General features: G+C 43.2%; 1 protein-coding gene and 1 pseudogene across 1 annotated transcript; both read left to right on the forward strand.

Moving 5' to 3' along the window:
• Positions 1-23,191: 23,191 nt before the first annotated feature.
• On the forward strand, positions 23,192-24,130 carry LOC141167443 (olfactory receptor 5P64-like; the record flags this gene model as incomplete). Its single annotated transcript, XM_073654847.1, has 1 exon — positions 23,192-24,130. A coding segment is annotated over one exon (939 nt), but the record flags the coding sequence as incomplete, so codon positions are not given.
• A 304-nt stretch (positions 24,131-24,434) lies between these two features.
• LOC141167444 (ATPase PAAT-like) lies at positions 24,435-34,288 on the forward strand (annotated as a pseudogene).
• The last annotated feature ends 37,801 nt before the right edge of the window (positions 34,289-72,089 follow it).

Genomic DNA, 72,089 nt, shown 5'->3' on the forward strand with positions numbered 1-72,089 from the left:
TAAAGAAAAACAGTAGTGACTCCAGATTGTTCAGACACAAATATATCTGTTGAAAATAGTCTGGTGTAGGCCCAAGAAATACAAGTGTGGTTTTGCAGTTCCATGGGTCAAATCTCTGTATTATCCTGCTTTTTTGCATTTTTTGCCGTAAAGAAAAACAGTAGTGTCTCCTGATTGTTCAGACACAAATACATCTGTTGAAAATAGTCTGGTGTAGGCCCGAGAAATACAAGTGTGGTTTACCAGTTCCACGGGTCAAATCTCTGTATTATCCTGCTTTTTTGCGTTTTTTTGCTGTATAGAAAAACAGTAGTGTCTCCTGATTGTTCAGAAACATATATATATGTTGAAAATAGTTTGGTGTAAGCCCGAGAAATACAAGTGTGGTTTTGCAGTTCCACGGGTCAAATCTCTGTATTATCCTGCTTTTTGCATTTTTTGCCGTAAAGAAAAACAGTAGTGTCTCCTGATTGTTCAGACATGAATATATCTGTTGAAAATAGTCTGGTGTAGGCCTGAGAAATACAAGTTTGGTTTCGCAGTTCCACGGGTCAAATCTCTGTATTATCCTGCTTTTTTGTATTTTTTGCCGTAAAGAAAACAGTAGTGTCTCCAAATTGTTCAGACACAAATATATCGGCTGAAAATAGTCTGGTGTAGGCCCGAGAAATACAAGTGTAGTTTTGCAATTCCATGGGTCACATCTCTGTATTATCCTGTTTTTTTTGCATTTTTTGCCATAAAGAAAAACAGTAGTGTCTTCTGATTATTCAGACACCATATATCTGTTAAAAATAGTCTGGTGTAGGCCCAAGAAATACAAGTGTGGTTTTGCAGTTTCACGGGTGAAACCTATGTATTATCTTGCTTTTTTGCATTTTTTGCTGTAAAGAAATACAGTAGTGTCTCCAGATTGTTCAGACACAAATATATCTTTTGAAAATAGTCTGGTGTAGGCCCAAGAAAAACAAGTGTGGTTTTGCAGTTCCACGGGTCAAATCTCTGTATTATCCTGCTTTTTTGCATTTTTTGCCGTAAAGAAAACAGTAGTGTCTCCTGATTGTTCACACACAAATACATCTGTTGAAAATAGTCTGTTGTAGGCCCGAGAAATACAAGTGTGGTTTAGCAGTTCCACGGGTCAAATCTCTGTATTATCCTGCTTTTTTGCGTTTTTTTGCTGTATAGAAAAACAGTAGTGTCTCCTGATTGTTCAGACACAAATATATCTGTTGAAAATAGTCTGGTGTAGGCCCGAGAAATACAAGTGTGGTTTTGCAGTTCCACGGGTCAAATCTCTGTATTATCCTGCTTTTTGCATTTTTTGCCGTAAAGAAATACAGTAGTGTCTCCTGATTTTTCAGACACAAATATATCTGTTGAAAATAGTCTGGTGTAGGCCCGAGAAATACAAGTGTGGTTTTGCAGTTCCACGGGTCAAATCTCTGTAATATCCTGCTTTTTTGCATTTTTTGCTGTATAGAAAAACAGTAGTGTCTCCTGATTGTTCAGACACAAATATATCTGTTGAAAATAGTCTGGTGTAGGCCTGAGAAATACAAGTGTGGTTTTGCAGTTACACGGGTCAAATCTCTGTATCATCCTGCGTTTTTGCATTTTTTGCCGTAAAGAAAAACAGTAGTGTCTCCTGATTGTTCAGACACAAATATATCTGTTGAAAATAGTCTGGTGTAGGCCCGAGAAATACAAGTGTGGTTTTGCAGTTCCACGGGTCAAATCTCTGTATTATCCTGCTTTTTTGCATTTTTTGCCGTAAAGAAAACTGTAGAGTCTCCTGATTGTTCAGACACAAATATATCTGTTGAAAATAGTCTGGTGTAGGCCCGAGAAATACAAGTGTAGTTTTCCAGTTCCATGGGTCAAATCTCTGTATTATCCTGCTTTTTTGCATTTTTTGCTGTATAGAAAAACAGTAGTGTCTCCTGATTGTTCAGACACAAATATATCTGTTGAAAATAGTCTGGTGTAGGCACGAGAAATACAAGTGTGGTTTTGCAGTTCCACGGGTCAAATCTCTGTATTATCCTGCTTTTTGCATTTTTTGCCGTAAAGAAAAACAGTAGTGTCTCCTGATTGTTCAGACATGAATATATCTGTTGAAAATAGTCTGGTGTAGGCCTGAGAAATACAAGTTTGGTTTTGCAGTTCCACGGGTCAAATCTCTGTATTATCCTGCTTTTTTGCATTTTTTGCCGTAAAGAAAACAGTAGGGTCTCCAAATTGTTCACACACAAATATATCGGGTGAAAATAGTCTGGTGTAGGCCCGAGAAATACAAGTGTAGTTTTGCAGTTCCACGGGTCAAATCTCTGTATTATCCTGTTTTTTTGCATTTTTTGCCATAAAGAAAAACAGTAGTGTTTCCTGATTATTCAGACACCATATATCTGTTAAAAATAGTCTGGTGTAGGCCCAAGAAATACAAGTGTAGTTTTGCAGTTTCACGGGTGAAACCTATGTATTATCTTGCTTTTTTGCATTTTTTGCTGTAAAGAAAAACAGTAGTGACTCCAGATTGTTCAGACACAAATATATCTGTTGAAAATAGTCTGGTGTAGGCCCAAGAAATACAAGTGTGGTTTTGCAGTTCCATGGGTCAAATCTCTGTATTATCCTGCTTTTTTGCATTTTTTGCCGTAAAGAAAAACAGTAGTGTCTCCTGATTGTTCACACACAAATACATCTGTTGAAAATAGTCTGTTGTAGGCCCGAGAAATACAAGTGTGGTTTAGCAGTTCCACGGGTCAAATCTCTGTATTATCCTGCTTTTTTGCGTTTTTTTGCTGTATAGAAAATCAGTAGTGTCTCCTGATTGTTCAGACACAAATATATCTGTTGAAAATAGTCTGGTGTAGGCCCAAGAAATGCAAATGTGGTTTTGCATTTCCACGGGTCAAATCTCTGTATTATCCTATTTTTTTGCATTTTTTGCCGTAAAGAAAAACAGTAGTGTCTCCTGATTGTTCAGACACAAATATATCTGTTGAAAATAGTCTGACGTAGACCCGAGAAATACAAGTGTGGTTTTGCAGTTCCACGGGTCAAATCTCTGTATTATCCTGCTTTTTTGCATTTTTTGCTGTATAGAAAAACAGTAGTGTCTCCTGATTGTTAAGACACAAATATATCTGTTGAAAATAGTCTGGTGCAGGCCCGAGAAATACAAGTGTGGTTTTGCAGTTCCATGGGTCAAATCTCTGTATTATCCTGCTTTTTGCATTTTTTGCCGTAAAGAAAAACAGTAGTGTCTCCTGATTGTTCAGACATGAATATATCTGTTGAAAATAGTCTGGTGTAGGCCTGAGAAATACAATTTTGGTTTTGCAGTTCCACGGGTCAAATCTCTGTATTATCCTGCTTTTTTGCATTTTTTGCCGTAAAGAAAACAGTAGGGTCTCCAAATTGTTCAGACACAAATATATCGGGTGAAAATAGTCTGGTGTAGGCCCGAGAAATACAAGTGTAGTTTTGCAATTCCACGGGTCAAATCTCTGTATTATCCTGTTTTTTTGCATTTTTTGCCATAAAGAAAAACAGTAGTGTCTCCTGATTATTCAGACACCATATATCTGTTAAAAATAGTCTGGTGTAGGCCCGAGAAATACAAGTGTGGTTTTGCAGTTTCACGGGTGAAACCTATGTATTATCTTGTTTTTTTGCATTTTTTGCTGTAAAGAAAAACAGTAGTGTCTCCAGATTGTTCAGACACAAATATATCTGTTGAAAATAGTCTGGTGTAGGCCCAAGAAATAGAAGTGTGGTTTTGCAGTTCCACGGGTCAAATCTCTGTATTATCCTGCTTTTTTCTATTTTTTGCCATAAAAAAAAACAGTAGTGTCTCCTGATTGTTCAGACACAAATACATCTGTTAAAAATAGTCTGGTGTAGGCCCGAGAAATACAAGTGTGGTTTAGCAGTTCCACGGGTCAAATCTCTGTATTATCCTGCTTTTTTGCGTTATTTTGCTGTATAGAAAAACAGTAGTGTCTCCTGATTGTTCAGACACAAATATATCTGTTGAAAATAGTCTGGTGTAGGCCCGAGAAATACAAGTGTGGTTTTGCAGTTCCACGGGTCAAATCTCTGTATTATCCTGCTTTTTGCATTTTTTGCCGCAAAGAAAAACAGTAGTGTCTCCTGATTGTTCAGACATGAATATATCTGTTGAAAATAGTCTGGTGTAGGCCTGAGAAATACAAGTGTGGTTTTGCAGTTCCACGGGTCAAATCTCTGTATTATCCTGCTTTTTTGCATTTTTTGCCGTTAAGAAAAACAGTAGTGTCTCCTGATTGTTCAGACACAAATATATCTGTTGAAAATATTTTGGTGTAGGCCCAAGAAATGCAAAAGTGGTTTTGCAGTTCCACGGGTCAAATCTGTTTTATCCTCCTTTTTTGCATTTTTTGCCGTAAAGAAAAAGAGTAGTGTCTCCTGAATGTTCAGACATGAATATATCTGTTGAAAATAGTCTGGTATAGGCCTGAGAAATACAAGTGTGGTTTTGCAGTTCCACGGGTCTAATCTCTGTATTATCCTGCTTTTTGCATTTTTTGCCGTAAAGAGAAACAGTAGTGTCTCCTGATTGTTCAGACATGAATATATCTGTTGAAAATAGTCTGGTGTAGGCCTGAGAAATACAAGTTTGGTTTTGCAGTTCCACGGGTCAAATCTCTGTATTATCCTGCTTTTTTGCATTTTTTTCCGTAAAGCAAACAGTAGTGTCTCCAATTTGTTCAGACACAAATATATCGGGTGAAAATATTCTGGTGTAGGCCCGAGAAATACAAGTGTAGTTTTGCAGTTCCACGGGTCACATCTCTGTATTATCCTGTTTTTTTTGCATTTTTTGCCATAAAGAAAAACAGTAGTGTCTCCTGATTATTCAGACACCATATATCTGTTAAAAATAGTCTGGTGTAGGCCCAAGAAATACAAGTGTGGTTTTGCAGTTTCACGGGTGAAACCTATGTATTATCTTGCTTTTTTGCATTTTTTGCTGTAAAGAAAAAAAGGAGTGTCTCCAGATTGTTCAGACACAAATATATCTGTTGAAAATAGTCTGGTGTAGGCCCAAGAAATACAAGTGTGGTTTTGCAGTTCCACGGGTCAAATCTCTGTATTATCCTGCTTTTTTGCATTTTTTGCCGTAAAGAAAAACAGTAGTGTCTCCTGATTGTTCAGACACAAATACAGTTATATGAAAAAGTTTGGGCACCCCTATTAATCTTAAGCTTAATGTTTTTAAAAAATTGGTGTTTTTGCAACAGCTATTTCAGTTTGATATATGTAATAACTGTTGGACACAGTAATGTTTCTGCCTTGAAATGAGGTCTATTGTACTAACAGAAAATGTGCAATCTGCATTCAAACAAAATTTGACAGGTGCATAAGTATGGGCACCTCACCAGAAAAGTGACATTAATATTTAGTAGATCCTCCTTTTGCAAAAATAACAGCCTCTAGTAGCTTCCTGTAGCTTTTAATGATTTCCTGGATCCTGGATGAAGGTATTTTTGACCATTCCTCTTTACAAAACAATTCCAGTTCAGTTAAGTTTGATGGTCGCCGAGCATGGACAGCCCTCTTCAAATGATCCCACAGATGTTCAATGATATTCAGGTCTGGGGACTGGGATGGCCATTCCAGAACATTGTAATTGTTCCTCTGCATGAATGCCTGAGTAGATTTGGAGCGGTGTTTTGGATCATTGTCTTGCTGAAAGATCCATCCACTGCGTAACTTCAACTTTATCACTGATTCTTGAACATTGTTGTCAAGAATCTGCTGATAGTGGAATCCATGCGTCCCTCAACTTTAACAAGATTCCCGGTGCCGGCATTGGCCACACAGCCCCAAAGCGTGATGGAACCTCCACCAAATTTTACTGTGGGTAGCAAGTGTTTTTCTTGGAATGCTGTGTTTTTTTGCCGCCATGCATAACGCCTTTTTGGATGACCAAACAACTCAATCTTGGTTTCATCAGTCCACAGGACCTTCTTCCAAAAAGAAATTGGCTTCTCCAAATGTGCTTTTGCATACCTCAGCCGACTCTGTTTGTGGCGTGCTTGCAGAAACGGCTTCTTTCGCATCACTCTCCTATACAGCTTCTCCTTGTGCAAAGTGCGTTGTATAGTTGACCGATGCACAGTGACACCATCTGCAGCAAGTTGATGCTGCAGCTCTCTGGAGGTAGTCTGAGGATTGTCCTTGACTGATATCACCATTCTTCTTCTCTGCCTTTCTGATGTTTATCTTGGCCTGCCACTTCTGGCCTTAACAAGAACTGTCCCTGTGTTCTTCCATTTCCTTACTATGTTCCTCACAGTGGAAACTGACAGGTTAAATCTCTGAGACAGCTTTTTGTATCCTTCCCCTGAACAACTATGTTGAATAATCTTTGTTTTCAGATCATTTGACAGTTGTTTTGAGGAGCCCATGATGCCACTCTCCAGAGGAGATTCAAACACGAGAACAACTTGCAAGTGGCCACTTTAAGTAGCTTTTCTCACGATTGCATACACCTGGCTATGAAGTTCAAAGCTCAATGAGGTTACAAAACCAAAAAAAGTGCTTTAGTAAGTCGGTAAAAAGTAGGTAGGAGTATTTAAAACAAGAAAATGATAAGGGTGCCCATACTTATGCACCTGTCAAATTTTGTTTGAATACAGATTGCACATTTTCTGTTAGTACAATAAACCTCATTTCAAGGCAGAAACATTACTGTGTCCAACAGTTATTACATATATCAAACTGAAATAGCTGTTGCAAAAACACCAATTTTTAAAAAACATTAAGTTTAAGATTAATAGTGGTGCCCAAACTTTTTCATATAACTGTACATCTGTTGAAAATAGTCTGGTGTAAGCCCGAGAAATACAAGTGTGGTTTTGCAGTTCCACGGGTCAAATCTCTGTATTATCCTGCTTTTTGCATTTTTTGCCGTAAAGAAAAACAGTAGTGTCTCCTGATTGTTCAGACATGAATATATCTGTTGAAAATAGTCTGGTGTAAGCGTGAGAAATACAAGTGTGGTTGTGCAGTTCCACGGGTCAAATCTCTGTATTATCCTGCTTTTTTGCATTTTTTGCTGTAAAGAAAACAGTAGTGTCTCCTGATTGTTCACACACAAATATATCTGTTGAAAATAGTCTGGTGTAGGCCCGAGAAATACAAGTGTAGTTTTGCAGTTCCACGGGTCAAATCTCTGTATTATCCTGTTTTTTTGCATTTTTTGCCATAAAGAAAAACAGTAGTGTCTCCCGATTATTCATACACCATATATCTGTTAAAAATAGTCTGGTGCAGGCCCAAGAAATATAAGTGTGGTTTTGCAGTTTCACTGGTGAAACCTATGCATTATCCTGCTTTTTTGCATTTTTTGCTGTAAAGAAAAACAGTAGTGTCTCCTGATTGTTCAGTCACAAATATATCTGTTGAAAATAGTCTGGTGTAGGCCCGAGAAATACAAGTGTAGTTTTGCAGTTCCACCGGTCAAATCTCTGTATTATCCTGTTTTTTTGCATTTTTTGCCATAAAGAAAAACAGTAGTGTCTCCTGATTATTCATACACCATATATCTGTTAAAAATAGTCTGGTGTAGGCCCAAGAAATATAAGTGTGGTTTTGCAGTTTCACGGGTGAAACCTACGTATTATCCTGCTTTTTTGTATTTTTTGCTTTAAAGAAAAACAGTAGTGTCTCCTGATTGTTCAGTCACAAATATATCTGTTGAAAATAGTCTGGTGTAGGCCCAAGAAATACAAGTGTGGTTTTGCAGTTCCACGGGTCAAATCTCTGTATTATCCTGCGAAGGCAAATAGAGTCATGGCATGCATCAGAAGAGGAATAGGTACATATGAGGAGAACATTGTTCTACCTCTGTATAAAGCGCTGGTAAGGCCGCACTTAGAATATTGTGCACAATTCTGGGCTCCGGTGCTCAGGAAAGACATATTGGAGCTAGAGAGGGTACAAAGGAGGGCGACTAAGGTAATAAAGGGAATGGAGGGACTAGAATACCCAGAGAGGTTGTCAAAATTAGGCCTATTTACGTTGGAAAAGAGAAGGTTTAGGGGAGACCTCCTAAACATGTATAAATACATCAGGGGGCAGTACAGAGATCTCTCCCATGGCCTGTTCATACCAAGGATGGTGACAAAGATTAGGGGGCACACTATGCGTCTGGAGGAAAGGAGGTTCCTGCAGCAGCACAGAAGGGGATTCTTTACGGTCAGAGCCGTGAGACTCTGGAACTCTCTGGGAGAGGAAGTGGTGATGTCCAACTCACTTAATGAGTTCAAGAGAGGCCTGGACGCCTTTCTTGAGAACAATAAAATTACATCTTATGCTTAGTTAATTAATCCAGGGATTTAATCTGACTGCCAGATTGGTGTCGGGAAGTGAATTTTTCCTCAATGATGTAAATTGGCCTATACCGCATGGGTTTTTGTTGCCTTCCCCTGGATCAACGCTGCGGAATAGCTGCAGTGCACAAGAAATAGGCTGAACTGGATGGACGCTTGTCTTTTTTCGGCCTTATAAACTATGTAACTATGTATGTCTCCTGATTGTTCAGACACAAATATATCTGTTGAAAATAGTCTGGTGTAGGCCCAAGAAATACAAGTGTGGTTTTGCAGTTCCACGGGTCAAATCTCTGTATTATCCTGCCTTTTTGCATTTTTTGCCGTAAAGAAAAACAGTAGTGTCTCCTGATTGTTCAGTCACAAATATATCTGTTGAAAATAGTCTGGTGTAGGCCCAAGAAATACAAGTGTGGTTTTGCAGTTCCACGGGTCAAATCTCTGTATTATCCTGCCTTTTTGCATTTTTTGCCGTAAAGAAAAACAGTAGTGTCTCCTGATTGTTCAGACACAAATATATCTGTTGAAAATAGTCTGGTGTAGGCCCGAGAAATACAAGTGTGGTTTTGCAGTTCCACTGGTCAAATCTCTGTATTATCCTGCTTTTTTGCATTTTTTGCCGTAAAGAAAAACAGTAGTGTCTCCAGATTGCTCAGACACAAATATATCTGTTGAAAATAGTCTGGTGTAGGCCCGAGAAATACAAGTGTGGTTTTGCAGTTCCACGGGTCAAATCTCTGTATTATCCTGTTTTTTTGCATTTTTGCCGTAAAGAAATAACAGTAGTGTCTCCTGATTGTTCAGACACAAATATATCTGTTGAGAATAGTCTGGTGTAGGCCCGAGAAATACAAGTGTGGTTTTGCTGTTCCACGGGTCAAATCTCTGCATTATCCTGCTTTTTTGCATTTTTTGCCGTAAAGAAAAACAGTAGTGTCTACTGATTGTTCAGACACAAATATATTTGTTGAAAATAGTCTGGTGTAGGCCTGAGAAATACAAGTGTGGTTTTGCAGTTCCACGGGTCAAATCTCTGTATTATTCTGCGTTTTTGCAATTTTGCCGTAAAGAAAACAGTAGTGTCTAAATGTGTCTAAATAAGGAAGTCAAGAGGACAATGAAAAACAAAAAAAGGGCTTTCGGTAAACTTAAACAAGAAGGCAGCGAGGAAGCGCTAATATCTTATAGGGAAAAAAACAGAATCTGTAAGAAACAAATAAGAATAGCAAAAGAGGAGACAGAGAGACTAATTGCCAAGGAAAGTAAAACGAATCCCAAACTGATCTTTAACTTTATAAACAGTAAAAGGATTAAAACTGATGGAATTGGCCTATTGAAAAATAACCTGGGTAAAATCATAGAGGGCGATGAGGGTAAAGCAAACCTACTCAATAGCTTCTTCTCCACTGTTTTCACAAAAGAAAACAATTTATCGGAGGAAATGCAGAGTGATAAAGTAAACTCTCCGCTAAATATCACCCACCTAACCCAGGAGGAAGTTCAGAAACGCCTAAATAATATCAAAATAGACAAGTCACCAGGCCCAGATGACATACACCCCCGGGTACTGAAAGAATTAAGTAATGTGATAAACAGGCCGCTGTATCTTATATTCAAGCACTCTTTATGGACAGGGACTGTCCCACTAGACTGGCGCCAAGCAAATGTGGTACCAATATTCAAAAAGGGGTCTAAAAGTGACCCTGGGAACTATAGACCAGTCAGCTTAACGTCTGTTGTGGGTAAATTGTTTGAAGGATTTCTTAGAGATTATATTGCAGAATATCTTAATAATAATAACTGTCTAACTCCATATCAACATGGATTCATGAAGGATCGCTCCTGCCAAACAAACCTGATCGCCTTCTACGAGGAGGTGAGCTCACAGCTGGACCGGGGAGAGTCAGTGGATGTTGTATACCTTGACTTCTCCAAAGCGTTTGATACCGTGCCACACAAAAGGTTGGTATATAAAATGAGAATGCTTGGTCTGGGGGATAATGTGTGCAAGTGGGTAAATAGCTGGCTGAGTGATAGAAAGCAGAGGGTGGTTATCAATGGAGTAAGCTCAGGGTGTGTCAGGGTTACTAGCGGGGTGCCTCAAGGGTCTGTCTTGGGCCCTATATTATTTAATATATTTATTAATGATCTAGTGGAAGGGTTGCATAGTAAAATAGCAATATTTGCAGATGATACTAAACTTTGTAAAGTAGTTAATACAGATGAGGATAGGGCACAGCTACAGGAGGATTAAGATAAATTGGGGAGTTGGGCCAAAAAATGGCAAATGGGGTTCAATGCCGATAAATGTAAGGTCATGCACATGGGAAAGAAAAACAGCAGTCACCCATACATATTAAATGGGAAACCGTTGGGGAAATCTGACATGGAGAAGGACCTGGGCGTCTTGGTCAATAGCAAATTAAATTGGAGTGCCCAGTGTCAGGCAGCAGCTGCGAAGGCAAATAGAGTCATGGCATGCATCAGAAGAGGAATAGGTACATATGAGGAGAACATTGTTCTACCTCTGTATAAAGCGCTGGTAAGGCCGCACTTAGAATATTGTGCACAGTTCTGGGCTCCGGTGCTCAGGAAAGACATATTGGAGCTAGAGAGGGTACAAAGGAGGGCGACTAAGGTAATAAAGGGAATGGAGGGACTAGAATACCCAGAGAGGTTGTCAAAATTAGGCCTATTTACGTTGGAAAAGAGAAGGCTTAGGGGAGACCTCCTAAACATGTATAAATACATCAGGGGGCAGTACAGAGATCTCTCCCATGACCTGTTCATACCAAGGATGGTGACAAAGATTAGGGGGCACACTATGCGTCTGGAGGAAAGGAGGTTCCTGCACCAGCATAGAAGGGGATTCTTTACGGTCAGAGCCGTGAGACTCTGGAACTCTCTGGGAGAGGAAGTGGTGATGTCCAACTCACTTAATGAGTTCAAGAGAGGCCTGGACGCCTTTCTTGAGAACAATAAAATTACATCTTATGCTTAGTTAATTAATCCAGGGATTTAATCTGACTGCCAGATTGGTGTCGGGAAGTGAATTTTTCCTCAATGATGTAAATTGGCCTATACCGCATGGGTTTTTGTTGCCTTCCCCTGGATCAACGCTGCGGAATAGCTGCAGTGCACAAGAAATAGGCTGAACTGGATGGACGCTTGTCTTTTTTCGGCCTTATAAACTATGTAACTATGTATGTCTCCTGATTGTTCAGACACAAATATATCTGTTGAAAATAGTGTGGTGTAGGCCCGAGAAATACATGTGTGGTTTTGCAGTTCCATGGTTCAAACCTCTGTATTATCCACTTTTGGGCAGCCGCAAATATATCTATTGAAAATTTTCTGGTATACCCCAGTAAACAAAAACTCTGGTTTTGCCATTCCACGGTAAAAAATTTCTATTATTCAGCTTTTGGTATTTTTTCCATAAAGAAAAACAGTAATAGTTTCTCCCTGATTGTCCAGATTGTATAAAATAGTCGGGTGTAGGCCAGAGAAATAGAACTTTGGTTTTCCTCTTCCATGGTTCTAATCTACTTTTTATTACTATTTTTCCATTGATAGTACGAGTGTAAGCTATTTTACTTCCTTTACAATGGGCAAGGCGCGTGGCAAGGGACGTGGAAGTGGACGTTCTGGTGATGGTGCGTGCAGAGGACGGGGCCGTGGCCAAGGTTAAAGTGTGCCACAACCAACAGCCACATCTTCTCGCTCCCACTTCTTGACCGAATTACTAGGGAAGCACAGAACAACACCAGTATTGCGAACTGATCAGTGCGAACAGGTTATTAATTGGATAGTAGATGATACGTCCAGTTCCCTGGGCAACACCACCTCCGGTCTGTCTTCCACACGGTCAACTCTTAGTAGCCATGAGTCTCGACCATATATGCCCCTCGCCTGTTCCGCTTGAAGTAGTGGAAGAGGAGGTCCCATGTAGCGATGCCCAAATATTTGAACAGCACGGCCACAGGAAGTCGACGCTGGCAATTTGTCACAAGAGGTGGACGATGACAAGACACAATTGCCAGGAAGTGAGGAAGAGAATTGTGGTGCGCAAGTGGAAGAGGAGGAGGTGGTGGATGATCTAGTAACTGACCCAACATAGCAGGAGGACATGCAGAGCGAGGCCAGCAGCACACAGGTTGAGGGAGTCAGACTACCACAACAACAGACAGGAAGGAGCAGTGTGGTGGCTGCACATAGAAGGCGGGCAACAGTTGACCGTAACACCAAGATGAGGGACATTGCAAGTACAACTGGTAGGTCTTCCAGAGTCTGGAATTTTTTTAAAGACTCTGCTGATAACCCCAAAAAGGCCATTTGTACCATCTGCCATGCCAGCATCAGCAGGGGAGACAAAACTACCAGCCTGACCACCACCAGCATTATCAAGCACATGGCAGCAAAGCACCCGACTTTGTGGGGCGAACCCCAGGGTCCACGACCAGTGTCAGTGGGTGTCACCACTGCTTCTTCGACTGCTGTGCATGCAATAGAAACCCTGTTGTGTGTGCAAGGCAATCCACTGTCCATACTGCATGTAAAGATGCCCCCTCCTCTCAGCCTTCACTTGTTATTGCAGTTTCTCAAGAAACAGCATCAACGTCCACGTCCAAGTCCCACAGCAGCGTTCAATTGTCCATATCCCATACCTTTGAATGAAAGCGGAAATTCGCAGCTAACGCCCCACAGGCCACAGTCCTAAATTCGCACATTTCACGACTGCTTGCATTGGAAATGCTGCCTTTTAGGCAGGTGGAGACAGAATCCTTCTGCAACCTTATGGCGGTGGCCATCCCTCGGTACTCGGTCACCAGCCGACACTAATTTGCCCGGTGTGTCATCCCCGCACTACACAAGCACGTGTCCCAAAACATCTGCTGCACCCTCAACAACGCAGTAACTGGGAGATTCCACCTGACAATGGACACGTGGACAAGTGCTTGTGCCAGGAATGGTACATAACCCTGACGGCACACTGGGTAAACATAGTGGAAGCTGGGACCCAGTCAGACCTTGGGATGGAACACATCCTCCCCACACCGAGGGTTGCGGGCCCTATGTCAGTCAGAGTGGCCCCCACAGTGTACCACTCCTGCACATCATCCTCCTCCTTCTCCTCATGTCCAGCCTCCATCTCAGATATCACCACATTAGTTACAAGCTGGAAGCACTGCAGTACGGCCTCCGCCAAGTGGTAACAGGCTGTGCTGAAACTCTTAAGCATAGGTGAGAAACCTCACACTGCTTGTGAGTTGTGGACAGCTTTGAAAGAGCAGGCAGTTCTATGGCTGAGACCGCTGAACCTACATCCAGGCATGGTCGTGTGTGACAATGGCCGTAACCTGGTGGTGGCTCTGAGACGAGCCGAGGTCACACACGTACCATGCCTGGCTCATGTGCTTAACCTCATGGTTCAGCGGTTTCTTAAATCGTACCCTGAGTTGCTAGATCTGCTCGTCAAATTACGCCGCCTGTCAGCTCATTTTCGCAGGTCGGCTACAGCCGCCCTTGCTGTGTTGCAGCAGCATTTGCAGCTTCCATCACACCAACTGGTGTGTGATGTTCCCACACATTGGAACTCTACCCTTCACATGTTGCAAAGGATTTGTGAGCAGAAGAGAGCAGTTGTGGAGTATCAGCTGCAGCAAGGCTGTCGATATTCAGGTCAGACTCCACACATAAGACCTCAGGAGTGGACCTGGATGTCTGACATATGTACCATCTTGACAAACTTTGAGGAGTCCACCAAGATGGTGAGTGGCGATGACGCCATCATTAGCATCAGCATTCCACTTGTCTGTCTTTTGCAACGCTCTCTGCAGAGAATTAAAGAGGAGGCATTGCAGCCAGAATATGATGAGATGGATCAAGAAGCCGTAGCGTTTGATTACACACAGCCCAGCCTCATCTCATCCCAACGTGCATTGGGGGACAATGAGGGAGAGGAAGAGGAGGAGGAAGAACAGGAGCCTGTATAATGCGATGTAGACGGTAGTACCTGTACAACTGTCATACCGTCGGTTCAGCGTGGGTGGCCTGAGGACAGGGGGTAGGAGGAGGAGAGCATGGTCAGTAGTCATCTTGGTGAGGACACGGAAGTCTTGCCCGTTACCAGTCTGGCACGCATGGCTGACTTTATGTTACGCTGCCTTAACTGTGACCCTTGCGTTGTCAAAATGTTGGGTGACAGTCATTACTGGTTGGTGACACTTTTAGACCCCCGCTACAAGGAGGACTTTCACTCTCTTATTCCTGAGGTGGAGAACTGTTAAAAAATTCCCATCTTAACACGCTAAAGGCAGAGGTCACAGTTCGTTGACCAACAAAGGCGTACAAGCGAGAGAGGCAACTAAAATCCAGCAGAGGCAGGGAAACACTCTCAACATTCTGGGACAGTTTTCTGAGACTCGCCAAGCTTACAGGCCCTGAAGCGTGGGGTACTCTCACAATGTGTGAAAAGTTTCAAAAGATGGTGAGGGAGTACCTTGCCGACCCTACCAGCGTCATCCGTGATTCCTCTGTGCCTTTTAATTATTGGGTATCCAAGCTGGACACTTGGAATGAACTCGCTCTGTACGCCTTGGAGGTCCTGGCCTGCCCTGCCGCTAGCGTGTTATCTGAGCGTGTTTTTAGTGCCCCTGGGGGAATTATAACTGATAACCGCACTTGCCTGTCAACTGACAATGCTGACAAGCTGACCCTTATCAAAATGAAAAAGGGCTGGATTGGGCCAGACTTCTCATCACCACCAAATGACAGCAGAGTAACATAAAGTCAAATCCACTGTGTTATTTCGGGAGGTGTATTCACATGCACTGCTTCACACCCAGACATGGGTATACGCTTCCTCATTTCGGCTGTTTTATGTTCTTCTCCTTATCCTCAGCATCCACCACCACTATACCACCAGGGTGACTGTGGTCCATGTTGCCATTATTGAATGTTCCTCCAACATTATTTTTGTCAGCTTTTGCTTGGAAGGCATAAGCATAGACTGTGGGAGACCCACTCCCCAATAATGGGAATAATATTTTTAAGATGCTGTACTGTATGGCTCTTGTAAGGGGCATTTAAAGCGTCTTGTTAAGCTACTGCGACCTCCACCACTTTTACGATGGGCATTAAAAGTGTTTTGTTAAACTCCTGTGACCACCACCATATTTCCGAGGCGCATTAAAAGCGTCTTGTTAAGCTACTGGGACCTCCACCACTTTTCCGAGCGGCATTTAAACCATCTTGTTAAGCTACTGGGACCTCCACTTCTCTTCTGAGGGGCATTAATAGCATCTTGTTAAGCTACTGTGACCTCCACCACTTTTCCGAGGGACATTAAAACCGTCTTGTTAAGCTACTAGGACCTCCACCACTTTTCCGAGGGGCATTAAAACCGTCTTGTTAAACTAATGGGACTTCTCTTCTGAGGAGGATTAAAAGCGTCTTGTTAAACCATTCTGAACTCCACAGCTCCTCCAATGGGCATTGAAATGTTGTTTTTAATTAACTCAAACCTCCACGACTCTTCGAACGGGCATTGCGTTTCCTCCTAATTTTTGGCAGCTTTTGCTTGGAAGTCATAAGCAAATACTATGGCAGACCCACTCCCCAATAATGGGAATAATGTTTGTAATATGCTGCACTGCATAGCTCTTGTAAGGGGCATTGCAAGTTCCTCCGTCCTGATTTTTGGCAGCTTTTGCTTGGAAGGAATTAGCAAAGACTAAGGGAGACACACTCCCCAATAATGGGAATAATGTATGTAATATGCTGTACTGCATGGCTCTTGAAAGGGGCATTGCAAGTTCCTCCGTCCTAATTTTTGGCAGCTTTTGCTTGGAAGGCATAAGCAAATACTATGGGAGACTCACTCCCCAATAATGGGAATAATGTATGTAATATGCTGTACTGCATGGCTCTTGAAAGGGGCATTGCAAGTTCCTCCGTCCTAATTTTTGGCAGCTTTTGCTTGGAAGGCATAAGCAAATACTATGGGAGACTCACTCCCCAATAATGGGAATAATGTTTGTAATATTTTGTACTGCATGGCTCTTTTAAGGGGCATTAAAACCGTCTTGTTTAGCTACTGCGACCTCCACCACTTTTCCGAGGGGCATTAAAACCGTCTTGTTAAGCTACTGTGACCTCCACCACTTTTCCGAGGTGCATTAAAAGCGTCTTGTTAAGCTACTGGGACCTCAATCACTTTTCCAAGTGGCATTTAAACCATCTTGTTAAGCTACTGTGACCTCCACAACTCTTCTGAGGGGCATTAATACCGTCTTGTTAAGCTACTGGGACCTCCACCACTTTTCCGAGGGGTATTAAAACCGTCTTCTTAAGCTACTGTGACCTCCACCACTATTCCGAGGGGCATTAAAAGCGTCTTGTTAAGCTACTTGGACGTCCACCACTTTTCCGAGTGTCATTAAAACCATCTTGTTAAACTAATGGGACCTCCACGTCTCTTCTGAGGAGGATTAAAAGCGTCTTGTTAAACCACTCTGAACTCCACAGCTCTTCCAAGGGGCATTGAAATGTTGTTTTTAATTAACTCTAACCTCCACAACTCTTCGAACGGGCATTGCGTTTCCTCCTAATTTTTGGCAGCTTTTATTTGGAATTCATAAGCAAAGACTATGGGAGACACACTCCCCAGTAATGGGAATAATGTTTGTAATATGCTGTACTGCATGGCTCTTGTAAGGGGCATTGCAAGTACCTTCATCCTAATTTTTGGCAGCTTTTGCTTGGAAGGCATAAGCAAAGACTAAGGGAGACGCACTCCCCAATAATGGGAATAATGTTTGTAATATGCTGTACTGCATGGCTCTTGTAAGGGGCATTAAAACCGTCTTGTTAAACTACTGCGACCTCCACCACTTTTCCGATTGGCATTAAAACCATCTTGTTAAGCTACTGTGACCTCCACGTCTCTTCCAAGGGGCATTCAAACTGTCTTGTTAAGCTACTGGGACCTCCACGTCTTTTCCAAGGGGCATTAAAACAGTAATGTTAAGCTACTGTGACCTCCATGTCTCTTCAAAGGGGCATTAAAAGCGTCTTTTTAAGCCACTCTGAATTCCACAGCTATCCCAAGGGGCATTGAAATGTTGTTTTTAATTACCTCTAATCTCCACGACTCTTCCAACGGGCATTGCATTTCCTCCTAATTTTAGTCAGCTTTTGCTTTTCAATGCAAAGGTGAAAACTAAGGGAGACCCACTCCCCAATAATGGGTAGAAGGTTTTTAGTACGCTGTAATCCTCGTCTGTTTCAAGGGGCATTGCAGTTCCTCATAATTTTTGGAAAGCCTTCCATTCACTGCTTAGGCCAACAGTGTACAGGAGACCCAGTTGCTATAAATGGAAAAAATGGTTTAGTTAAGGCCCTCTGACCTCCATGTCATTTCCAAGGGGCATTGGAGTGCCTCAAAATTTTTGGTAGGCTTTGCACTAATTGTATGCCCTATAACTGTGTAGCCGAACCGCTTTTTTTGTTACAGAAATATATCCTACAAGACATATGTGGTTGACTGGCCTGATATTGATGTGAATGGTCCCTGTTCCTCCTACACTTTCTCCTTTGCCACTACCTCATCCATCATTAATCACCTGAAGCTTTGTTTTAACGGGAGTCATAGAACTGGGATAGTAGCAGGAAAACATCCAGCAATCCTCGGAGGAGGTAGGATATGCGCCAAAACGCTGACCACCTCAGGCCTAGCCGCTACTACATACATGAGCTTGCATTCCAAGAAAACAAAGCAGATGCTAACTTTTATCATCATCATCATGCTCCTCACCTTCGCACTCTCAACTCCCCTGATGGAGAAGCCAGGGCCCACCGGAGGAGAGTGGTTCTCTGGTGGGCTCGTCCAATGCTGCCCTAAAGCAGGCCGGGCTAAGAAAAGTGTGTGGGGGGAAGTTGACAGGAGAAATAGGTTTGGCTGGGTACCATTTATGGACACCCGGCTGCCCCCAGGCAGCTGGGGACTGTGTGTGGACACCTGGCCGCCCTCTGGCGGCTGGGGACCGAGTGGGGACACCCGGCTACCGTCCGGCTGGGGACTGAGTATGGATTACAGGCCACCAACACAGCCTTGACGTGGTGGCCAGATTCTTCCTCCACATGCCTAAAAGGCCCAATTTAAAGTGCAAGCACGCAGTATGGTATTGTAGCTTGGGGGTGGGTGGGTGGCAGGCTGCACACTTACGCTTGCATTCAAAGAAAACAAAGCAGATGCTAACTTCTATCATCATTATCACGCTCCTCACCTTGGCACTCTGAACTCCCCTGATGGAGAAGCCAGGGCCCACCGAAGGAGTCTGGTTCTCTGGTGGGCTAGTCCAATGCTGCCCTAAAGCAAGCCGGGCTAAGAAAAGTGTGTGGGGTGAAGTTGACAGGAAAAATAGGGGCAGCTGGGTACCGTTTATGGACACCCGGCTGCTCCCAGGTGGCTGGGGACCATGTGTGGACAACCGGCCGCCCTCTGGCGGCTGGGGACCATGTGTGGACACCCGGCTGCGGGGCGGCTGGGGACCAAGTTTGGACACCCGGCCACCCCCTGGCGGCTGGGGACCAAGTGTGGACACCCGGCCGCCGGGCGCCTGGGGACTGAGTATGAATTCCAGGCCGCCAAAGCAGCCATGACGTGGTGGCCGGATTCCGCCTCCACATGCCTAAAAGGCCCAATTTCAAGTGCAAGCAAGCAGTATGGTATTGCAGCTTGGGGGTGGGTGGGTGGCAGGCTGCACAATTACACTTGCATTCCAAGAAAACAAAGCAGATGCTATCTTCTATCATCATCATCATGCTCCTCTCCTTGGCACTCTCAACTCCCCTGATGGAGAAGCCAGGGCCCACCGGAGGAGTCTGGTTCTCTAGTGGGCTCGTCCATTGCTGCCCCAAAGCAGGCTGGGCTAAGAAAAGTGTGTTGGGGGAAGTTGACAGGAGAAATAGGGGAGGCTGGGGACCGTTTATGGACACCCGGCTGCCCCCAGGCGGCTGGGGACTGTGTGTGGACACCCGGGCGCAGGGCGGCTGGTGACCGAGTGTGGACACCCGGCCATCCCCTGGCGGCTGGAGACCGAGTGTGGACACCCGGCCGCCGGGCGGCTGGGGACTGAGTATGGATTCAAGGCCGCCAAAACAGCCATGACTTGGTGGCCAGATTCTGCCTCCACATGCCTAAAAGGCCCAATTTCAAGTGCCAGCAAGCAGCCTGGGGGTAGGTGGGTGGCAGGCTGCACACTTACGCTTGCATTCAAAGAAAACAAAGCAGATGCTAACTTCTATCATCATTATCATGCTCCTCACCTTGGCACTCTCAACTCCCCTGATGGAGAAGCCAGGGCCCACCGGAGGTGTCTGGTTCTCTGGTGGGCTCGTCCAATGCTGCATTAAAGCAGGCCGGGCTAAGAAAAGTGTGTTGGGGGAAGTTGACAGAAGAAATAGGGGCAGCTGGGGGCCCTTTATGGACACCCAGCTGCCCCCAGGCAGCTGGGGACCGTGTGTGGACACCCTGCCGCGGGGCGGCTGGGGACCAAGTATGGACACCCGGCCGCCCCCTGGTGGCTGGGGACTGAGTGTGGACACCCGGTCGCCGGGCGGCTGGGGACTGAGTATGGATTCCTGGCCGCCAACGCAGCCATGACGTGGTGGCCAGATTCCGCCTCCACATGCCTAAAAGGCCCAATTTCAAGTGCCAGCAAGCAGTATGGTATTGCAGCCTGGGGGTGGGTGGGTGGTTGGCTGCATATTTGCACTTGCATTGCAAGGAATGGGGGAGGTACAATTGAACACTGCCCTGGGACAAGAACTTGCCGCATCAGAACTTGCAAGTCTGCATCTTCTGAAGCGGCAAGGATGACTTCTGAAGGTCACTCTATTAGGCAGTGACCTGGGTGTCAGAGATGCTTCCAGGGGTCTTCCCCTTGCTGTTCCTATGTCTTTTCAGCACTGTATGCATGTGTCACACAGCACATGGCCAGATAAGGTTGTAAAATGTTAAAATGACTTTTCCCGGTGAATGCATTTGTCACGGTTGAAAGCAATACAAAAGTGCAAAAACACATAATAAATGCTACTTGTGAACATAGCCCAAGGTGTGGAGGAGTATTTTTTTTTTGATTATTTATTTTACCTTATACACAAGTCTTTACCCTGGAAAGGAACTTCCTTAACATATTTCACAGGAAAGCAGTTTCAGTTTCGCTTTTGAACGTTTTATTGTGAGCACTTAAAAGTGGCTTAATACCTCTGACCACGTTGTTGATAGCAGTGACCTGGGGGTCAGAAATGCTTCCTGGGGCGATCCCCATGCTGTCCCCATGTCATTTGAGCACTGTCACTATCGTTTTGGGCACTTGTTAGGATTTTAAAAGAATGCCGGGGGTGCCAGAGCAAAAATGCTCTGGTCTCCCATAGACTAACATTGGGCTCATTGCTCGGGTCGAGCACCCGAGTATTAAGGCAAGCTCTGCGCGAGCTTCGAGCACCTGAGCATTTTAGTGCTCGCTCAACACTAATCTGGATCCATCCGTATATAACGTAAGTTCTGGATCATCCAAGGGGACTGTTTAGTGCTACAAAATGGAGCTGATGTGAAAAAATGCTAGATAATTCTCCCTTCTTGACATAAAAATAATTAAAACAATCAGGCTTCATCTCCTCCTCTATTTCAACATACCCCTCACCACAAATCTCATGTGCAACTTTCCTGAACTTTTCAGCGTCTTCCAACAATCCACAGTCAATTAATCTACCCCTTTTCTGCCAGATGCCTTCATTCCACAACGCAGGCTGAAGCCTCCCCTCCACGGGAAAATTTAACACCTTAAACACTTTTAGTATATTCTTAAATGATCTTTTCTCGACCGATCATGATATTCATCACATCCTCTCCCTCCTCTCTCTCTCTTCCCTCCTGTCTCTCTCTCTCTCACCTCCTGTCTCTCACTCTGTCACCTCCTGTCTCTCTCTCACCTCCTGTCTCTCTCACCTCCTGTCTCTCTCACCTCCTGTCTCTCTCTCTCACCTTCTGTCTCTCTCTCTCTCTTCCCTCCTGCAGGGGAGACAAATTATTTCTGCTCCACAGAAACATTGATTAATCACTACAACTGACAATAGATCATTAATTTGTGCACAGCACGAGTCCGGCCGGACCTCCCAGCTGTTCCACTGACTTTATTTCACCCCCTCCCCTCGGGGGAGTCTTGAACGGCTGATGAAAGGAGGAGAACTCTCGTCCGCAGCTCTCCGGACACTAGATATATGTATATCTGTGTGCGTGTCCTACCCAATCTTCGATCACATGACGTGACTGAAACTAACAATGTTCAGTCTCCAAAGGATCTTTGTCAGAAGTTGAGAAAGTTTCACACAATATTCACTTGTCAATCCGAGGTGATATTGTTTTAAAAGTAAATAATATCAGACCCCTAATGGGACTACACCCCTTATAGTCTCACCTTTGACTATATCCAACCAAGACGTCCGGAGATACTGCAAACAACCACACACCATGTGGAAACCACGACAAATGGTCAGTAACACTAGTAAAGAACTTGTGCACTTACCGTGGCTTTTTGTGGGGGATGATCAGTCCCAATTCCAGTGGGGGAGGCTGAAGGCAAGTCTCTCTTTGTGGAAGTGAAGAGGTGGTGGGGAGTCCCTGGCTAGGGATCCAAGTCATGGCACTAGCTGTTAAGGGAGGGCAATAACCCTTTATGGTTGACCAAGTGAGTGTCAAATTATTATGTTGATTGCGCAATCCACAGAAAACCAAACTGAGGCAATGCTCTGTATGGGAGGATTCAAAGAATCTCTGATCCCATTTATTTTGCTTAGCATTTTATATTGTTTTGAGTTTATTAATGTCCAATCATCTACATCCGTACTACAGTACTACAGGCTTGAGCCAATGTTAGTGCAATTATTACGGAAACACCTATATGGTCATATCATCGTTAGTTCAAAGCACGCTGGAAATTTGCAAGGTCAATTCTGGCCTAGACTAGTTAGATAACAAAAGCAGGGTGTCTGACAAAATGTTCTTGTGAGAAAAGATTAGTGTGGGAAAGTTGCATGGGAAGAGAAAGAAAGAATGTATGTTATGCAAGGAGTGATAATAACATGATTTTAAAGCAAGCAAACAAAATGGAGTTGCTCTAGCATGAGTATCAATATGTCCTTTACACTTGGATAGCATGAATATTAATATGTCCTTTACAATATACTGCAGTAACACCACTTCAATAACAGCCACTTTTTCTTATTCCTCGTACAGATTAAACAAGGAGGGCAATTTTTTACTCCTCTGTGCTAATTTGGACTCTATTTCTCTCTTTTTCTTGATGCAGTTAGTGGCTTTTCAGTATTATGCAGCTGTTGTAAAGTAAATCACAGCCAGACTCCTATTCTATCATCATGATGTAAATGTACATCATGGAGATTCTACATAGCGCGATCTGTGACAGTTACATTATTGATATAATTGAATATTTTCAAAGAGTATGTTACAAAATACTAGATTAATAATATCCGTATTGCTACTAATATCAATTATTTTCAACAACTAGGGAAGAAATTACTATTCGACGTAGAAAAGAGTTTATGGTATTTCACAAAACCATAACCAGAGAAATTAAATATTTTTCTTCTAGAATATTATTTTATATGCTCATAAATATTCCATAATATTATAAAACAATCTATATGCACTTAAGTGTAACTTCAGAAAAATAAATATATTTGAGCTTACTATTGTTTGAAAATTTCTAAAACACCTTTCAATGGACAACGGCAACCATACCTTAGTCACTGAGCTCTTAATATTGGGGTTCCCAGATATTACTGGCTTCAAGGCCATTGCTTTTTTTATTCTTCTCCTAATTTCTTACGTCCTCACACTCATGATAAACTCTTTGGTCATGGTGTTGGTGTCTATCAAGCCGCAGCTCCATTCCCCCATGTACTTCTTCCTCCAGCAGTTATCATTGGTTGAATCCACATTCTTGACTTTGATCGTTCCTAACATGCTTCGTGTTGTGTGGTTAGAAGGAGCCACCATCTCTGTTATTGGTTGTATAATACAAACCTACTTGTATTGTGCCGTAGGGACTGCAGAATGTCACCTTCTAGCAGTCATGGCTTATGACCGGTACTTGGCCATTTGTAACCCTCTTCGCTACAACACCATCATGAATACAAGGCTTCAGCATCGCTTGGTCATCTATTGTTGGGTTGCTGGCTTCCTCCTTACTCAGGTCACTCTTAATTTTCTTTGTCAGATTGAGTTCTGTGGTCCACATGTTATAAACCATTTCTTCTGTGATCTTGTTCCTTTTGTTGAACTTACCTGTTCTAAGCTTGCCTTACAGTTGGAAATCATAATAATTTCCATCCCAATAATTGCCATACCTTTTTTATTAGTTATCATCAGTTACATCTGTGTCTTCATGACAATTTTTGGCATCTCATCTTCAAAAGGAAAAAAGAAAACCTTCTCCACCTGTAGCTCCCACCTCACTGTGGTCACCATGTACTATGGAACCCTCATCACTATTTTCATGGTTCCAGCTGACGGATACACCTTGACTATCAACAAACTAATTTCATTTTTGTACATTGTCGTAACTCCTCTGTTCAACCCGATCATTTACTGCTTAAGAAATCAAGAAATGAGAGTTGTTTTGAACAAGTTATTTCTCAAAGAAATAAAGAAAAAATAGGCAAAAAGAAACAATATAAAGAAACTTAAAGGGGTTATCTGAGACTTTGCTTATTTTTCCCAAAACTTACAAGTAAGGTCAAGCTAGCAACACTGCCCAAAAACAGTAGTTGTGCTTGAGGAAAGTACAGTTATATCATAGACATATAGCGATAACCTGAGCAGTGACAAAGAACAACGAAGGTGGATTTGCTGCAAATTTGATTTTTTCTTGAGTAAGCATCAATGAAAAACAGATATTGCACAATGTTTCTACCATTTTGTGGCATTGATCAAGTACATCTGTGTGAGTAGTGGCCGGAAGCATGTTTATGGACGTGTCTGATGAGCCCTTTCTCAAATGTAAACTAAACAGAAAAAGTCTTGGAGTCTGGATTGTTCCTCTCCTCCGGTCATTCTAACGCCTTTCCTCTATTTCATTGGACAGGCTCAAGTCAATCACATATTACATGTACAGCTAAACAGTTGAATGTCTGTCTGTGGCTCTCTTTATCGGCAGAATATGATGTATGTAATTTTATCTTATTTTTTTCAGCTATTAGAACTACATAGGTAATCCTAATCTTTTTTTGTTTTTATATTGCTAGCAGATTTTTTTTCATTTATTTTCAGTACATGATCATGATAAGATTCCATTTTGCCTTAGCTGCTTTTAATAGCATTTAGAGCTAGGCTTTACAGCATCATTGTAAGCCATAAGCAGCAATGAACAGGATGTGACTCACTGACTTATTTGGGACAGGTTTCTAAGAAAACTCTTGTTATCAGTGCAGATATCATAATTAGCAATGAGAGAACACTAAAATGCTCGGGTGCTCGTTGCTTGGGTAGTGCAAATCGTAATACTCGGATGCTTGACCCAAGTAACGAGCCCAATGTAAGTCAATGGAAAATTCATGGATTTTTCCGGTGGCCTCCCTCCAGAGGCCTGGATTGGGCCTAAAAATTGGTCAAATTGATGGAAACAGTGCTGAAATGACATGGGTACAGCATGGGGAAGACTCCTGGAAGCAACTCTGCATCCCAGGTCTCTGCAGTCATCAGACATGATCCTATAATACTGCGGTAATAATACAGGAATTTTTTGCAACATGACAAATATTAAACTTCATTTAAAATGGGCAAGGCACGTGGCAATGGACGGGGAAGTTGACGTGATTGTGATGGTGCACACACAGGCCGAGCCTGTGGGCAAGCTGACATTGTGCCTATTGAGGGAGCACAACAAACACTCATATCATGTCAACCTGGCTTCCTGTCCCACTTTCTAGGGGGCAACAGAACCCAACATTTGAAGCCAGAGCAGTGTGAAAATGTTGTTGATCGGATAGCAGATAATGCATCCAGTCAATTTGCCACCACCACCAACCTGTCTTCCACATGGTCCAGTCTCATTAGCCATGAGTCTGGACCACATATTCCTCACACTGATCCTCCTTCCTCTCATCATGCTGAGTGCCTGGAGACAAGTGATGCCACACTTGGACACTCCAAAGAGTTGTTGACTTTTCCATTCATAGATTCTGGACTCTCACTCAGTTTGCTTCAACTGGGGCAAAAGGAGATCACATGTAGCGATGCCCAAATATTTGAGCAGCCATGGTCACACGAAGATGACGTTGAAAAGTGCAATTACTACGCAAAAGGTGGATGATGATGAGACCCAATTGCCAGAAAGTCAGACGGAGGACCTGGGTGAAAGTGGAAGATAAGGTGCTGAACGATAAAGTCACTAACCCCAACCTGGCAAGGTGACATGCATAACGATGCCAGCATTTCTGAGCGGAATGGAGGTGTAGCACCACAACACGCTAGAAGAAGCAGTGTGGTGGCCACAGATACAAGGCGGGCAACTGTTCCCCAAAACACCAATACAACGGAACTTGCCAGTCCAACTGTTAAATCTTCTCGAGTCTGGCTCTTTTTTAAAGACTGTCCAGTTAACCCAAAAAAAGCCATTTGCAACATCTGCCATGCCAGCATCAGCAGGGGCAGCAAAACTACAAGCCTGATTACCACCAACATGATCAGGCACATGACAGCAAAGCACCCGACTAGTTGAGCCAAACGCAGGGGTCCACTAACAGTGTCTGTGGGTGACATCACTGCCTTTTCCACTGTTGTACGTGCATGCCAATCCTCTGTCCATGACGGAGGCAAAGGTGCCTCCCACCCTGCATACTTGCAACCATCACCATCAGCAACCATGTCCACATCCCTGTGCCACCGCAGCATTCAGTTGTTTCTACTCCAGTCCTTGGAGTGCAAATACACAGCCACCCACCCACAGGCAACAATACTAAACTGCCACATTTCTTGACAGCTTGCACTGGAAATATTGTCTTTTAGGCTCATGGAGATGGAAGCTTTCTGCAACCTCATGGTGGCGGCTGTCCCTCGGTACTCAGTCCCCAGCCACCACTATTTCTCCTGGTGTGCCATCCCCGCATTACACAAGCATGTGTCCCACAACATTAGCCGTGCCCTCAACAACACAGTTACTGGGAAAGTCCACCTAACCATGGACTAGTGAACAAGTACTTGTGGGCAAGGATGGTACATCTCGCTCATGGCACACTTGGTTAATATAGAGGAAGCCGGGTCTCAGTTAGACACTGGGATGGAACATGTACCGCCAAAGCTGAGGATTGCGGGCCCTGGCTCAATCAGGGTGGCCCCCACATTCTACTGCTCCTGCACCTCCTCCTCAACCTCCATCTCCAAAATTACCACATCAGTCGCAAGCTGAAAGCACTGCAGCACTGCCTCGGCCAAGCGTCAACAGGCTCTGCTGAAGCTTACTTTCTTATGTGAAAAACTGCACACCACTGCAGGGTTGTTAAAATCTGTAACAGAGCTGGCAGATCTGTGGCTGTCACTGCTGAACCTATAACCAGGCATGGTCGTGTGTGACATGAACCGGGACCTGGAGGAGGCTTTGAGGCTTGCAAACCTCACACATGTACCATGCCGGCCCATGTGCTCAACTTAGTTGTTCAGCGGTTTCTCAAAACCTACCCAGATCTGCCTGAGCTGCTTGTGAAAGTATGCCACATGTGTGCCCATTTCAGAAAGTCAGCTACAGCTTCCGCCACCCTGGCAGTGCTTCAGCAATGCTTGCAGCTTCCAGCTCACTGACTGGTGTGCGAAGTCACCATGCATTGGAAATCAACGTTGCAGATGTTGTGAATGATTTGTGAGCAGCAGATGGAAGTTTTTGAGTACCAGCTTGAACACGTCCGTTGGTATTGATGTCAGCCTCTGCACATAAGAGCTGATGAGAGGACCTGGATGTCTGAAATGTGTGCCATCCTGCAAAACTTTGAGGACTCCACCAAGATAGTGATCGGCGATGAAGCCATCATTAGCATCACCATCTTGCTTCTCTGCATACTGAAATGCTTGCTGCTCACAACTAAAGAGGAGACTTTGCAGGCGGAGCAAGATAAGATGGAGCAAGAAACGGAAATGGGAAGCCAGGGTCTCAACAAGTAGCTTGAGGTAATAGTCAATGAACTTTCAAAATGTTCACACAGCCCTCCCATGCCATAAACTATTGGACACCCAGGAAGTTTTATAGGGTCCTTATGAATTTTGGGGACTAAATAACATTTAGGAGTCATTGGATATTTAACAATCACATCATTCAACACCTTTTTAGGGATAATACCTTGATCAAATGCCATGAATAGAATTTGATTTAGTTGTGAGAAAAAGGATAGGTGATTGTTAGGATGAACCAAATAGTTTTCTTTGTTTCTAAGTTGTTTAAATGCTTCCTTTTCATATTTGTCTATTCGCCAAACCACGACATTGCTACCCTTGTCAGCCACCTTGTATACCACAATGCCCAATGATTTCAGTAATGTGGTTACAACATGAGGATGATGTAAATTATTACTAAATAACTTATACGTGCAAATATAATATGGTTTGACAATAGTTTTCATGGACGTCCATACAATATTCTTACCTAACATTATACCTTGTTAAGGTGAATCCTCAGTGTACTCATTTAGGATACATAAGAATTAACTAACATAACGAAGATGCCGTAATTAGCAGCTGTTATTGTCTTCTAATAAACAAGTTGGGAATTGGTCGGCATAATTGCAAGACAATCCCACAATAGACACATCCTTATGGGATCTCATCACTCAATATTTGTTTAAATGAAGCTGTTACAAGAGATTCACCTGGGATTTGGTTCATGAACTGAATTGTATCAGTATCTCAGTTGCACTGGCTGTAGAAATTCATTATGTGTTTCCAATGATTACAAATAGAATATCATAATTAATGATGTAGACTAGCCCTGGAAATGCAGAGCAGAAAAGATCATTGAAAATACTTATAATGGAATAAAGAACAGCCTGACCCTAAACCTCAGGAAAGTGTAACATGATGACTATATGGTTTCCAACATGAAGGAAAGTGTAAATGTCAACCTCGGTATCTTAAAAGAACCATAACCAAGCAAAGACTGAGGGTAAAACCACAATGCCAAGTGTGGATTGACTTGTGCACCCATTTACCACTGCTTTAAACCAGCCGGATAAATCTGTGCTCTTCTGGCTTCTGAGTACTCATCACCACTCCAAGCTATTTTTATGGCTACAGAAGGGAAATGTTAATAATATTTGTGTGATATACATATGTAACACAAAAAAACAACACTTCAGTTATTGGAGTTTTGCACTGACAAATGAACATTCACAATAGTTCAGCAATTCACATAATTTTTCAGCTAGTGTCTTGTACATTGGGCAATGTCAGTGTTAAGGGGACAGTTGCTAACAACTTTATTAAATATTGGAAAGCAACTGAACCTGGGGTCCGCGATGCAGCCTGGAGGACTGTGGCCAAACACCTTCTGGGTGAGAAGGTAAAAAAAACAACTTAAATGAAAATCCCTTCCGTGTTACTGCACACTGGAACGGGAATATGGATTCGCACTATCTCCGTTAACTGCATGAGAGATGTGCGATAAATAATGTATCTGTAGCCCTGTTTACTGCACAGGGACTATGCAGCAGGCACTAGGATGCATGTGTGATACACGCCGGCGTATACTTGTTCCCAGTAGGCGTGCTACCGGACTGAGGGGTATCTCTCCACATGGCTTACAAGCGGTGCCGGGAATACGGCGTCTGCAGATGGCTCGGGATGTATGGCAACCCCTTTGTCGGAGCCATGCTGTCAGATGAAGCTGCCTGCCTCCCTCCATCTAAGGCTGCCTATCTCCCACTAAACCTGCATGACAGAAGCTTAAGCACACGTGGAGCCCAAGCGACCAAGCGTCCACACAACAACACCATCACAGCTCAATGATCAGAGCACGCCGCCATGTTTGCAGGCGGGCTATTTAAAGATTAAGCCCTGCCCACCGTCGCACTATTGGTGACGTCACCCGCGACCAATTAGGCGGTGCCAGGTCACCGGATCATTTGACTCCCAAACCACCAATCACGGTCTGCCATGTCAAGGGCATGCTCAGTGCAGTGAATCCTGGACTTAGGCTGTAGCAGCCCTGTTTTCCTCCGCAACCTACGCTTCATGTTGCTAGGAACAAAGACTCGAGAGACAACCTGTACATCTCGTATACCAGCTAGGCGTTGGGACTGACGACGATGCTGGACCGGAACCCATTTCAAATCCAGCAAACTCCCGACGCCTAACAGTCAGTAGTAATCTCACTATCCTTATTAGATGAGAAAATAGAATGCCCATTAGTTCCTTGTTACATATAAATACTGTATATACATAATATATACTGTATCTATATTATATACCAAAAAAAAACAACTAAAAGGATAAATGTTTAATAAATATACATTAAAAAAGCAGTAAATCTTTAAAAATAGACTCAATTTTTAATTCTGTGAATTTTGCTTACATTGGGAATATGTATCAATTTTACCCTGCTTCAAAAATTTCCCTTGCTGTTATCTATAGCATCTCTTATATTTAAAGGGAACCTGTCACCAGAAAAAACTCTATTAACCTGCAGATATGTGGTTAATCTGCAGGGTAATAGTGTTATAATGGTGGACGGCACCTGCACGTAGCCAAAGGCTGCGGGGAGAAAATTAACTTCATTCCTCCCGGCAGTATTTCCATTTCAGTCACAGGGACAGCGCCGATGCTGGTTCAGTCACAGCTGTAGCTATAATCCCTGACTGACAGCTGAGCACCATGCAAAGCCAGCGTCAGTCAGGATTGCGGGTACGGTTTGTCAAGGGGGCAGCACCGGTGCTCGTTCAGTCACGGCTGTGGCTATAATCATGACCCCAGCCCTGACTGATAGCTGAGCCCCATGCAAAGCCAGCATCAATCAGGATTGGGGGCGCGGTTTGTTAAGGGGGCAGCACTGGTGCTGGTTCAGTCACCACTCTGAGAATACAAAGTCGCAGCAGTAACCGTGCCCCTGGCCCTGACTGACAGCTGAGCCCCAATGCAGGGTCAGTTTCAGTCAGCTCTATATACTTAGAATAGTAACTGAACCAACACAGGTTCCGTCCCCATGACTCTAACTGCGCCCCCCACCCTGACTGACAGCTAGCCCCAATGCTGAGCCAGCGTCAGTAAGGGCCAGAGGCACAGTTTCAATCAAAGGGGCAGCGCTGGTGCTGGTTCAGTCACCACTCTGAGAATACAGAGCCACAGATGTAACTGCACCCCCGGCCCTAACTTACACTGGTTCTGATTGAAATTGGGGTTCAGCAACTCTGGGCCGGGGGCGCCATTACAGCTTCCGGTGACCGAACCAGCACCGTCGCTACCCCCGTGACTGAAACTGTACGCTAATGGAGAATAAAGTTCATCTTCTCCCCGCAACGTTAGGCTACGTGCAGGTGCCGTCTAGCATTATAAAGATGTTACCCTGAAGATTAACCTCATATTTGCAGGTTAATAAGAGTTTTCTGGTGACAGGTTCCCTTTAAATCTTTCTCCTCCTCTTGTAAACCATTTATGTCACCCATCCTTTATTTTTAATATATTAACTTCTCTATTTTGCTTGTCTCTGTCAGTATCTTGGTTACACATCATATTATATTGCTCACGTCTTCCAGAAAATTACATTTTCTAAACATATATGCGCTTAAAATTGGAATGAATTATGCTTTCCATGAGCACGTCTACTCTGGAATGCACAAAATATTATTACGCGAAACATGCGGGGACGAAATGTGCGGGGGCGAATCTTCCTGGGGGCGAATTGATAGGGGCAAAATGTGCGGAGGCGAAATGTACCTGGGAGCGAACTGCTGGAGGCAAATTGCTGTGGGCGAACTGCTGGGGGCGAAACTTCCTATAACCGTTATATTTAGGGTACCAACCTTCACGGACTACTATGGTTATCCAGTGATAGTAAATCTCAATATTACTCAATCCTTGCTTTACTATTTTCCAAGTGTTTATACTTGCTTGAATTGTAAGCAATATATATATATATATATACAGTATATCTATTTTTAATGATTTAGTGCTTTTTAATGCATGTTTAATAAAGGTTTAGCCTTTTAGTGGGATTTAGTATTTCTTGGTTTACGATATATTGGTTCCCTCATAGATATGTATATATTAATAAGGAAAAAATTTTAAAAATATTAATTTAAGCCCCGATCTGTCAAAACCAGTTTGGCCTTTGTGAAAGACGTCATTTTTTAGATCTGAAATGTAATGTGTCATTGTGTTTTTAAAACTTTGTAATGCTCCAATGAAAATATATGAACTTTGACAAACATTTTTTAAAAAACATTAAAATTACTTGCAATTAATATATCACATTTGCTATATGTCTAATTCATGTGTAAATTCACTTTTGGTGATCAGATTTTGTTGCAATACGTTGCATGCCAATTTTGAAAACATCACCCATCAAAGAATTAATCTGAGGTGCAGTGAGCGCTTTTACTATCCTGATATTTCATACACTTTTATACCATTGTTTTATAACAGTTTTTTTTCCTTTCACAAGGACTAATAGGGAAAATTCCCCCCCACTCCTCAAACAGTTTTAAGCAATTTCACCCAAGGACAGCAGCAAACCATAGGTGGTCAAAAATTACTGCTTGGAACATGACAAGGTTCAGTAGAGAATGATCATTATTTTAATTTTGAAGCTCAATTTTTTTCTGCATTTTGTTTCTGCATTTGTGTTGCCGAGAAGGATTCGGAACAGCAGAAAACCTTCAAGTTGTCCACATTTTGAAGACTTCTCCTTTAATGAAATCATCTAAGCGTGAAATGACAATTTTGGCTCCACAGATGTTTTGCACAATTTTATAAAGATGGGATATGAAAATTAAAATTATTTTTTCCATAAATTTTTGTTTAGTCTAAAATGTTTCATTTTCCCAAGCAGTGACTATAGCACCCCACAGTGCCTTACAACATTAATTCAAAATAAGGCAATACTGAATATGTGGTTGGAAATTGCTAATTGAGAAAACAGCAAGGCTCAGAAGGGACAGAGTGCCATTTGACTTTTGAGGCATAGATTTTACAGGAATAATTATTCAGTTTTTCCTACCAGTATATTAGGTGATCCCATTTTTTAAATTGCAGCCCTCATAGCTTTCATATAGGGGTGTAGTATGCATTCATAACACACAGAATTTGAAGAGCAGCAAATGTTGCAAAGTGAAATTGGCGTTTTTTTCACGTATCTAATATATTGTGCCAAGGTTCTTTTTGTGTCGGCATACTCTGACGGCTATAACTTTTTTATTTTTGCATCGAAAGACTCAAATGTTTTTTCTTTTTTCACAGTGAGTTGAAGTTTTTATTGGTACAGTTTAGGGGTACGTAAAACTTTTTGATCTTTTTTTATTCTGATTTTGAATAGTCAGGATACACAAAAACAGCAATTCTGGCATTTTTTAAGGCAATTCATCATGTAGTATCAGTCATATGAGTTTTTTTTATTCTTTGAGTCATCTTGATTAAGCCATTAAGCCAATACTAAATATTTATATATATACTGTATAGTTTCATTATTTTTTTGCTACTTTCGCATATTAAAAACTAACAATAAAACAAAAAAAAATGTTGCAATACTGAGAGACAAATCTTTTTACGTTTCCACTGACAGTTTCTCTCAAGTTTTATAATACTAATTATTTAGTACTTGGGTACCAGTCGAATGGAGTGATTTTGCACTGTAGAGAGCAGTTTAGAAGAAAGTCCTGCAGCTTTGTACAAAGCTCATCTGAAGTTCGAGTTCCCGGTGCCGTCTTGTATTGTTAAGCTGCTGTCACTCGGCGGCCGGTGCAGCGTCTCGGTGAGCGAGATTTCAGTACAAATAACCTCCGTCCCCGATAGATGTCCTCAAGCGTCACATGTGCCGGGGTCGTCTATTAATCTGGATCGAGTGCAGAGCATTATGGACAGCATGGGCGGGAAAATGTCACCCGGGGCAGAGCAACTTATGAATATGGTGCGGGCACAGCAGAAGCATCAGGCACCTTTTGGCGCTCACTTAATGCAGATCTTTGGCAGCTTTCAGCACGGCAGAAATCAGATCAGGGAGGAGGCCAGACAACATAAGCCTATCATCGACACGATTCCTGAAACAAAAGTGGAAATGCAAAGTCAGGAGTCTGCGGTTCACTCCTACGATTAACAAACAAGTCCTGAAAATCACATAAAGTCCGTTATGTCTTCACTACTGCAAACGACTGTGGGCTCGGCTGCCAGTCCTCATGGTCCTGATGCTTTGGTGCCTATGCTGCGTAATTTGTGTGGACAAAACCGACAAGAACCCTCCTCAACACAAAAAGAAGAAAAGTTGGATCCAGGGTTGGAGAAGCTTCTATCCGTACACATGGAGCGCATGGAGAGGACACTCATGGCACATATTGATCAGAGGATGAGAAGTATACAGGAGCATCTAGACACCAGACTGGACCGAATAATAAATCTGATGCAGAGTAATTCATTATCCTGAAACTCAACTGAAAAACTAGCTCATGGCCAAAGTGAACACTGTCACCAGCAAGACTATGAATACGATGACTTGTCCATGGATTATCTAGTGACATGTCCACCCTTCTCACCGAGTCCTTGCATGAACACTTTAGTGGTCTCTAGGGTTTCTACATCAGTTAACTTAACGTTTGGTTCCCAAAATGAACGGTTCTCCTCATTTGGATGAATGCAGAAGAAATATAACCTACAGATCCAAAGGTGATGCTAAAGCCAACATACATCATCCCAAACGTTCTATAAAACGAATAGAGAAACTTTGCAGTAGGTCTTGAAAATTTTCTTTATCGATTTTGTTTCTGCAGCTACTATGCGGAGCTATGTGTCTCTATAGTAACAGAAAACAAACACTCTGTGTAGTCTGAGCCTGAAATCATATTCTTTTCTGGCATTTGTCTGTTCTTCTGAAGTATGAGACTGCAGTATTACCCTGGACAAAATTTGTTGTCTGCTACCATAGACGCACTTCAGTCTGCATAAGAGCTGTAGAAGCCAAACGATAGGAAATGTTTAATTAACTTGGTCAGTTGGGAATTACCCTTTATCAAGTATTCCCATGAACTTGCCACTGCACCATTCATTTTATATGAGACTGCTGGAAAAAAGCCAAGTGCTTTATTCTCCTATCTTCAGCTGGCCTAAGGGGACAGTTCTCTGGATCCGTAGACTTCTTAGCAGTCAAACTCATAGCAATTATCATGGTGGTATCTTGCACAAATGGGGAGTAACCCTTTGTGAACTATTGTACAGTTATTTTATTTTTAATTTTAGATGTTTTGGGACAGCACAAAAAATGGTTAAGGAGGTGCTCATACCCTTACGCTCTGTATAGCATTACATTACACACTACCAGCGCATTAGCTGTGGAGTCTCCCTTGCTGATTTGCAAGTCTTTTGGTTGTGGACTGTGCGGTATTTGTTTAGGTGCTGCTTATATGGACGGTAATATATTCTGTACTGAATCAGAATTAAAGTATATTGTAATTTACGGGCGGCACAGTGGCGCAGGGGTGGCATGATGGTGCAGTGGTTAGCACTGCAGCCTTGCAGCACTGGGGTCCTGGGTTCATATCCCACCAAGGACAACATCTGCAGGGAGTTTGTATGCTCTCCCTGTGTTTGCGTGGGTTTCCTCTGGGTTTTCTGGTTTCCTCCCACACTCCAAAGACCCTATCAGTATGATAGGGAATTTAGATTGTGAGCCCTGACGGGGACATCAGCCATAATGTATGTAAACCACTGTGGAATATGTTAGCGCTATATAAAAATAAAGATTATTATTATTTAGTGAGTGACAATGACAATTATGTGCATGTTTTATTTTGCATAAAAATTGTGGTTTTATAGGCAAAAATTTTAGGGGAAATATTTCTGCTTCTAATTTTTAAAGATTTTATTTAGCGTTTAAAAATAATGTCTATCACCATTTTACAAAGAGCAGAAGACTGCATCAGCCAAGAAGTCACAAATGACCTCAAGTACAGTCGCTTGGGCTTCCCTATAATGCCTTGCATCTAATTACTGTTGAGCGAATTTGTTCGGCATTTCAAATTCGGGTTCATGTTCAGGGTTCTGGCTTGTTCGTGCCAAAAAATCAGCTCCGCCCATGAACATCCCTGATTTGCCACGCTGTCACGCAGAAAACATCAACACTACATTTAATCACATGATATTGTACAGAAAACCAGGAAGATTGTATAGAATGTATAGAAGCCAAGGCAGGGAATGCAGCAGCCATTCTAGGGTGAATCTGGATAGTGAGAGGACATAATAGCTTACAGCTTAGCAGCAGAGATATGGAGAAAGAGCCTTTAAATGGTAAATAAATTGTGTGCGAAAGGATAGCAATGAACAGCAGCTTCCATCCATTTACCGATAGCCATACATGTTGAGGTCACTTTCATATTGGATAGAGTCTTAGTAGACCTCACAATTTTATGAATGTCATTTCAGGGAAACTTGAGTCTTTGCAATATTTTCAATTTGTTGCAAGGCAATTTCTTGTGAATGAAGGGTTTTGGAAATATTCTTCAAAGCTGGCAAATTCAAATGTAAAAATATTTGATCATTATTATAAAATCTATTTGCAGGGCTCTTATCTCTTGCACTGAACAATTAATGAGGAATTTTGAGACATTAGTTGCCTAAATGCTTTACCAATGTTCCAAAATTTTTCAATAATAGTTAGGTACATGTTCGAAAATCCAGCACTTCCAATAGCATGTAGTATCATGGATGTAAAATTTGACTAGTAAAACAGAAGTTCCAGCAAAAGAAATTGTTTGCGACAAGCACACTTTGTGAAATACATAATTGTAGTTAAATGTCTGGATTTTTGGGGAATTTTCTTTTGTAAGTTTTAAAAAAACAATTATTTCACTCTTAACAAAAAGGATTGCACAAGAAATGAAATAAACTCAATACAGCTCCATATGACAAGCAAGTATATGGTCTCTGAAAGCCACAGATTTTAGAATTTTTTTTTCAATAAAAAATAGTGTGCTGCCTTTCTGCTGCTTTAAAGTGCATTAAGAATGAAGAAAGAAATTGTGCAATTTTAATTCAAATGCAGCAGGATGCCAGCTTAACCACATCACTAATCAATCTTATTGAGTCTAGCACTGGTGACATCACTTCTGTGTCTCTCTCTTGCTATCGATTTAATTTCTGTATCATTCTCAGACTACTACATTCATCTTCCTCAGTGCTTCAATTGTACAACACATTACTGTCTGGAGTATTTGTCCAATATTTTCTAGTTTTCTATTCCTATACCCATTGCAGAGCTATGAGTCCTGGTGTAAGCTCACTATCATAAATCACCATACAATCATTGCTGCATTTCCTGCCTTGGCTTGTATACAGGCTATAATATTCCTTCCTGATTGGAAGCACTCTACCATATAATGTAATATCCACAAAAGCTGTTACGGTGAAGCCTGCCTGATCACGACTGTGGTCATCTCTGTCTTCTATTGCTTATGCATTCTTTTGCATTGTATAAAAAGACAGGAGGCCTTTTTGTGATTCAAGCAAATCAAAGTGGAAATTTTTCAAATGAGCAGCATATGTGCATCATATCGATTCACTCATCTCTTGTATTTTATTAACTTACAGTGGTAATAGTGGCTTTTAAGGCACCTATGAACCTATCTGCCCTAACATAGTGCTCAACCTGATTTCTTTGAATAATATTTTATTTAGTTATGTATTTATTTTACTCATACGTGCTTCAGACAAAACCCCCAAGGAACATTCCCTATAATGAGTCAGATGGAGGCACTGTGGACACCGCCTGGCCTATGATCCGATGTTGTCCATCCTTTTAAAGTGTGCATAAAAGTGCAGCTGATCACAGTTTTTTGCACCTTTGAAAAGAAGGTCACCACTGAATAGAAAGTCCAATATTGCAAATTAAACTCAATTTCTTTTATTGTTTCTCCAGTGAATGATTTGCCCAACGTTTCAACCCCGCCGGGGTTTTCGTCAGAGGCTTTAAACAAAATTATACATGCAAATAGAAAAACAGTCAAAAAGTAATTAGCATTTAGTACTGATTACATGCATAGAAAAAATAGCTGAGAAGACAACCAATAGGTGATCGAAGCCTCATATGAGGACCAGTATGTTTATCCGAGGAGAGTTGCAGTAAATCATCAAGGTGCCATAAAATTCAGATGACGAAGCAGAACTATCGGTGACTGAAAAGGTTTGTTCTAGTAAAATGCTATGGTGCACATTAAGGAACAATACAAATAAAACATTTGTGGAAAAAGTCAGATGTATGTGAAATAAACGGGTAAAGAATAGCAGAAAAACAGAAAAGGGGAACAGAAAATAGAGAGCAGTAGATAGTTAAATACAAGGAGACCTAAATACTCTGAATCAATTGAGTTTTCTGCTATTCTTTACCCGTTTATTTCACATACATCTGACTTTTTCCACAAATGTTTTATTTGTATTGTTCCTTAATGCGCACCATAGCATTTTACTAGAACAAACATTTTCAGTCACCGATAGTTCTGCTTCGTCATCTGAATTTTATGGCACCTTGATGATTTACTGCAACTCTCCTCGGATAAACATACTGGTCCTCATATGAGGCTTCGATCACCTATTGGTTGTCTTCTCAGCTATTTTTTCTTTGCATGTAATCAGTAGAGATGAGCGTTGTTCTACTCGAACTGTTCGCCAATCTCAAATTCGAGCTGTTTTGGGCGGTGTTCGAGCCGTTCGGCGAACACGAACAATTTGAGAAAAATTCGGCTGTTCGAGGTTATGTTCGATAACTGTTCGTGCACCAAAATCATAACTGGATTTTTTCTCAGTAATGATGAAAATTAATGTTAATACGCAGTTTGAGTGTACAGCGCGGTGGGGGGAGGGGCAGGGGATGGATCTCTGCAGGAACAATGAAGATCTCCATTTTTTTTTTCTCTTTCCCGCATTTACAGTGGGGAGGTGCAATCTGTCAGCCTATCAGCAGCGCACACACGGAGCGAAGTGCTTTTTTTCACACAAGCAAGGGCATGTGTCATTGGCAGTGTATGTCACATGTCCTTGCCCTATAAGACCAAGCCATTTTCCCCGTCGCCACCATTTTCTCACTGCTGCAGCTGCGTGTTAGACGGTACCGCTGTTGCTGTGTGCGCTATACCTTGTTAATTTCAAGCCAATTTTCGCACAAATCTACAGATAGCTTGGGAGTAGGGAATAGTTGTGATTGCAGTCCTTTTAAGGACTAGGTTACAGCATTTCCTACGACTTTTATCAGGCAGGTCTGTGCTCTTAAATAGATAGATTGTGGGAGTAAAGACTAATTGTAATTGGAGTCCTTTTCAGGACTAGGTTACATCAGTTCCTATCAGTTTTTGCCAGGCAGGTCTGTGCCAGTGCTGTGCAAGTTTTTTTCACAGCATTTGGCTGAATCTAGCAAAGCAAATCCTTTTTGGCCTATTGCAGAGTGTGTTAGTCAGTGGAGTAGCCTATCTGTGTTGCAAGATATACCACCTGTGTATAGAATACCAATTTTTTTACTGCACCTAGTGAAGTAAAATCTTTTGGGCATAGCATCATTCTATTAGTCCATCTATACTGACCTCCATCAGGTTGCAAATTGAATATAATTTTTTTCTGCATCTAGCTCTGAAAAAATATTGGGCTTCTAGCTGTGTGTGGGACATGTTGTATTAGTCCATCTATACTGACCTCCATCAGGTTGCAAACTGAATATATTTTTTTCTGCATCTACCTCTGAAAAAATATTGGGCTTCTAGCTGTGTGTGGGACTTGTTGTATTAGTCCATCTATACTGACCTCCATCAGGTTGCAAACTGAATATATTTTTTTCTGCATCTACCTCTGAAAAAATATTGGGCTTCTAGCTGTGTGTGGGACTTATTCTATTAATCCATCTATACAGACCTTCATCAGGTTGCAAACTGAATATATTTTTTTCTGCATCTACCTCTGAAAAAATATTGGGCTTCTAGCTGTGTGTGGGACTTGTTGTATTTGTCCATCTATACTGACCTCCATCAGGTTGCAAACTGAATATATTTTTTTCTGCATCTAACTCTGAAAAAATATTGGGCTTCTAGCTGTGTGTGGGACTTGTTCTATTAATACATCTATACAGACCTCCATCAGGTTGCAAACTGAATATATTTTTTTCTGCATCTACCTCTGAAAAAATATTGGGCTTCTAGCTGTGTGTGGGACTTGTTGTATTAGTCCATCTATACTGACCTCCATCAGGTTGCAAACTGAATATATTTTTTTCTGCATCTACCTCTGAAAAAATATTGGGCTTCTAGCTGTGTGTGGGACTTGTTGTATTAGTCCATCTATACTGACCTCCAGCAGGTTGCAAACTGAATATATTTTTTTCTGCATCTACCTCTGAAAAAATATTGGGCTTCTAGCTTTGTGTGGGACTTGTTCTATTAATCCATCTATACAGACCTCCATCAGATTGCAAACTGAATATATTTTTTTCTGCATCTACCTCTGCAAAAATATGTGGCCTTCTAGCAGTGTGTGGGACTTTCTCTATTAGTCCATCTATACTGACCTCCATCAGGTTGCAAACTGAATTTAATTTTTTTCTGCATCTAGCTCTGAAAAAAATATTTGGCCTTCTAGCAGTGTGTGGGACTTTCTCTATTAGTCCATCTATACTGACCTCCATCAGGTTGCAAATTAAAAATAATTTTTATCTGCATCTACAGTACCTCTGAAAAAATATTTGGGCTTCTCGCTGTGTGTGGGACTTGTTCTATTAGTCCATCTATACTGACCTCCATCAGGTTGCAAATTGAATATAATTTTTATCTGCATCTAGCTCTGAAAAAATATTTGGCCTTCTAGCAGTGTGTGGGACTTTCTCTATTAGTCCATCTATACTGACCTCCATCAGGTTGCAAATTGAATATAATTTTTATCTGCATCTAGGTCTGAAAAAATATTTGGCCTTCTAGCAGTGTGTGGGACTTTCTCTATTAGTCCATCTATACTGACCTCCATCAGGTTGCAAATTCAAAAATAAATTTTATCTGCATCTAGCTCTGAAAAAATATTTGGCCTTCTAGCAGTGTGTGGGACTTTCTCTATTAGTTCATCTATACTGACCTCCATCAGGTTGCAAATTAAAAATAATTTTTACCTGCATCTACCTCTGAAAAATTATTTGGGCTTCTAGCTGTGTGTGGGACTTGTTCTATTAATCCATCTATACAGACCTCCATCAGGTTGCAAACTGAATATAATTTTTTCTGCATCTAGCTCTGAAAAAATATTTGGCCTTCTAGCAGTGTGTGGGACTTGTTCTATTAGTCCACCTATACTGACCTCCATCAGGTTGCAAATTCAAAATTATTTTTTGTCTGCATCTAGCTCTGAAAAAAAATTTGGCCTTCTAGCAGTGTGTGGGACTTTCTCTATTAGTCCATCTATACTGACCTCCATCAGGTTGCAAACTGAATATATTTTTTTTCTGTATCTACCTCTGAAAAAATATTGGGCTTGTAGCTGTGTGTGGGACTTGTTCTATTAATACATCTATACAGACCTCCATCAGGTTGCAAACTGAATAAAAATTTTTTCTGCATCTACCTCTGAAAAAATATTTGGGCTTCTAGCTGTGTGTGGGACTTGTTCTATTAGTCCATCTATACTGACCTCCATCAGGTTGCAAATTGAATATAATTTTTTTCTGCATCTAACCCAGCCAATAGTTTTGGCCTAATACCACAGTTTGGCCACTCAGCTCTGCTCGGTTCCCATCCATTGTTTTTTTGTGCAAACAACTCCAGAGTTGTGAATTAGTTAACCACCAAAATGAGTGGAAAAAGGCCTGCTGCTGGTGGAAAGGGGAATAGGCGTGTTGGGAAGGGGAAAAAAGGTTGTGTCCGTGGGGTAGGTGTTAAAGCAACAGTAACATCTGCAGAAGAAAGACCATCTTCCAGCCAAACTAAATGTCTACTTCTTTTAGCGGACAATGTGATAAGATCCCTTTCTTACGGCCACGCCAATCGCTACAAATTCCAGATGAGGCACAAAAACAGTAGGTGCTTCAACGGATATCAAGTGCTCCTTTAAGTGGGCTCTCCTCCACATCAACTTCAACATCACAAATACTCCAGTCCTCAAAGGTGTCACCCCAATCGCACTTGCTTCCTCACAGCTCCCAAATCTCCAGCTGCCCGTCTGAGTATGAGGTAGAACAGATGGTTGAGTCTGCAGAGCTGTTTACTCATACTATAGCCTGGGAATCAGAGGTCGACTCCAGCGCTTCTGTGAATCCAGACGAGGAAATGATCTGCACTGATGCCCAGAATCTTTATGAGTCGGATCCAGGACCAGACGCAGAAGGTTCTGACCATAATGTAGACCCTCATTCCCAAACTGTAACTCCTGTTGGTGGAGACAATGAGGAAGACGATGATAAGACTCAAATACCTGATTGGAGCGACAACTTTAGTTTTTTGTCACGGCAGGAACAGGTTGGCTCTGAAGACGACGGGTGTGATAACGCACAGGGTGATGATGATGAGGTTGGAGATCCCACTTACTGTCAACCCACAGTCAGCCAAGAGATGAGGTCAGCAGAGGAGGTGGAGGAAGATGCTAGTGACGACGAGGTCAGGTTGCGCCTTCCTGGACAGAGACGTAGTACTGGAAGCACGTCAACAACTGCATCCTCAAACACAACTCTGCCTCTCACCACAAGTCGTGGTGGCTCTTCAGGTCGCATGGGTGCTAAGCCTTACATAGCCTGGGCATTTTTTCAGATCGATAAAGATGACCCAACTCGTGTTATCAGTAACATTTGTCAGCAAAAGCTAAGTAGAGGCCAAAAAATACATAGTTTGAGTACTTCATGCATGAACCGGCACATGGACATGAAGCATAAGTTGCAGTGGGAAGCTCAGTGTGCTACAATGCGGCCTAGCCGGCCGTGCCAACCACCGTCTGCCATATCTTGTGCATCCGCAGCCTCTTCATCCTCTGTGACTGGGGGGACAGCAGTCACACCTGTTTTGGGGCGCAGACCTGCCACCTCTTTACCCGCAACAGCCAGCGTGATTGGCAGGTCATCATTTTCTTTGGAGGTGGTAACACCAGCTGGTGTTGAGCGCTGTCCGACATCGATAGCACCACCATTGGATCAAGGCAACCTAACATGTCCGCCTGCATCTTCCTCACAGACCGGCAGTTTGCCAGGGACACCCTTATCAACCCCGTCTAAGCACAATAGCCAGCCCTCGGTCCCTCAGATGTGGACAAGTAAAAGACCATTTCCTCCTAGCCATGAGAAAGCTAAGAGGTTGAATTTCACCATCTGCAAGCTCTTGGCTACAGAAATGCTGCCTTTCCGCCTGGTGGACACAGAGGATTTTCGAGACCTTATGTCCGTCGCAGTGCCCCAGTACCAGATGCCCAGTCGGCACTACTTCTCAAAGAAAGGTGTGCCTGCGCTCCACCAGCATGTCGCACACAACATCACCGCTTCTTTGAGAAACTCTGTGTGTGACAGGGTGCATTTCACCACAGACACTTGGACGAGTAGGCATGGACAGGGGCGTTACATGTCGCTGACTGGGCTCTGGGTAACTATGGTGACAGCAGGACAAGGGGCTGCTGTCCAAGTCTTGCCGTCCCCACGAGTTGTGCGTCAATCCTCTTTATGTCAAAGTTCCTCCACTGCTTCTGCCTCCTCAACCTCCTCTCAGTCTTCCACCTGCACCCAAAGCCTGACTGGTCATGCCACAAGCTTTCTAACTGCGCAGAAGGGATCCTGCACACCTCCTTACTATGCTGGCAGTAGGGCTCAACGTCATCAGGCGGTTTTTACATTGAAATGCCTGGGAAATGTGAGTCACACAGCTGAGGAGTTGTGGTCTGCTCTGGAGAACCAATTTCATGAATGGTTGTCTCTATTGGACCTGAAACCAGGGAAGGCCGTGTGTGACAATGCTGCAAACCTGGGTGCGGCCCTTCGCCGGGGCAATGTCACACACGTGCCTTGTATGGCTCACGTGTTGAACCTGGTTGTCCAGCAATTTTTAGCCCACTATCCCAGACTAGATGGCCTTCTGCAGAGGGCACGGTCGCTGTGTGCTCACTTCCGCCGTTCGCATCCCGCAGCTCAGCGACTTACATCTCTACAGAAGTCGTTGGGCCTGCCACTTCACCGGCTAAAATGCGATGTGCCTATCCGGTGGAATTCAACTCTGCACATGTTGCAGCGACTGTGGCAGCACCGACAAGCCCTGGTGCAATACGTTCTGACGTATAGCCTGGGCCAACGAGATCCAGAGGTGGGGCAAATCACGCTGGAGGAGTGGTCTTAGATCAGGGACCTATGCACCCTTCTGCTCAGTTTTGAAATGGCGACGAAGATGTTTAGTGCTGACGATGCCATTATCAGCATGACTATTCCGGTGATTTACATGCTGGAGCACATGTTAAACAGAATTCGGAGTCAGGTGGTGGCACAAGAGGAGGTGGAGGAAGTAGAGGAGGAGGAGTTGTATGCGGAAGGGCTAACATCTGCAAGGTCCAGACGGTCGGCAGCACCAAGGCGGCAGGCATGTGAGGGTGGGGGAGATGGTTTTACCAGGGCGCATGGTAGCAGCCAAACTAGTGAGGAAGGTGCAGGAGCCCAGGAAGAAGTGGAGGACGAACTGATGGAAGACTCATCAGATGAGGGAGACCTTGATCACATTTCTGTTGTGCGAGGTTGGGGGGAGAGGACAGAGGAAGGAAGCATGATTGTTACCTCGCCACCAACACAACAGGGACTTGGTGCTCCTGGATGCGCAACACACATGAGTGCCTTCTTGCTGCACTACCTGCAACATGACCCTTGAATTGTGAGAATTAGAAATAATCCTGACTACTGGGTTGCCACACTGTTAGATCCCCGGTACAAAAGTAAATTTGCAGAAATTATTCCTGCCATAGAAAGGGATGCACGCATGCAGGAGTATCAGCAGAGACTGTTGCAGAATCTTACATGTGCTTTTCCACAAAATACCAGTGGTGCACGTAGTGAATCTCACAGTTCCAACTTGCCAACCGTGGGACCGTCAAGTGTTCAGCACTCAAACCGTAACAGAACCACAGTATCTGCTGGTAACATCAATTTTGCGGAATCATTTCACCACTTTTTTAGCCCATCCTTTGCAAGGCCACATGAGACAAGAAGTCTGACACATAGTCAACGCCTAGAGACGATGGTACAGGAGTATCTCCAAGTAAACATTGAAGCCATGACTGTGTCACTAGACCCTTGCTCTTTTTGGGCTTCCAATCTGGATAAATGGCTGGAGCTAGCCACTTACGCCTTGGAGATCTTGTCATGCCCCGCAGCCAGCGTTCTGTCTGAACGTGTGTTCAGCGCTGCTGGTGGTGTGCTGACAGATAAGCGCACGCGGCTCTCCACTGATAATGTAGACAGACTCACGTTCATAAAGATGAACAAATCATGGATCCGAAACGACTTTTCTACCCCTGTGTCATCCTGGGGAGATTAAAAGCTTGATGATTGGTTAAAATCACCCTACCAACCGTTTTAAGCTTTCAAATTACTAATCATGTTTATCTGTATCTTGGCTGGAAAATAATTTGGGCTTTGTAGCAGTGTGCAGCACTGATTCTATTAGGCCATCTATAATAAGCTCCACCAGATTTAAAATTACTAATCATGTTTATCTGTATCTTGACTGGAAAATAATTTGGGCTTTGTAGCAGTGTGCAGCACTGATCATATTAGGCCATCTATACTAAAGCTTCACCAGATTTAAAATTAATAATAATTTTTAGCTGCATCTAGCCCGGAAAATAATTTTGGGGCTCCGAGATGCGCAAGACACATAAGTGCCTTCTTGCTGCACTACCTGCAGCATGACCCTCATATTGTCAGAATTTGAAGTAATCATGACTACTGGGTTGCCACACTCTTAGATCCCCCAAACTTTTCGATCAACCTTTTCATTTTAATAAAGACCAAAAAAATGGTCATTTTTGAAATTATAAGCATTAGCAGGTTGTTAGAAACTGAAATCAAACAGTTTTCAACTCAAAACTTTATTCTAGGTGATGTTACATTTTCACATAGGACCCCTTGTTCGAAAGGAGCTTCTGAACTCTCTCGTCCATTGAATTTGTCAGGTTTTGAATGGTTTCTGCTTCAATTGTTTTGCATGAGGACAGAATACCCTCCCAGAGCTGTTGCTTAGATGTGAACTGCCTCCCGCCATCATAGACACTCCTTTTAATGATGCTCCAAAGGTTCTGAATGGGGTAGAGGTCAGGGGAGCATGGGGGTCACACCATAAGTTTGTCCCCTTTTATGCCCATATCAGCTAGAGATGCAGATGTTTTATGTGCAGCATGAGATGGTGCATTATCATGCAAAAAAATGATCTTGCTGTGAAATACACGGTTCTTCTTCTTGAACCATGGCAGGAAGTGCTGTTTGAGAAAATCCACATACATTATGGAGTTCATCTTTAGCGCCTTCAGGGATCCTAAAGGGGCCGACAATCTCTCTCCCCATGATTCCAGCCCAAAACATTACTCCACCTCCTCCTTGTTGGTGCTGTAGCCGTGTTTGCGTGAGGTGTCCATCAACCAGCCATCCTCCACTCCATCCATCTGGACCATCGAGCGCTGCATGGCACTCATCCGTGAACAAAACAGTTTTGAAATCAATCTTCATGTAATGTTTGGCCCACTGGAGCCGTTTCTGCTTGTGTGAAGTGGATAGAGGAGGTCGACAGGATGGCGTATGCACAGCTGCAAACCTCTGAAGGACCCTGCATCTTGTTGTTCAAGGGACGTTGGAGGCACCAGCAGCTTCAAAAACTTGTCTGCTGCTATGACAAGGCTTTTTTGCCGCTGCTCTTTCAACCTGACGTAATTGCCTGTAGGAAAGAGTCCTCAATTTGCCCTTATCAGCACGCACACGTGTGTACTGTGAATCAGCTACATACTTCTTGATTGCCAAGACACTTCATCCTGATCATCGCACAATGTTGATTGTAGTCATGCCTTGACCTAAACACTCCACAATTTGTTGCTTCTCAGCAGCCGACACATCCTTTTTCTTTCCCATTTTGGCAGAAAATGTAGGCAGCCTTCTTAAGTAGTCTTGCCTTTCATTGGACACACCTGCCAAACTAATTAGCACAGGTGTCTGCAATTGCTTACAGTGATATAAAGAGCCCTGACACACATCACCATCAATGAGTTTAACTGACAAACAAACAAATTCTTCCCTTATCACTCCTAAACACTTTTTGCATAATAATTTGGAACACAGTGTACATGTGCTTTTCCACAAAACACCAGTGGTTCACGTAGTGAATCTTACAGTTCTAACTTGCCAACCGTGGTCTGTATGGAGTTGTTCAATAAAGGGCCCAAAATTAAGATAACATACAGTCATATGAAAAAGTTTGGGCACCCCTATTAATCTTAAGCTTAATGTTTTATAAAAATTGGTGTTTTTGCAACAGCTATTTCAGTTTGATATATGTAATAACTGTTGGATACAGTAATGTTTCTGCCTTGAAATGAGGTTTATTGTACTAACAGAAAATGTGCAATCTGCATTCAAACAAAATTTGACAGGTGCATAAGTATGGGCACCTCACCAGAAAAGTGACATTAATATTTAGTAGATCCTCCTTTTGCAAAAATAACAGCCTCTAGTCGCTTCCTGTAGCTTTTAATGAGTTCCTGGATCCTGGAGGAAGGTATTTTTGACCATTCCTCTTTACAAAACAATTCCAGTTCAGTTAAGTTTGATGGTCGCCGAGCATGGACAGCCTCTTCAAATGATCCCACAGATGTTCAATGATATTCAGGTCTGGGGACTGGGATGGCCATTCCAGAACATTGTAATTGTTCCTCTGCATGAATGCCTGAGTAGATTTGGAGCGGTGTTTTGGATCATTGTCTTGCTGAAAGATCCATCCACTGCATAACTTCAACTTTATCACTGATTCTTGAACACTATTGCCAAGAATCTGCTGATACTGAGTTGAATCCATGCGTCCCTCAACTTTAACAAGATTCCCAGTGCCGGCATTGACCACACAGCCCCAAAGCATGATGGAACCTCCACCAAATTTTACTGTGGGTAGCAAGTGTTTTTCTTGGAATGCTGTGTTTTTTTGCCACCATGCATAACGCCTTTTTGTATGACCAAACAACTCAATCTTGGGTTCATCAGTCCACAGGACCTTCTTCCAAAAAGAAATAGGCTTCTTCAAATGTGCTTTTGCATACCTCAGCCGACTCTGTTTGTGCGTACTTGCAGAAACGGCTTCTTTCGCATCACTCTCCCATACAGCTTCTCCTTGAGCAAAGTGCGTTGTATAGTTGACCGATGCACAGTGACACCATCTGCAGCAAGTTGATGCTGCAGCTCTCTGGAGGTGGTTGAGGATTGTCCTTGACTGATCTCACCATTCTTCTTCTCTGCCTTTCTGATGTTTTTCTTGTCCTGACACTTCTGGCCTTAACAAGAACTGTCCCTATGTTCTTCCATTTCCTTACTATGTTCCTCACAGTGGAAACTGACAGGTTAAGTCTCTGAGACAGCTTTTTGTATCCTTCCCCTGAACAACTATGTTGAATAATCTTTGTTTTCAGATCATTTCACAGTTGTTTTGAGGAGCCCATGATGCCACTCTTCAGAGGAGATTCAAACAGGAGAACAACTTGCAAGTGGCCACTTTAAGTAGCTTTTCTCATGATTGCATACACCTGGCTATAAAGTTCAAAGCTCAATGAGGTTACAAAACCAAAAAAAGTGCTTTAGTAAGTCAGTAAAAAGTAAGCAGGAGTATTTAAAACAAGAAAATGATAAGGGTGCCCATACTTATGCACCGGTCAAATTTTGTTTGAATGCAGATTGCACATTTTCTGTTAGTACAATAAACCTCATTTCAAGGCAGAAACATTACTGTGTCCAACAGTTATTACATATATCAAACTGAAATAGCTGTTGCAAAAACACCAATTTTTATAAAACATTAAGCTTAAGATTAATAGGGGTGCCCAAACTTTTTCATATGACTGTAGATGGGAGAGGTCTCTATGAATAGGAATTCCTAAGTATTTGATACCCTGTGAGGGCCAGGCAAAGGGAAAGTTGGACTGGATGGAATCCTATATGGATTTGGGGAGGGAGACATCGAGGGCCTCAGACTTCGCTGCATTGATTTTAAAATTTGACCATGTAACAAAGTGATCTATTTCAGCCATAACAGCATGGATGGATATATGTGATTGAGTGATATATACTAGGACATCATCAGCAAATAGAGAGCACTTGTACTCGGTGCCTCCCACCTCAATCCACCTAATATTGGGGTTATGGCGAATTGATGAGAGCAGGTGCTCCGTCACTAGGATGTATAAGAGAGGGGACAGAGAACATCCCTGCCTTGTCCCATTGGTGATTGTGAAAGGTGATGAAAATGTTCTGACGCGCCCCCTGGGCCTTGGGACACCCGGAGTTGGACCCTTTTTGGTGGATGCTGGTGGTTGTAGTCTCCGTGGCCGCGACCCGGTTCCGTGGCTGAGGGCGGTCAAACCAGTGGCGGAACTATTTATGTGGTTTTGATGTTTAAATGTCCGACTACGCCACCCGTGGATTGCGGTCAGAGTGAACCGCCGCTCCAGGGCAGACCGCTGAGGCTGGTGTTGTGGGTGCAGCAAAGTGTAGCATAACTCCCCTCGGGAGGAGTATAGCCTCAGGGCAGTGTATGCGGAGGATGGGGGTGATGGTGCAGGGCAGCAGCAGTAACGACACGGAGTCAGTGATGCAGTCCAGGGCCTTTGCTCACAGTTCTTATTATCCAGACCACGTCTGCAGGTAACGGCTGCCCACATCGTACTGTGCTCACCAGGTGAGGGGCTCAGACAACTCCCAGATAACTTTGGAGCGCTTCACAGGACCCCCTTTGTGTGTCCTTTGTCTGGCCTTTCTTACCAACCCTTCTGTCCGGCTGCCTCGGGCCTCCTCTTGGTAAACTTGGCGCCAGTTTCCCTGACCCTATGTGGTGCCTTCCTAGCGGGTGTAGCGAGGGGCTGCGCCACATAAAATGTCACAGCCTCCTGTTTCTAGCTGAAGGTCGTTTCCTGCCTCCACTAGTTTCGGGGACCGGTCTCCCCCTTTGGCCTGACCCCTCCACGCAGGTGGATTCGGGCGTGCGGTGGCGACTCGCCCGTCCGCACCCCTGGGATCCCTTCGTTCCTCGTTCCTGGAGCCTTCTCTGCTCCTCTTCCTTCCTTCTCCCTCTTCCAGGCCTGGGCCTCTGTTACTAGGCCCACCTCCGGAGCAGAGCTCATGCAGAGCCCCTGCTCCCTGCCACTTCTGCTCAGACTTCTCTGCACTGAACTAAGATGGTGCCCACCTTTTATACTCCCTTCTCAATGCACCCAGGAACTGATTCCTCCCTGCTCCTGCACTACAGGGTTCCCCTTCCTCAGTGTTCCCTCCCCCCACTCCAGCCAGGGACAGGGACTGTCGTGCCCATCTCAGGGGCATATTGGTCGCCCTGCCCCACGGCAATGTGGTGTAATGCATGCAGGTGTCGGGTCCTGATCCACACTACATCCTTACCTGAGAGTGAGATATCACACCTCTGGGTGAGGTGCAATACCTCTGTACCAACCGAGCCCTCAGGGTGCTACAGTTCCATTTATCTTCAGCCTAGGTGACGTATTGCGATACAGGGCCGTGATTTTGGCTATAAAAGGGTCCCCTAGACCCCTACCCCAAGGTTTTTAAGAGAATCATATATGGCGTGCCAGGAGACTCTATGGAATGCTTTCTCAGCATCCAACGAGAGTATCTAATTACAAATTTTTAACTGCATCTAGCCCAGGAAATACTTTGTGCCTAGTAGCAGTGTCTGCTAGTCAGCGGATTATCCCGGCTGTTAAGCAAGCTACACCACCTGTAGTTTGGACACTTAATTTTTTCAAAGGAAATGCTTCGGGACCACGGGATACTCAGTGAAGAGCATCAGGAGGCACCCCAAGGCATAGGGGCTGGGACTGGCAGTAGGATGCCTTGCGGTGGACAGCCGAGCTTGATCCTTATAAAAGCTTTTTAACTGCAGCAGCTTTAGTGGACGCTACTGGTGCTGGAATTAAGCGGCTGCTGGCATGAGACTTGCCCTCCAATAGATCCTTGTAAATGGATTTAAAGTGTATTCATTCAAATTAGAGAGACAATTTAAATTAAAAAGCTTAGAGCTGCCTCCACCACAGGGGGGCTCGCTCGACCCACCAGCGGACAGGCACCAGTATTGGGAGAGGGGGGCTGGCCGTCAGGGTTCACCGCGGCTCTGGCACAAACCCGGCGACGCGGAGGTGGCACGGGCAGGAGCGGACTGAACGTGTCGGCTTCTCACTTTTTGGATTTTAGAAGGGCATGACATGCCTATATCTGTGTCTCCCCCTCCTTTTACTCCTCCACCTCTTTTCTTTTCGCATGACTATATGTACTTGTCACTTTTCCATGTGTTAGTTGTGTCTTCTGAGCAGTTTGTCAGCTTTTGGACACCTTTGAAGGTGTTTTCTATGTGTTTCTATGTGTTTTTGTTTGCCTGCCATTGGTTTTAACGGTGTTCGAAGGTGTTCGACGAACAGTTCGACGAACAGTTCGGCGAACACAAGGGTGTTCGACGAACCGAACCGAACTCGAACACTACTGGGGTGGCTCAACACTAGTAATCAGTACTAAATGCTAATTACTTTTTGTCTGTTTTTCTATTTGCATGTATAATTTTGTTTAAAGCCTCTGATGAAAACCCCGGCGGGGTTGAAATGTTGGGCAAATCATTCACTGGAGAAACAATAAAAGAAATTGAGTTTAATTTACAATATTGGACTTTTTGATCATTTATGAGTGCCGGAACCTTATTTACTAGATTATTAGAATTACGTTGTGTTCCTGGCACCTACCTCATATAGTTGAGCCTGGTCTTTAGATTTCTTCTAATATATTTGAGTTTATACCGGAGCTCCTATTTCCTTCTTCATGTCGTTCAACACATTTGCATATAACGACGAAGAGACTGCAGCCATCTTATCTAAGATCGACAGGAATTCTTTTCTACACTCCTCAACGGAAGACCACAAAACTCGGGATTATGAGAAAGATAGGAAGAAATTAGTGGCACTGGACCTTCACCTCTCAACCTTAGCAGAATATCACCGTGTAAAGCGCATACCGAGGGGACTACGAGTCAACCTGCATCCAACTCTCTTCTCGGAGGACTCTGAATATTGCAATAAATTCGAGAGCATCCTTAATAAATGCTCTATGGACCTTATTGTATTAACTATTGAATTTATACAAAAAGAAATTACCAATCTAGAGGGTAAAATCATTTCTCTTGAGGACCAATTAGCCAATACCTCCTCAACAGAACAATTTGAAAGTCTTAAAAAAAGAACAAGGGATACACTTGTATCATATAAAAAAACACTACAAGATCGTAAAATAGCAAAATTCAGGAGGGATCAAGAAGACTATCTATCAGGACAGGTTTATAGATGGCGAGCTGGTTACAAAACGCAAAATCCTCGCTTCTACTCTTCTTCAGGGAGCGAGGGCGTATATGTAGCCCCACGCCCAAGGCGTTTTTTTGGGGCTCGTCAACCCCGACGCGGAAAACGCGACGGAGTCAGGGCAGAAATAGGGGGGCACGCTACAGACTCCAGCAAGAATTTAACCCTACTGCCTTCTCTTCCCTCACAGGTGCAGACAGACAGAATGACACTACGGTCACAGGTAGGCCCGACACCCTCATTTATAACATCTCTTCACAGACCCTTTCCCCAACTGAGACAGGATTACTACAGAAGGGACTGTACTTTTGTCCAACCCCAACATTTGACCCCTTCACCCTCGACTTAGAATTAAGACGCTTTTTTCGTAACCTCAGACTTAAAGTAAATTTCTCAACAAATCAGGACAGCCCTGGCCATACTCCCCTAGAACCTCAGACCGAACGTTTGTCCTTAAATACACTAGGACTCAGGACACCATCTAAATTTAATCCTCCTAAGAATCACCATCCAGTGGAAACATATATCACACTAGTAAATAGAGATATTGAAGCACTCAAGACCAAAATTTCTAGTGGTGTCTTTCCCCTTCGCATGAATCTTAATACGGAAGAGAAACAGGCCTTACAGGCGCTGATCACGAATGAACAAATCATTATCAAACCCGCTGACAAAGGGGTGCGATTGTGGTCATGGATCGCCTATACTATATCACAGAGATTGAGGGGCAACTCAATGATCCTGATGTATACACCAGAGTTTCTACCAATCCCACATTCCGGATTAGCCAACTTATCCAAAATAAGATCTAATCATTACTCCTCTCACAGGCCATAGACCAAAAATTGGCAGACTATCTAATCAACAAACACCCTATCACCCCCGTGTTTTACACGTTACCAAAGATTCACAAAAACTTACAACACCCACCCGGACGACCGATCGTGGCATCAACTGATTCCCTACTTTCACCACTGACCAAAACTGTAGAAAACTCCTTACACCACTCTTACCTGTTATCTCTTCATATATCAAAGATTCATCGGACTTTCTATCACAGTTACATTCATTAGGCACAATACCACCTACATCCATCTTGGTTACATTCGATGTAAATAGCCTCTACACATTTAGCAACCATAATCTTGGTTTAGAGGCCCTCACCTGGTTCCTAGAAAAACATAGTAGTTATCCGCAGTCACAAAAAAAGCTTTGCAGAGACCTGACTGATATCATTCTACACAATAATTTTTTTCTTTTTGGAGATAATTTCTATATACAGAAACGGGGGACAGCCATGGGATCCAATATGGCACCCCCTTATGGCAATATCTTTATGACATACTTTGAGGAAAGGTTTGTGACCCCAGAAAGTGGTACTCATCCTGGTATCATATGCTGGAAACGGTACATAGATGATGTATTTGTCATTTGGCAACAGGATGAAGCACACTTATTCCAATTTTTTGAATACCTCAATGGTTGCATACCCGGGATTTCTTTTTCACTCACACATGACAGACATCAGGTCAACTTTCTGGATATCAAAGAAATCATGGACAATCAAGGACATTTATCCACTGATCTTTTTGTTAAATCCACCGACCGCAATGCCTTTCACATTATACCAGCTGCCACCCTAGACATGTCAAAAGATCTCTTCCCATTTCCCAGCATACCAGGGTGAGTAGGATAGTATCTGACCCTTCCCTTAAGACTACACGCCATAGAGAAATGGGACAGAAATTTATTAAGAGAGGCTACCCTCCGTTCATTTCCTTTCCATCTCTTGAACAGAAACAACCAAAACCAACAACACAGAGAATGATTTTTGTCAATACATACCATCCATATCAAACCCTCTTTCAAGACATTCTTAAAAATCATTGGTCGCTACTGGGCAGATCCTACCCCGACATAACTGAGTTTCAACAATCAATAATGACCTGCAATAAGAGACCGCAAAATTTAAGAGACAGATTAGTAAGAGCCGACATTGGTAGTCTACAGACACACAGACGCCAAATTACTCTGGCGACCCCTCGCAGAGGTAATTTCCCATGCCTTGGGTGTTGCCAGTGCTCAAATATGACTAAAGGGAGCACTTTTACTCACCCAACAACAGGCCGGAGTTTTCCCATTAAAGGCTACTTTACCTGTGAGTCATCCTTTGTCATTTATCTCATAAAATGTCCGTGTGGTCTCGGATATGTTGGAGAAACCACCCAACATATCCGAGACAGGATCAGTAAGCACAAATCCACCATCAGGTGCAAATATAATTTATTACCCATCCCCAATCATTTTTCCACACATAATCTTTCCATTTCACAACTTAGGTTTCAGGTAATCCATCATGTTCCGATCAATAGAAGGGGTGGTAACAGAATAGAAAAACTTAAAGAGAGAGAGACCTACTGGATCTTTTCTCTCAGAACACTTGAACCCCATGGCCTAAACAGGGAATATGAGATTCATGTTTAATTGTTCCCATTCTTGGTATAGTATATAGGTCTCAGATTAATCTTTATACAACTTTTGTTCTTGCTATTTCAGCTTGGACAATTTTTTCCACTATGTATGTAACTTTAGTAACAATTGTGTACTCCTAGATATTTATTCTCATGTACTTCCTCTATTACCCATGTAAAATGCTTGACACTAACATCTTCTCCCTTTTTTCAGACTCTCCATATATAGATAGATCTCGTTCCTCGAAGTATTATATTGTCACTTTTTTCGTATCCTTTTGAATGCTTATTGTGCCTCTTAATTAATATTAATGTCTGTCATTTCAGGTATGCATTTGATCCCCTTTTAAAAATAGGGTGACACTTACTGTGATACTCCCCCTTCCCTCTCCCCTCCCCTCTTCCCTTTTTTTCCTATTTTTTTCCTATCTTTCTTATTCTCCACCCATTACATCTTCTTTATAAAAATCTTATCTTACTTTCCATCTGGTCTCCATTATGATTCCCTGTCACATCTATTCAGCAGAACGCACAGTATGTGCTTTACTATAGGAATCCAAACTGTTAACATACAGTGGAACGCATAACTTGCGTTCCACTACCACTTCCTCCTTGCTAGTACGCATCCTGCGCATGCGCATATGCGACTATGCGTTCCACACAACAGGAACCTGCGTTTCACCAAACAGGAAGCAGGGAAATAGAGCGCGAACGTGCTATTTATAGCCAAGTCGCACACAGGGAGAACACATTCGGTCACCTCGTAAAGGACACAGGTAAGGTCCACCATACCAGGGGGGCAGGGGCATTCACATTACCCATGATATCATGCATAATGACCTGATGTCTTTTCCTCATGCTCTATCAACAGACTGGCAGCCTATTCCCCCATACAACCCTTGTTGGCATGCAATATTTTCCTCCTCCTGGAGTCTGGTGGCCATTTGTGCTACATGCTACTTATTATTGGGGACCCTAAATCAACCTCCATATTTGGTATATATCTGACAATACTTCCCACCCTTATCTTCCTTTTCTTTTTCCTATTAACTTAAATTACTCCTGATATTTTCATTTTTAATCTCTGTTCCAGTTGTCAGAGATCCATCCTGAGGAATACTTACCTCCTATGGTTCCAAACTCAATTGATTCAGGGTATTTAGGTCTCCTTGTATTTAACTATCTACTGCTCTCTATTTTCTGTTCCCCTTCTCTGTTTTTCTGCTATTCTTTACCCGTTTATTTCACATACATCTGACTTTTTCCACAAATGTTTTATTTGTATTGTTCCTTAATGCGCACCATAGCATTTTACTAGAACAAACCTTTTCAGTCACCGATAGTTCTGCTTCGTCATCTGAATTTTATGGCACCTTGATGATTTACTGCAACTCTCCTCGGATAAACATACTGGTCCTCATATGAGGCTTCGATCACCTATTGGTTGTCTTCTCAGCTATTTTTTCTATGCATGTAATCAGTACTAAATGCTAATTACTTTTTGTCTGTTTTTCTATTTGCATGTATAATTTTGTTTAAAGCCTCTGATGAAAACCCCGGCGGGGTTGAAACGTTGGGCAAATCATTCACTGGAGAAACAATAAAAGAAATTGAGTTTAATTTACAATATTGGACTTTTTGATCATTTATGAGTGCCGGAACCTTATTTACTAGATTATTAGAATTACGTTGTGTTCCTGGCACCTACCTCATATAGTTAAGCCTGGTGTTTAGATTTCTTCTAACCACTGAATAGAGGCCAAGTGGAGTTCAGAGTAACGCTCCTGCCTCATTATAGTCAATGGATCCCTCAGAAATTTCATCTGAATCGCATCATTTGGAGACTTAGATGAAAACCCCAATATTAGGGCTCAGCGTCGAGCGTCGGATAAATGTGATCTAAAATGTTATGTAAGATGTTCCCAGTGAAAGCTTCAACTCAATCCACAAAAAAAACGAATGAGTCCTCACTCAGGTCCGTCATGTGTTTACAGACTTTCACGTTACTGGTAGTACATAGGCTATGGAAAAGCAAAATATCCCGTCAAAAGAAATCCAGTGAATTCTGATCTCGCAAATCCAAATGCCCCACATTTAGTGTCCACATGTTTGGTTTAAATATACTGAGCAGTGCGTGCTTAATTTGCGGCGTGCACATCTCCAGAAGCATAAGCTGGCCATAATGTATGAGAAGTACAAATGTACATGCACTACAATGACGGTTTGCAATTTTCATTAGGCAACATCCACTGCTGCTTGAAAACACGCATGAAGTCAAAATCATCACTACTCTTGAAAATATCCAGAAGGGTGTAATTTCCAAAATAGGGTCAATTGAGGAGGGATTCTGCTCTTCTGACACTCAAGGGCTCTGTGTATGGATCAGCAAACTATTCTAGGAAAATCTGTGCTCTAGGAGGCAAATAGTGCTCATTCCCTCTTGAGTCTCGTCGTGTGGCTAAGCAGTACTGTACAGCCACATATGGGGTATTTCTACATTCAGCAGTAATTGGGTGACAAATTTTCTTGCCATTCTTACCCATTTCCCTGTGTCAAATGTAAAATATGGGGCTAAAGCAAAATGTTTCTGGTAAAAATGTAATTATTTGTTCTTCAATGCAAAATGTTATAACATTCTATGACACACATGTGGTGTCAATATGATCACTGCACCCTTAGATAAATTAATTAACGGGTATAGTTTGTAAAATGGCATCCCTTATGGGGATATTCTGTTGGTTTGGCACATGAGGGGCTCTGCCAATGTGACATGGCACCCGCAAACCATAACAGTAAAATGTGAACTATAAAATGGAGCTCCTTCCATACAGAGCTTTGTACTGTGCCTGAAAAGTAGTTTTCGACCACATATTGGGTATTTGCGTACATAGGAGAAATTGCGTAATACGTTGTAACATTCATTTTTTCCTTTTTAGTCCTTTTGCAAATTAAAAACTTTGGGCTAAAGCTAAGCATTTTAATGGAAAAAATGGTAGCTTTTCATTTACTCAATGTTATACAATTCTGTGAATTGCCTGAGGGTTAAAAATGCTCACTACACCCCTAGATAAATTCCTTGAGAGGTGTAGTTTCCAAAATGGTGTCACTTGTGTGGGGGTTTCTACTGTTTAGGCATATCATTGTCTCTTACCTTCTGAGCTCCACTTTGCATCCAACAGGAGTTTTCTACCATATAAGGGGTATCTGTGTACTCACAAGAAATTGGACAACAAATTATATGGTCCAGAACACATACATTCAGATACCTGCATACACAGAGCACATACATGAAGACTGAGACTTGCTGCATGCAAAGAGCACATGCATAGAGACATGCATACACAGAGCACATGCATACTGTGGTAAAGCAGCTTGCTGAGCTGTACATGGAGGAACACTGTCTCTTTAAGTTTTGGGTTGGCTTATCAAAATGTCATAAACCAAACTAGAGTTCATAAACTAAACACAGCCCATGCAGCACAGTCCGTATATCGGCCGGTGTCCAGCCATTAAGGGTTAGCCACACACGGTTCAATACAACACATGCAAGCTCCACTCTGGAGCAAATCTCTCCAAATACTGACCCACACCTGAGTCACAAGGCTGACTATTTACAGCCCAGACCACACCCTGGGGTGGAGATATGGTGAATGGCCTCCCGCCCGCACTTGGCCTTTTGCACAAAACACGCCCTTTTAAATATGGCTGATTAACCCTCTGTACACCTACTATGCAGGAGAAGACTTCCACGTTTCACATTATTGAAATTAATAGCCTCAGTGAAACATATCTCCCCTCCAGTATGTGCTTTCATCTCCACCTGCTGAATTGTCACATTAGTGTTTACTAGTGTTGAGAGAGCACTAAAAGGCTCGGGTACTTGAAGCTCGGGCCGAGCTCACCATGGTACTCGGGTGCTCGACACGAGCAACGAGCCCAATGTTATTCTATGGGAGACCCGAGGATTTTTGCGGCGGCACCCGCGGCAGTCTTTTAAAAGCCTAACAAGTGCCCAAAATGAAAGTGACAGTGCTCAAATGACATGGGGACAGCATGGGGATCGCCCCAGGAAGCATTTATGACCCCCAGGTCACTGCTATCAACAACGTGGTCAGAGTTATTAAGCCACTTTTACGGGCTCACAATAAAACGTTCAAAAACAAAACTGAAACTGCTTTCCTGTGAAATATGTTAAAGAAGTTCCTCTCCAGGGTAAAGACTTGTGTATAAGGTAAAATAAATAACCAAAAAAAAGAAATATTCCTCTACACCTTGGACTATGTTCACAAGCAGCATTTTTTATGTGTTTTGCACTTTTGTATTGCTTTCAACCGTGACAAATGCATTCACCGGCAAACATCATTTTAACATTTTACAACCTTATCTGGCCTTGTGCTGTGTGACACATGCATACAGTGCTGAAAAGACATGGGAACAGCATGGGGAAGACCCCTGGAAGCATCTCAGGCACCCAGGTCACTGCCTAAAAGTGTGCCCATCAGAAGTCATCCTTGCCACATCAGAAGATGCAGACTTGCAACTATCCCTGTGCAAGTCCTTGTCCCAGGGCAGTGTTCAATTGTACCTCCCCCATTCCTTGCAATGCAAGTGCAAATATGCAGCCAACCACCCACCCACCCACCCGCAGGCTGCAATACTATACTGCTAGCTTGCACTTAAAATGGGGCCTTATAGTTTGCAGAAGGCCGAAGCTGGCCACTATCTCATGGCTGCTTCGGCAGCGAGGTATCCATACTCAGTCCCCAGCCGCCCGGTGGCCGGGTGTCCTATTTCTCCTGTCATATTCCCCCCACACACTTTTCTTAGCCCGGCCTGCTTTAGGGCAGCATTGGACGAGCCCACCAGAGAACCAGACTCCTCCGGTGGGCCCTGGTTTCTCCATCAGGGGAGTTGAGAGTGCCAAGGTGAGGAGCATGATGATGATGATAGAAGTTAGCATCTGCTTTGTTTTCTTGGAATGCAAGCGCATGTATGTAGTAGCGCCTAGGCCTGATGTGGTCAGCGTTTTGGCGCATATCCTACCTCCTCCGAGGATTGCTGGATGTTTTCCTGCAACTATCCCAGTTCTATGACTCCCGTTAAGACAAAGCTTAAGGTTATAAATGATGGATGAGGTGGTGGAAAAGGAGAAACAGGTACCATTCACATCAATATCAGGCCAGTCAACCACATATGTCTTGTAGGATATGTTTCTGTAACAAAAGGAGCGGTTCGGCTACACAGTTATAGGGCATACAGTGAGTGCAATGCTTACCAAAAATTTCGAGGCACTCCAATGCTCCTTGGAAATGACATGGAGGTCAGAGGGCCTTAACTAAACCGTTTTTTCCATTTATAGCAACTGGGTCTCCTGTATACTGTTGGCCTAAGTAGTGAATGGAAGGCTTTCCAAAAATTATGAGGAAGTGCAATGCCCCTTGAGACAGACGTGGATTACAGCATACTAAAATCTTTCTACCCATTATTGGGGAGTGGGTCTCCCTTAGTTTTCGCCTTTGCATTGAAAAGCAAAAGCTGACAAAAATTAGGAGGAAATGCAATGCCCGTTGGAAGAGTCGTGGAGGTTAGAAGTAATTAAAAACAACATTTCAATGCCCCTTGGAAGAGCTGTGGAGTTCAGAGTGGCTTAAGATGATGCTTTTAATGCCCCTTTTAAGAGACGTGGAGGTCACAGTAGCTTAACAAGATGGTTTTAATGCCCCTCAGAAGAGACGTGGAGGTCCCAGTAGCTTAACAAGTCGGTTTTAATGCCCCTCGGAAGAAATGTGGGTTTCCCAGTAGCCTAACAAGACGGTTTTAATGCCCCTCAGAAAAGTGGTGGAGGTCCCAGTAGCTTAACAAGACAGTTTTAATTCCCCTCGGAAGAGACGTGGAGGTCCCATTAGCTTAACAAGATGGTTTTAATGCCCCTCGGAAAAGTGGTGGAGGTCGCAGTAGCTTAACAAGATGGTTTTAATGCCCCTCGGAAGAGACATGGAGGTCCCAGTAGCTTAACAAGATGATTTTAATGCCCCTCAGAAAAGTGGTGGAGGTCGCAGTAGCTTAACAAGACGGTTTTAATGCCCCTTGGAAAAGTGGTGGAGGTCACAGTAGCTTAACAAGATGGTTTAATGCCCCTTGGAAAAGTGGTGGAGTTCGCAGAAGCTTAACAAGACGGTTTGAAAGCCCCTTGGAAGAGCCATACTGTACAGCATCTTAAAAACATTATTCCCATTATTGGGGAGTGGGTCTCCCATTGTCTTTGCTTATGCCTTCCAAGCAAAAGCTGCCAAAAATTAGGATGGAGGAATTTGCAATGCCCCTTACAAGAGCCATGCAGTAAAGCATATTACAAACATTATTCCCATTATTGGGGAATGGGTCTCCCATAGTCTTTGCTTATACCTTCCAAGCAAAAGCTGCCAAAAATTAGGATGGAGGAATTTTGCAATGCCCCTTACAAGAGCCATGCAGTACAGCATATTAGAAACATTATTTCCATTATTGGGGAGTGGGTCTCCCATAGTCTTTGCTTATGCCTTCCAAGCAAAAGCTGCCAAAACTTATGAGGAAATGTAATGCCCGTTCGAAGAGTCATGGAGGTTAGAGTAAATTAAAAACAACATTTCAGTGCCCCTTGGAAGAGCTGTGGAGTTCAGAGTGGTTTAACAAGATGCTTTTAATGCCCCTCGGAAGAGAAGTGGAGGTCCCAGTAGCTTAACAAGAGGGTTTTAATGCCACTTGGAAAAGTGGTGGAGGTCCAAGTAGCTTAACAAGACAGTTTTAATGCCCCTTGGAAAAGTGGTGTAGGTCAAAGTAGCTTAACAAGACGGTTTTAATGCCCCTTGGAAAAGTGGTGTAGGTCAAAGTAGCTTAACAAGACGGTTTTAATGCCCCTTGGAAAAGTGGTGGAGGTCACAGTAGCTTAACAAGACGGTTTTAATGCCCCTTACAAGAGCCATACAGTACAGCATCTTAAAAATATTATTCCCATTATTGGGGAGTGGGTCTCCCACAGTCTTTGCTTATGCCTTCCAAGCAAAAGCTGCCAAAAATAAGGACAGAGGAACTTTCAATAATGGCAACATGGACCACAGGCACCCTGGTGGTATAGTGGTGGTGGAGGCTGAGGATAAGGAGAAGAACTTAAAACAGCCGAAATGAGGAAGCATATACCCATGTGTGGGTGTGAAGCGGTGCATGTGAATACACCTCCCGAAATAACACAGTGGATTTGACTTTATGTTACTCTGCTGTCATTTGGTGGTGATGAGAGGTCTGGCCCAATCCAGCCCTTGATCATTTTGATAAGGGTCAGATTGTCAGCATTGTCAGTTGACTGGCGAGTGCGCTTATCAGTTATAATTCCCCCAGCGGTACTAAAAACACGCTCCGATAACACGATAGCGCCAGGGTAGGCCAGGACAGGACCTCCAAGGCATACAGAGCTACTTCTTTCCTAGTGTCCAGCTTGGATACCCAATAATTAAATGGCACAGAGAAATCACGGAGGATGCTGGTACGGTCGGCAAGGTACTCCCTCACCATCTTTTGAAACTTTCCACTCCTTGTGAGAGTACCCCGCGCCTCAGGGTCTGTCCAAAGGGAGGGTCTGAGAAATCTGTCCCTGAACGTTGACAGTGTTCCCCTGCCTCTGCTGGATTGGAGTTGTGTCTCTTTTGCATGTACGCCTTGGTTGGGCAATGAACTGTGAACTCTGCCGCTAGCGTGTTCAGATTGGAATTTTTTTAACAGTTCTGCAGCAAGGGCCTTCTGATACTGCCCCATTTTTGTAGACCTCTCCACCTCAGGAATAAGAGAGTGAAAGTTCTCCTTGTAGCAGGGGTCTAAAAGTGTCACCAACCAGTAATGACTGTCACACAACATTTTGACAACACGAGGGTCACGGTTAAGGCAGCGTAACATAAAGTCAGCCATGCGTGCCAGACTGGTAACAGGCAAGACTTCCGTGTCCTCACCAAGATGACGACTGACCATGCTCTCCTCCTCCTCCTCCTCCTCCTCCCCCCTGTCCTCAGGCCACCTATGCTGAACCGACGGTATGACAGTTGTACAGGTACTACCGTCTACAGCGCCTGATACAAACTCCTGTTCTTCCTCCTCCTCCTCCTCCTCCCCCTCATTGTCCCCCAATGCACGCTGGGATGAGATGAGGCTGGGCTGTATGTAATAGACAGCTACGGCTTCTTGATCCATCTCATCATACTCTGGCTGCAATGCCTCCTCTTTAATTCTCTGCAGAGAGCGTTGCAAAAGACAGACAAGTGGTATGCTTACGCTAATGATGGCGTCATCGCCACTCACCATCTTGGTGGACTCCTCAAAGTTTGTCAAGATGGTACATATGTCAGACATCCACGTCCACTCCTGAGGTCTTATGTGTGGAATCTGACATGAATATCGACGGCCTTGTTGCAGCTGGCACTGTTAGAACTCTCCTGTTAGGTTTTGTTCTAGTTTGCTGGTCACATGACCTTATTTGCCTATTTATTCCTGCTCCGCCCTCCTGGCCTTGCTGGACTTCATTGTAATTTCTACTCTTGAGCTAGCTTGGTGCTCTGTTACCTTTCTCAGTCAGTTTTGCTAGGTCTTCGGACCTCTATGTTCTATGTTGTTTGTTTGTCTTATTTCTGCTGCAATTTCTGCTAGGAGGTTTCCATCTTTCTCCCAATCCCTAGTTCTTGAAGGGATCCCTTCCCTCACATCTATAGGTCTTCGTTCAGACTAGCCGAGGACTTTAGCGGGTCTGATCGCACTATCAGGTTCCCCGTTACATCGTAGGGATCCAGCTTAGTTCTACTGTAGGGACAGATCTCCTGTCTTTCCTTAGTGCTTGTAGCAGATCATAACAGGTACTCCACAACTGCTCTCTTCTGCTCACAAATCCTTTGCAACATGTGGAGGGTAGAGTTCCAACTTGTGGGGACATCACACACCAGTCGGTGTGACGGAAGCTGAAAGCGCTGCTGCAACACAGCAAGGGCGGCAGAAGCTGTAGCCGACTTGCGAAAATGAGCTGACAGGCGGCAAACTTTGACGAGCAGATCTGGCAACTCAGGGTACGATTTAAGAAACCGCTGAACCACGAGGTTAAGCACATGAGCCAGGCATGGTATGTGTGTGATCTCGCCTCACCTCAGAGCCGCCACCAGAATACGGCCATTGTCACACACGACCATGCCTGGATGTAGGTTCAGCGGTGTCAGCCAGAGATCTGCCTGCTCTTTCACAGCTGTTCATAACTCACAAGCAGTGTGAGATTTCTCACCTAAGCTTATGAGTTTCAGCACAGCCTGTTGCCGCTTGGCGGAGCCACTACTGCAGTGCTTCCAGCTTGTAACTGACGTGGTGATATCTGAGATGGAGGCTGAACATGAGGAGGAGGAGGAGGATGATGCGCAGGAGCTGTGCACTGTGGGGGCAACTCTGACTGACATAGGGCCTGCAATCCTCGGTGTGGGGAGGATGTGTTCCGTCCCAAGGTCGAACTGGGTCCCGGCTTCCACTTTTTTTACCCAGTGTGCCGTCAGGGAGATGTACCATCCCTGGCCACAAGCACATGTCAACATGTCCGTTGTCAGGTGGACTCTCCCAGTAATGGCGTTGTTGAGGGCAGGGCAGATGTTTTGGGACACGTGCTTGTGTAGTGCAGGGATGGCATACCGGGCAAAATAGTGTCGGCTGTGGACTGAGTACCGAGGGTCGGCCACCGCCATAAGGTAGCGGAAGTATTCCGTCTCCACCAGCCTAAAAGGCAGCATTTCCAATGCAAGCAGTCGTGAAATGTGTGAATTTAGGACGGTGGCCTGTGGGGCGTTAGCTGCGAATTTCCGCTTTCATTCAAAGGTCTGGGATATGGACAATTGAACGCTGCGGTGGGACGTGGATGTGGACATTGATGCTGTTTCTTGAGAAACTGCCATAACAAGTGAAGACTCAGAGGAGGGGGAATCGTTGCATGCAGTATGGACAGGGGATTGCCTTGCACGCATAGCAGGGGGCTCTCTTACATGCACAACAGAGGAAGAAGCAGTGGTGACACCCCGCTGACACTGGTTGTGTACCCTGGGGTTCCCCCCAAAAAGTCGGGTGCTTTGCTGCCATGTGCCTGATCATGCTGGTGGTGGTCAGGCTGGTAGTTTTGTCACCCTTTCTGATGCTGGCATGGCAGGTGGTACAAATGGCCTTTTTGGGGTTATCAGCAGAGTCTTTAAAAAAATTCCAGACTCTGGAAGACCTACAGGTTGTACTGGCAACGTCTCTCGTGTTGGTGTTATGGGGAACGGTTGCCTGCCTTCTGTCTGCGGCCACCACACTGCTTCTTCCTGCCTGTTGGGGTACTCTGCCTCCCTCACCCTGTTTTCTGCTGGCCTCGCTCTGCGTGTCTTCCTGCCACATTGGGTCAGTTACTAGAACATCCACCACCTCCTCCTCTTCCACTTGCACACCACGATGTTCCTCTTCAATTCCTGGCAATTGTGTCTCGTCATCGTCCACCTCTTGTGACAAATTGCAAGCGTCAACTTCCTGTGGCCGTGGCTATTCAAATATTTGGGCATCGCTACATGGGATCTCCTCTTCCACCACTTCAAGCGGAGCAGGCGAGGGGCACAAATATGGAAATGGACCAGTGAACAGCTCTTCAAAATGTCCAAGTGTGGGATCAGTTGCTGTCTGACGACACTCGGCATGGTGGGAGGAAGGAGCATCAGGGTGAGGAGGAGTATGCGGTCGAGACTCACGGCTACTAAGAATTGACCGTGTGGAAGACAGACCGGAGGTGGTGGTGCCAAGGTAACTGGAAGTATTATCTGCTCTCCAATTAATAACCTGTTCACACTGATCAGTTCGCAATACTGGTGTTGTTCTGTGCTTCCCTAGTAATTCGGTCAAGAAGTGGGAGCAAGAAGATGTGGCTGTTGGTTGTGGCACATTTTCACCTTGGCCACGGCCCTGTCCTCTGCACGCACCATCACCAGAACGTCCATTTCCACGTCCCTTGCCACGCGCCTTGCTCATTGTAAAGGAAGTAAAATAGCTTACACTAGCACTATCAATGGAAAAAGGGTAATAAAAAGTAGATTAGAACCGTGGAAGAGGAACACCACAGTTCTATTTCTCTGGCCTACACCCAACTCTTTTAAACAATCTGAACAATCAGGGAGAAATAATTACTGTTTTTCTTTAAGGAAAAAATACCAAAAGCTGAATAATAGAGATTTTTACTGTGGAATGGCAAAACCACAGTTATTGTTTACTGGGGTATACCAGACAATTTTAAATAGATATATTTGCGGCTGAACAGTGAGCGACACACTCAAACTGTTTTTTTTAGGTAAAAATGGCCCAAAAGTGGATAATACAGAGGTTTGAACCGTGGAACTACTAAACCACACTTCTATTTCTCTGGCCTTCACCAGACTATTTTCAACAGATATATTTGTGTCTGAACAATCAGGAGACACTATTACTGTTTTTCTTTACGGCAAAAAATGCCAAGAGCAGGATAATACAGAGATTTGACCCGTGGAACTGCAAAACCACACTTCTTTTTCTCGGGCCTACACCAGACTATTTTCAACAGATAAATTTGTGTCTGAACAATCAGGTGACACTATTAGTTTTTTTTTTATGGCAAAAAATGCCAAAAGCAGGATAATAGAGATTTTTTAACGTGTAACAGCAAAACCACAGTTATAATTTACTGGTGTATACTAGACTTTTTTAAATATATATATTTGCGGCAGAACAGTGAGCGACACACGCAAACTGTTTTTTTTTAGATACAAATGGCCCAAAAGTGGATAATGCAGAGGTTTGAACCGTGGAACTGCAAAACCACACTTCTGTTTCTCTAGCCTACACCAGACTATTTTCAACAGATATATTTGTGTCTGAAAAATCAGAGACACACTTTTTTTTTTTGGGGGGGGACACCAAAAGGTTAATAAGATGGGTATTTGTACAGTGTGAAGGAGGAAAAAAGAAAGAGGAATTAGATGAAAAAAAAGGATTTTTCCTGGCCCGAGGCTTGGAGCTAAGTCCAGCAATTTCAGCAACAGGAGCACACAGGACTGTAATGCAACGTTTGTTGGTATAACCACTGCGTCTCCTATACAGCCCGCCTGCCTGCCTGCCTGATATCTGGGATGGATATTAGTCCTGAGAAGGACTGTTTGTTTGATTTGGCAGCCTTTACAGACCCTACACTATTTCACAGTATATATCTCTCCCTAAATCAGCAGCGCTGTCCCAACACTGTCTGATCCCAGCGGTCTGTGTCCAAGATGGCGTTTCCTGGTTTTTAATACTCGAGGTGACGCTGTGCGGCCAGCCAATCAATGTAATGCCCACAACCAACATGGCTGCGGCATTACAGTGACTGGCTGGCAATCCCTGCATGTTCATTGGCTCTGTTAAGCGCGCCAAACATGCAGGGCGGAGACCCGAGCTCCCGCCCGAGTAACCCGGAAATGCTCGGTGCTCGCCAAGCATCTCAAGTAGCATGATGCTCGGGCGAGTACCGAGCAGTGTCGATCATGTTCGCTCAACACTAGTGTTTACACACTTCAACTTTCCTATATTTTAGTTTTTATATACTTCTAATAAAGATTGATAATAAATTATTTGAAAATTGGCTATTTTTGTTGTGAATTGGTCTATAAACTTTTGCATGGTATAGGACCTGTGGTGACATTATAGTCACATGACTGTGATGTCATCACAGGTCCTGAAGCCGTCTCAGCATCATTAACTACACTGATAATGCAGAACTGCTATTATCAGTTGTAGTTTCTGCATTAAATAATGAGGGCCCCTGAGGGAGTTGAAAATTGCCCAATTTGAAACCCCAATGCCGGCACTGCCAACATGTGCACAATAAAGAATAGTTTGGAGTTCACTGCCATACAGGCTCCTCACAGACCGCTTTTTTATATACATCATGGGTGTTAAACTCATTTTCACAGAGGACCACAACAGCTTTATTGTTGTTTTCAAAGGGCCATTTGTAATTGTAATACTATGCAAACGTAACATTTTAATGATGAATAATCTGAGACACCATATAACACACAATCCGTATCCATTGATCATGTTCTGAAAATAGTAACTATCAAATTAAAATGCAAGGACAACCATTCAAATGTATTGCTAAAATGGTTCCTTGATTGAAATATATTTTATTATATTTTTAATTCTGGCTTTTAAAATACTTATCTATTTTTCTCTTCTACATATCTGAAACCATGTTCCCGTGGTCAGTCTGTCTATGTTTTTAGGTCTTGTGTTGTAGTAATCCTAATAATAGCATGGAAGTTTTCATTGATGATGCATGATCTGTGCTTAGTCATGTTTAGATTTATTATTGAAAACATATGTCAGAAATTAGCTCTGAGTAGTGCTCTCATAGCTTTGCCCAGGGTAGGTCTCTCAGAAGTGTGCCCTGGGTGGGACTCTTAGAGCTTTGCCCTATGGAAAGCTGTCAATGATGTCCCTCCATAGGGCTATAAGAGCTGTTCTTGGGCAAAGCGATCAGAGGTGTGTCTTCAGTAGGGTTTTCAGACCTATGCCTGGCCCAGAGTTGTGCCCTGAATGGGGCTTTTAGAACTGTGCCCTGAGAAGAGCCCTCAGGGCCGTCCCCATAGCTAACAAAGCTGTCATTGAGTAGGGCTGTCACAGCTGTGCCTAGAGAAGGGTAGTCTAAGCTGTGTCTGGAATAGGATAGTCTGAGCTGTACATGGCCCAGCTATCAGAGCTGTCTGGGTTAATGCTCTCAGAATTGTCAGTGCGCTGGGACATCAGGGCTGCTCCTGGATAGGGCTATCAGAGCTGTGCCTGGAGTAGGGTTGTCAGAGCTGTACTTGGCCCAGAGTTGTCCCTAGATAGAGTTATCAAAGCTGTGCCTGGCTAGGGCTATCAGAGCTCAGTCCTTAGTAGAGCTATGACAGCTGTCCCTAGGGCTATCAGAACTGTGCTTGTAGTAGAGTTATCAGAGCTGTGTCTGGAGTAGAGTTGTTAGATCTGTGCCTGGCTCAGAGCTGTCCCTGGGTAGGGCTATCAAAGCTGTCTCTGGGCTGGCATGTCAGAGCTGTCCCTGATTAGGTTTGTCAGATATTTGCCCGTAGTAGGGTTGTCAGAGCCATGCCTGCTGTAGGATTGACATAAATGTGCCTAGTCCAGAGCTGTCCCTTAGTAGGGCTATCAGAGATTTCTCTGGGTAGGCCTGTCAGAGCTGTGCCTGTAGTAGGGTTGTCAAAGCCATGCCTGCTGTAGGGTTGACAGAGCTGTGTCTGGACCAGAGCTGTCTCTGAGTAGGGCTAACAGAGCTGTTGCTGGGTAGACGCAGGTCTTTTGAGTCCACCACCTGTGAGTTGCTGACCAGAGCGGTTTTGAGGTGAGTGCTTAAGCTCAGAATCTAAGACCACACTCCTGTGCTAGCACTGCCCTTTTGCTAAGTGATGGCTATGTCCACATACAGGGCAGGCAGAGCTTAGCATAGAGAGTGGTGCTAATACACAGAGCTGATGCCATCTTGGATTCTGAGCTTCAGCTCTCACTTCCATAACACTCTCTTCAGGCAATCTACACAGAAGTAACTGCTCTCCATATGGAAAAAATGGAGAGCCAGTTCTTCTGCATCCAGATCTCATGTGCAACATAAAATAATGTGGCGTCCATGTAGAACGCAGCCAGTGGTGGCAGGGCCAGCACATAGAGCTGATGCAAATTTGGATTCTGAACTTTGGCATTTATCTCCAAACTGCTTTCTTCAGTTGATGGATGTAGAAGGTCCAGCTCTCTATATAGGGAAAGTGGAGAGCTAGTAGTTTCTTTATCTAACCCTCAAAGCCACATGTAGTGTGGTCGAATTCAGCCTGCGCTCCTTGAGTTTGAAATATGTCATTTGCTTGGACTCTTAAATGAACATTTTGACTGTATTTACAAAAAATAATTCAATAGATTTCTGACATCGAAAAGATATCATCAGAATAATTGTTATTGTGTAGACAAAGATGGTCTAGACTTTGAAGTCAATGAGTATGTATGTTCTCTCGTTGACAGTCATACACTACAAGGTTAATTACTTTTTTTCCTAATTGCAATTGAAACCTCTTGAGAGTGTAATAAACCCATCACCCTACACACACATACAGTAATTAGATTCCAGCTACAATAACACACAAAATCCTCAAGGATCTGTTCCCACTATAAAAGTATTACTCGACTTGGGGATTTTTATTATTGTATCTCCCAAGTCAACAACACAAGAGATAAGAAGAACTTTTCATCTGTGGGACTTGTTTACATTCAAGAACCGTTATGTAAGTGCAAAGCTATCTCCAGAAATACAAATAAATGGTTATAGGTTGTGATGAGGAGGGTTACAAGGTACAATGTATGATAAGTGTTTCGGTGTGTTATTGTAGGATTATTTACTGGTCTATTTTTGAGCTTTTAGCATCTAGACAAATAGGTTGAGGCCAATATAAATTTTGGCATAGATGAATTCACGCCCACATGGGATAACTTAAATTTACCTGAATTTCTTACTATGCCTGATTTGTAGAAGGAAGGAATCAATTTAAATCATATTTGTTTAAGGATTGAAAATTACTTACATGGGAGAAGCTACAGGAAGAATCCAATTGTAGACAGGAAGCATCACTTTAGATATTATCAGATTTATCATACTGGTTTTTATTGTGAATTTTTACAATGTAGTGGATTATTTATTACATCTGTTGATAAGGTTGGGGAAACCTTGGTAGACAACCTTGATAAATTTATGTTAAAAAATAACCAATGTCTCTTTAAATACAAATTGTATTACATGGGATATGCTACACCCCAAAAGCAGTAGTTAAGTTGAAAAAGAAAGAAAATAGATAATTGCTCCATTTCCCAAAAGTTCGGAGCAAATTTATGCCATTCTTACATGAAAGTGTAATGATATAAAATAAACTGTTCCATATAGCAAGGTTTTTAATACCTAGACAGCTCCAGTGGGTGAAGGAGATACCCTCAATTACAGAATAGGCAAATGCAATAAATTGTGTAAGGATATGAAATCAAAAAAGCTGTAAAGGTAAAGACTGCTGGAGATATTGAGGTTAATGGATAAAGAGTGTTTTTATTTTTATTTTCGGGAGGGGTGGGGTTTTAATAAGAATATATTGTATTGGAGTCTATGTTAAAACTTACTAAAATATTCTGAAAGTTTGTGAAAATCTGATTATAAGTTTACATGGTGACAGAATACAAGGGTTAGAAATCCAGATTCATTTTTTTGATGGTAAAAACTCATTGCTAAAAATTGGCACTGAAAATGTGAAGTCCATGTATTCATGAATACCCATCAATCATACTGTACAACAGCTGGAAAAAAAGTTAGACGTTATATAAGGCAATGTATTCTTATGCTAATGTTTTAACCTGAAATTGTACTGTACATAATTTCTCTGTCTTTCACTACTTTAGTGATACATTCATCCTCTTTTGACAATTGTTTTTCTTTTTTCTTTCTTTCTCTTTTTTCTTTCTTTTTATCTTTATCTTTAATCATTTGATTTCTTAACTTGCATTCTTGTTTGGCTCTGGTAGACAAAGGAACAACATCAAAGCTGTCACTGAGGGCCTTTTTACATGAAGAATATTTGCATGTAAGTACTGCCCAAGAGTAGATAGGAGTGCCTTATTAATGTTAATGAGCCACCAGCGGATGTTCTACTTTGGTCCTATTTTTGGATGAGTTTACCCCATTCAAAGTTATGGCTTCAGATGTAATTCAACCCAGAAGAGTTTTACATCTGAATGCAGATTGTTAATTTGGAAACTACCTGTAGTTTACTTCTTGTGAATAGTGTTGAGCCACCCCCGTAGTGTTCGAGTTCGGTTCGGTTCGTCGAACACCCGTGTGTTTGCCGAACTGTTCGTCGAACACCTTCGAACACCGTTAAAACCAATGGCAGGCAAACAAAAACACATAGAAACACATAGAAAACACCTTCAAAGGTGTCCAAAAGCTGACAAACTGCTCAGAAGACACAACTAACACATGGAAAAGTGACAAGTACATATAGTCATGCGAAAAGAAAAGAGGTGGAGGAGTAAAAGGAGGAGGAGACACAGATATAGGCATGTCATGCCCTTCTAAAATCCAAAAAGTGAGAAGCCGACACATTCAGTCCGCTCCTGCCCGTGCCACCTCCGTGTCGCCGGGTTTGTGCCAGAGCCGCGGTGAACCCTGACGGCCAGCCCCCCTCTACCAATACTGGTGCCTGTCCGCTGGTGGGTCGAGCGAGGCCCCTGTGGTGGAGGCAGCTCTAAGCTTTTTAATTTAAATTGTCTCTCTAATTTGAATGAATACACTTTAAA

This window comes from Phyllobates terribilis, unplaced genomic scaffold (genome assembly GCF_046119375.1).
Source record: "Phyllobates terribilis strain yellow unplaced genomic scaffold, ASM4611937v1 Scaffold_11__3_contigs__length_659146591, whole genome shotgun sequence".
Lineage (NCBI taxonomy): Eukaryota > Metazoa > Chordata > Amphibia > Anura > Dendrobatidae > Phyllobates > Phyllobates terribilis.